At 34.6% G+C, this 68556-nt stretch overlaps 1 protein-coding gene across 1 annotated transcript; it reads left to right on the top strand.

Annotated features, from left to right (window-relative positions):
• The first annotated feature begins 10962 nt into the window (after nucleotides 1-10962).
• On the top strand, nucleotides 10963-52646 carry LOC127538740 (ankyrin repeat domain-containing protein 7-like). The gene is made up of 5 exons (XM_051962486.1): nucleotides 10963-11192; nucleotides 18111-18225; nucleotides 18953-19123; nucleotides 20668-20774; nucleotides 52505-52646. The coding sequence occupies exons 1-5, from the start codon at nucleotides 10963-10965 to the stop codon at nucleotides 52644-52646; spliced, it is 765 nt and encodes a 254-aa protein (XP_051818446.1).
• Nucleotides 52647-68556: the final 15910 nt, after the last annotated feature.

Raw genomic sequence — 68556 nt, 5'->3', positions numbered from 1 at the left:
AGGAAGCTTGGACAATTTCCCTTGCCTTAAAAGCAGATCTCAACTTTTTTATTAAAAAAAATGAGCCACATTTCCAAATTATATAGAGAATTGACTCTAATTTATAAGAAATCAAACCATTCTTCAATTGATAAATGGTCAAAGGATATGAAGAGACAATTCTCAGATAAAGAAATTGAAACTATTTATAGATATATGAAAATATGCTCCAAATCATTATTAATCAGAGAAATGCAAATTAAGACAACTCTGACTACACACCTGTCAGATTGGCTAGTGTGACAGGGAAAGATAATGCAGAATGTTGGAGGGGATGTGGGAAAACTGGGACACTGATACATTGTTGGTGGAATTGTGAACACATCCAGCCATTCTGGGGAGCAATTTTAACTATGCTCAAAAAGTTATCAAACTGTGCATACTCTTTGATCCAGAAGTGTTTCTACTGGGCTTATATCCCCAAAGAGATACTAAAGAAGGGAAAGGGACCTGTATGTGCCAAAATGTTTGTGGCAGCCCTGTTTGTAGTGGCTAGAAGCTGGAAAATGAATGGATGCCCATCAATTGGAGAATGATTGAGTAAATTGTGGTATATGAATGTTATGGAATATTATTGCTCTGTAAGGAATGACCAGCAGGATGAATACAGAGAGGACTGGCGAGACTTACATGAACTGATGCTAAGTGAAATGAGCAGAACCAGGAGATCATTATACACTTCGACAACGATATTGTATGAGGACATATTTTGATGGAAGTGGATTTCTTTGACAAAGAGACCTAACAGAGTTTCAATTGATAAATGACGGACAAAAGCAGCTACACCCAAAGAAAGAACACTGGGAAACGAATGTGAACTATCTGCATTTTTGTTTTTCTTCCCCGGTTATTCATACCTTCTGAATCCAATTCTCCCTATGCAACAAGAGAACTGTTCGGTTCTGCAAACATATATTGTATCTAGGATATACTGCAACATATCCAACATATAAAGGACTGCTTGCCATCTAGGGGAGGGGTTGGAGGGAGGGAGGGGAAAAAAAATCGGAACAGAAACGAGTGCAAGGGATAATGTTGTAAAAAAATTACCCCGGCATGGATTCTGTCAATATAAAGTAATTATTAAATAAAAATTAAAAAAAAAAAAGAAAAAGAAAACTTCTTACAAAATAGATTTAGTGAATTGGAAAAAGCATATAACACCTTACAAAATAGATTTGACTATTGGAAAATAGAAATAGAAAAAGAAAACAATTCCCTGAAAAACAGAATTTGTGAAATGGAAAAAAAAATTCACAGAACAAAACAACTCATCTAAAAATTCAATTGGCCAAATACCATAAAGGACAAAAAAGGTAAATGAAGAAAATAATTCACAAAAAATCAGAACTGAAAAAATGGAAATGAATGACTTAAAGAGACATCAGGAATCAGTCAAGAAAAACAAAACAAAACAAAAAAGAAAGAAAGAAAGAAAAAGAAAAAATAGAAGAAAATGTAAAATATCTACTTGGGAAAACAACTGACCTGAAAAAATTGATCTAGAAGAGACGATCTAAGGATTATTGGACTTCCTGAAAGCCATGATGAAAAAAAAGAACCTAGACATTATCTTACAGGAATTCTTCAAAGAGAACTGCTCAATGTTTTAGAATCAGAAGGTAAAATAGCCATTGAAAGTATTCACTAATAACCCTATGAAAAAGACCCTAAAATGAAAAGGCCAAGAAATATCATGGCTAATTTTCAGAACTATCAGACCAAGGAAAAAATATTACAAGCACCCAGAAAGAAACAATTCAAATACCAAGGAGCCACAATAAGTATTACCCGGATCTAGTAGCTTCCACCTTACAGGATTGAAGGGCTTGGAATCTGACATTCCAAAAGGGAAAGGAACTTGAACTGAAGCCAAAAATAAACTACCCTGACAAACTGAGCATTTTCTTTCAGGGAAGAATATGGACATTCAATGAGACAGGTGAATTTGATTTATTTCTGATGAAAAGTTCAGAGCTGAACAAAAAACTGTGACCTTTAAATACAGAATTCAAGAGAAGCATAAAAAGCTGAAAAGAAAAGAACTTGACAACTATATCTCTATTATGAATATACATAAGAGTGTATGTAAAAGTTTATTTTATTGTTATAATATAGAAGTGGAAAGGTTTGGACTGGAGAAAAGGGAAACGTGGAGGTAAAATGAGGAAATTACATGTCACGAAGAAGCAAAGAAAATCTATTATAATTGAGGGAAAGAAGAGAGGGGGAGAAAAATTGTGTGAATCTTACTCTCATAAGATTTGGCTCAAAGAGAAAATATTAGACATATTTGATTTCACAGAGAAACTTCTCTCACCTTATGGGGAATTTGCAGGGGAAAAGGAAACGAAAAGAGGGAAGGATAATAGAAGGGAAAAGAGAAATAGTATGGGAAAGATATAAAAAAGGGGGATGGGCTATAAAGGGGGAAACTCCTTCAGGCAAGTGGAGCTCATAAACAAAATATTGGGGAGAAGGGAAAGTGGGAAAGCAAAGAGAAAAGCATAATTTGGGGTAATAAGATGGCAGGAAATACAGAATTAGTTGTTTTAATGGTGAATATGAATGGGCGTGAACTCTCTCATTAAAAAGAAATGGATAGCAGACTACTTTAAAAATCATAACCCTATATAAAATATGTTGTTTAGAAGAAACATATTTAAAGCAGAGTGATACATACAGGGTAAAGGTAAAAAGCTGGAGCAGAATTTATTATGCTTCAGGCAAAGTAAAAAAAGCAGGGGTAGCCATCATGATCTCAGATCAAGATCTCAGACATATAATTAAAAGATGTAAAGAAGGAAACTATATCTTGCTAAAGGTTACCATAGATAATGAAAAAATATCAATACTAAACATATATGTACCAAGTCGTATAGCATCCAAATTTCTAAAGGAGAAGTTAAGAGAGTTGCAAGAGGAACTAAATGGCAAAATTACACTAGTGAGGTATCTCAATTTCACTCTATCAGAACTAGATAAATCAAACCACAAAACAAATAAGAAAGAAGGAGATAAATAGAATTAAAAAAAAAAAAAACTAAGTATGATAGCTCTTTGGAGAAAACAGAAGAGAGACAGAAAAGAGTAAACTTTTTTCTCATCAGTTCATGGAACCTATAAAAAAAATTGGAGCTTAAAGACCTCAAAATCAAATGCAGAAAGACAGACATAGTAAATGCATTTTTTTCAGATCATGAAGCAACAAAAATTACATTCAGTAAAAGGCCAGGGAAAAATAAATCAGTTGGAAACTAACTAATCTAATCTTAAAGAATGAATGGATGAAATAGCAAACCATAGACAAAATCAATAATTTCATCCAAGAAAATGACAATTATGAAGCAACATAACAGAATTTGTGGGATGCAGCCAAAGTGGTAAAAAAAGGGAAATTTTATATTTCTAAATGGTTACTTGCATTAAATAAAGAAAAGATCAATGGATTGGGCTTGCAGAAAAAAAAATAAAAACCTTCATTCAATACCAAATGAAATTCTAAGAATAAACGGGGAGATAAATAAAATTGAAAATTTAAAAAAAATGAATTAATAAATAAAACTAAGAGTTGGTTTTGTGAAAAAACCCACAAAATAGATAAACTTTCAGTTAATTTGATTAGAAAAAGAAAAGAGGAAAATCAAATTGCTAAGTCTCAAAAATGAAAAGGAAGAACTTTCCATCAATGAAGAGGAAATTAAAGAAATAATAAGGGGTTACTTTGCCCAACTTTATGCCAGTAAATTTGATAACCTAAGCAAAATGGATGACTACCTCCAAAAATATAGGCTTCCTAGATTATCAGAGGAGGAAGTAAATTGCTTAAATAGTCCCATTTCAGAAAAAGAAATAGAAGAAGCTAATAATCAACTCCATAAAAAAAAAATCCCTGGGACCAGATGGATTTACATGCGAATTCTACCAAACATTCAAAGAACAATTAGCCCCAATGCTTTTTAAACTATTTGAAAAAAATAGGGAATGAAGGAGTCCTACCAAATTCCTTTTATGACACAGACATGGTACTGATACCTAAACCAGGTAGGTTGAAAATAGAGAAAGAAAATTGATGCTAATGAATATTGATGCTAAAATCTTAAATAAGCGTCGAGAAAGAGATTAAAGGAATAAGAATAGGCAATGAGGATACCAAATTATCATTCTTTGCTGATATGATGATATACTTAGAGAACCCCAGAGATTCTACTAAAAAGTTATCAGAAACCATCCACACCTTTAGCAAAGTTGCAGGATACAAAATAAACTCACTTAAGTCATCAACATTCTTATATATTACTAACGAAACCCAACAATAAGTTACAAAGAAAAATTCCATTTAAAGTAACTACTGATTGTATAAAATATTTAGGAATCTATCTGCCAAGGGAAAATCAGAAACTTTATGAGCAAAACTACAAAACACTTTCCACACAAATTAAGTCTGATCTAACCAACTGGAAAAATATTAAATGCTCTTGGATTGGGCGAGCAAATATGATAAAGATGACAATACTACCTAAATTAATCTACTTATTTAGCGCTATACCAATCAGACTCCCAAAAAACTACTTTGATGAATTAGAAAAAATAACAACAAAGTTCATATGGAAAAACAAAAGGTCAAGAATTTCAAGGGAATTAATGACAAAATATCAAATGAAGGTGGCCTAGCTGTACCAGATCTAAAATTATATTATAAAGCAGCAGTTACTAAAACCATCTGGTATTGGCTAAGAAATAGACTAGTTGATCAATGGAATAGGTTAGGTTCAAAGGACAAAACAGCCAATAACTTTAATAATATAGTGTTTGACAAACCCAGAGACACCAGTTTCTGGGATAAGAATGCATTATTTGACAAAAATTGCTGGGAAAATTGGAAATCAGTATGGCAGAAACTAGGCATTGACCCACACTTAACACCGTACACCAAGATAAGGTCAAAATGGGTTCATGATCTAGGCATAAAGAATGAGATGATAAATAAATTGGAAGAGCATAGGATAGTTTACCTCTCAGACCTGTGGAAGAGGGCGGAATTTATGACCAAAGAAGAACTAGAGATCACTATTGACCACAACATAGAAAATTTTGATTATATCAAATTGAAAAGTTTTTGTACAAACAAAAAAATGCAAACAAGATTAGAAGGGAAACAATAAACTGGGAAAACATTTTTACAATCAAAGGTTCTGATAAAGGCCTCATTTCCAAAATATATAGAGAATTGACTCTAATCTATAAGAAATCAAACCATTCTCCAATTGATAAATGGTCAAAGGATATGAACAGACAATTCTCAGATGAAGAAATTGAAACTATTTATAGACATATGAAAATATGCTCCAAATCATTATTAATCAGAGAAATGCAAATTAAGACAACTCTGAGATACACTACACACCTGTCAGATTGGCTAGAATGACAGGGAAAGATAATGGGGAATGTTGGAGGGGATGTGGGAAAACAGGGACACTGATCCATTGTTGGTGGAATTGTGAACACATCCAGCCATTCTGGAGAGCAATTTGGAACTATGCTCTAAAAGTTATCAAACTGTGCATACCCTTTGATCCAGCAGTGTTTCTACTGGGCTTATACCCCAAAGAGATACTAAAGAAAGGAAAGGGACCTGTATGTGCCAAAATGTTTGTGGCAGCCCTGTTTGTAGTGGCTAGAAGCTGGAAAATGAAAGGATGTCCATCAATTGGAGAATGGTTGAGTAAATTGTGGTATATGAATGTTATGGAATATTATTGTTCTGTAAGGAATGACCAGCAGGATGAATACAGAGAGGACTGGCGAGACTTACATGAACTGATGCTGAGTGAAATGAGCAGAACCAGGAGATCATTATATACCTCAACAATGATACTGTTTGAGGATGTATTCTGATGGAAGTGGACCTCTTTGATAAAGAGAGCCTTAATTGATCAAAGATGGACAGAAGCAGCTACACCCAGAGAAAGAACACTGGGAAATGAATATAAACTGCTTGCATTTTTGTTTTTCTTCCCGGGTTATTTATACCTTCTGAATTCAATTCTCCCTGTGCAACAAGAAAACTGTTTGGTTCGGCACACATATATTGTATCTAGGATATACTGCAACCCATTCAACATGTAAAGGACTCTTGCCATCTGGGGGAAGGGGTGGAGGGAGGGAGGGGAAAAATCAGAACAGAAATGAATGCAAGGGATAATGCTGTAAAAAATTACCCTGGCATGCGTTCTATCAATAAAAAATTATTAAAAAAAAAAAAAAAGAAAAAAAGAAAAAAAAATACATTATTCTGGACAGGATCTCATCAGCCCAGAGTTGAATGGATCTATTATCTTCTATATACTCTCAAAAGTCTTAGGATATGTTTACATCTTTCAAGTAAAAGTGATACATCTTTTTCTATTGAATTGCTGAAATCCATCTCCTCCCTTCTGACCTCCCCCCCAATTAATTTTAGCAGCAGTAAGGCAAATTATGTACAGAATGGGCTTGAACCCAGGGCTGCCTGGTTAGACCAGCTGCCCATCCTCAGTACAAATCCTTCCCCGACACACTTGAAGGCAGTAAGAATGGGAAGGAAGGGGGAAGGGAAGTTAGAAGGGAAGGAAGAATCAGAAAAGATACCTAGATAATATTTTTACATCCGGGTCTTTAGGGTCCTTGTCAGGGTGGGCACCGCACAGAATTGTTAAAGGATTGCAAGAGACTTGGGAGATGATCCAGTAGAATCTCATTTTACAGAAGAAACCGATGCTCAGAGAGGAAATGCTTTGCCCATTACAAAAGTAAGCCACAGGAATCTACCTACCAAAGGAAAGTCAGGAATTATTTGAGCAAAATTACAAAAAGTTTTCACACAAATAAAGTTAGACTTAAATAATTGGAAAAATATTAAGTGCTCTTGGATAGGCCGAGCGAATATAATAAAGATGACAATACTCCCTAATCTATTTATTTAGTGATATATATATATTTATATACATATATAAAGATATATTTACATATTTAGTGCTATATTTAAAACTAATCTATTTATTTAGTGCTATACCAATCAGACTTCCAAGAAAATATTTTAATGATTTAGAAAAAATAACAACAAAATTCATATGGAACAATAAAAAGTCGAGAATCTCAAGGGAATTAATGAAAAAAAAATCAAATGAAGGTGGTCTAGCTGTACCTGATCTAAAATTATATTATAAAGCAGCAGTCACCAAAACCATTTGGTATTGGCTAAGAAATAGATTAGTTGATCAGTGGAAAAGGTTAGGTTCACAAGACAGAATAGTCAACTATAGCAATCTAGTGTTTGACAAACCCAAAGATTCTAAATTTTGGGATAAGATTTCATTATTTGATAAAAACTGCTGGGATAACTGGAAATTAGTATGGCAGAAATTAGGCAAGGACCCACACTTAACACCATATACCAAGATAAGATCAAAATGGGTCTATGACCCAGGCATAAAGAACGAGATTATAAATAAATTAGAGGAACATAGGATAGTTTATCTCTCAGACTTGTGGAGGAGAAAGAAATTTGTGACCAAAGATGAACTAGAGACCATTACCGATCACAAAATAGAAAGTTTTGATTATATCAAATTAAAAAGCCTTTGTACAAACAGAACGAATGCAAACAAGATTAGTAGGGAAGCAACAAACTGGGAAAACATCTTCACAGTTAAAGGTTCTGATAAAGGCCTCATTTCCAAAATATATAGAGAACTGACTCAAATTTATAAGAAATCAAGCCATTCTCCAATTGATAAATGGTCAAAGGATATGAACAGACAATTTTCAGATGAAGAAATTGAAACTATTACCACTCACATGAAAGAGTGTTCCAAATCACTATTGATCAGAGAAATGCAAATTAAGACAACTCTGAGATATCACTACACACCTGTCAGATTGGCTAAGATGACAGGAAAAAAATAATGATGAGTGTTGGAGGGGATGCGGGAAAACGGGGACACTGATGCATTGTTGGTGGAGTTGTGAACGAATCCAGCCATTCTGGAGAGCAATCTGGAATTATGCCCAAAAAGTTATCAAACTGTGCATACCCTTTGATCCAGCAGTGTTTCTATTGGGCTTATACCCCAAAGAAATACTAAAAAAGGGAAAGGGACCTGTATGTGCCAAAATGTTTGTAGCAGCCCTGTTTGTAGTGGCTAGAAACTGGAAAATGAATGGATGCCCATCAATTGGAGAATGGCTGGGTAAATTGTGGTATATGAATGTTATGGAATATTATTGCTCTGTAAGGAATGACCAGCAGGATGAATACAGAGAGGCTTGGAGAGACCTACATGGACTGATGCTAAGTGAGATGAGCAGAACCAGGAGATCATTATACACTTCGACAACGATATTGTATGAGGATGTATTCTGATGGAAGTGGATTTCTATGACAAAGAGACTTAACTGAGTTTCAATGGATTAATGATGGACAGAAACAGCTACACCCAAAGAAGGAATACTGGGAAATGAATGTGAACTATTTGCATTTTTGATTTTCTTCCCGAGTTATTTTTACCTTCTGAATTCAATTCTCCCTGTGCAGCGGGAGAACTGTTCGGTTCTGCAAATATGTATTGTATCTAGGATATACTGCAACATATTTAACATATATAGGACTGCTTGCCATCTTGGGGGGGGAGGGAGGGAGGGGAAAAAACGAAACATAAGCGAGTGCAAGGCATAATGTTGTAAAAAAATTATCCTGGCATGGATTCTGTCAATACAAAGTTATTATTAAATAAAATAAAATTTAAATTAAAAAAAAAAAAAGTAAGCCACAGAGCAGGTTCTGAGATTCTAACGCGAGACAGGAGCTCACCCACCCTTGAGCGACTTCGAGCTCTAGATTCCTCGAGCTGAGAGTTAAGGGACCCAGCACCCGAGCTCTCACCAGTGCGTGACTGGACTATTGCATTTGCGTGAGCCCGCGGTCTCACAAACACACGCGCAGTTCAGGTCCCCTCTTTTGGTTGCCAAGGTTGCAGTCCTCTCTAGGCCTAAATCGGTTATAACTGCTGCGGGCTTAGAAGTCTCTAAACTTCTGTCCTTGGATTACTCACCTTTCCCCCTCTTATTTCCCCTTTACTTTCCCCTTTAATTCCCATTTTAATCTCCCCTTCAATTTCCCCTTTAATTCCCCCTCGGAGCAGGCTGAGGAGCCGGGTGAGAACTCCCCCGTGAGTTCTCCTCTGGGCCCTGAAGCCTGCTTCCAGGATGAAGAAGATGTTTGATTTCGGCAAGAAAGAGCAGTTTCCACCTGGCCCCTCCATCAAGCTGCCGAATTTCTTTGGGATCCAAACGTCTGACTACATCCCAGGATACCTGATCCAGAGCAAGGATCTCCGGAAGATCCACAAAGCTGCCTTGTTAGGGGATGTGGCGAAAGTGCAGCATCTGCTGCTCTTCGGAAAAAACAATGTAAACGATCTGGATAGAGAGAAGCGGTAAAGAACAAAGGTTGGGGGAGGGGGAGAGAAGGAGAAGACCCCACCAGAGGAGCCTAAGACATGCCCTCCATCCCTTCACTTGAGTCGATATTTCCCACCCTCATAAACCCCCGGGAAATCAAACCCCCCTCAGCACTTTGCTTCTCTAGAGATTGGATAGCAAGTCCCAAAAGCTGGATCACCTCCTCCCTCCTGCCTGTCCATTTTTAATGAACTGGAAACTCCTTCCTTTTAGCCAGGATCCAATTGGCATATTCTTAAATCAGTAGCAACGTGAAAGCAAATACTATTCTTTTCTGCTGAAATGTTGACATGGTTTAAAACGACTATGTCAGAGTATCCATGAGGATATTTGAGGGATTTTCTTGGTAACGTTACTGGAATGGTTTACCTTTTCCTCCTTCAGCTCATTTTTGACAGATGAGGAAATTGAGGCGATCAGGGTTAAATAACCTATCCGGGATCACACAACTGTAAGTATCTGACATCAGATTTGAACTCAGGAAGATGAGTCTTCCTGATTCCAAGCCCAGAACTCATTCATTGTGCCACTTAGCTGCCCCAATTTGGACAAGATATGTGAAGAGTTTAAAATTTAAAGGCAGAAAACTGCTGCTTTTATTAAGCTCTATTCTGTATATCAGGCACAAGGCTCACAGCAGCTGATACTAAAGAATGGGGAAGCAAGAATTGCCTCTACATTCTAGGAAGTTAGTCAGGTAAGGGACTTAATCAACAAGGCAGCCTCAGAAGCAGAGGAAAGAATATTTTGGAAGAGAACCAGGGGATTGAGTAGTGTTAAAAAAAAAAACAAAAACAAACTAGAGAGGAGGGAATGTCACAAAACTTAGAAAGAAGGGAATATCAAGGAGAAAAAGGCTGCAGTTTGAAAGGCTTCAGAGAGACAAAAAGAAAGAGAATTGAGAAAACACAATTGGATTTGGCAATTAAGAGATCTATTAACATCTGTGAAGAATTTAGAAGAAAGAACATGAACGTTAAAAGAAAATGACAGGAGAGGAAATTGAGACACCTCTTGTCAAGACCCCTCTCGTAGCATTTAACTACAAAAGACAGGAGAGATGTGGAATGATAACAGGGATGGATAGATCAAAGGCAATTTTTGGGGGGATGGGGTGACAAGGCATGGGAATGTTTGTACATTACAAACACACGCGCAGTTCAGGTCCCCTCTTTTGGTTGCCAAGGTTGCAGTCCTCTCTAGGCCTAAATCGGTTATAACTGCTGCGGGCTTAGAAGTCTCTAAACTTCTGTCCTTGGATTACTCACCTTTCCCCCTCTTATTTCCCCTTTACTTTCCCCTTTAATTCCCATTTTAATCTCCCCTTCAATTTCCCCTTTAATTCCCCCTCGGAGCAGGCTGAGGAGCCGGGTGAGAACTCCCCCGTGAGTTCTCCTCTGGGCCCTGAAGCCTGCTTCCAGGATGAAGAAGATGTTTGATTTCGGCAAGAAAGAGCAGTTTCCACCTGGCCCCTCCATCAAGCTGCCGAATTTCTTTGGGATCCAAACGTCTGACTACATCCCAGGATACCTGATCCAGAGCAAGGATCTCCGGAAGATCCACAAAGCTGCCTTGTTAGGGGATGTGGCGAAAGTGCAGCATCTGCTGCTCTTCGGAAAAAACAATGTAAACGATCTGGATAGAGAGAAGCGGTAAAGAACAAAGGTTGGGGGAGGGGGAGAGAAGGAGAAGACCCCACCAGAGGAGCCTAAGACATGCCCTCCATCCCTTCACTTGAGTCGATATTTCCCACCCTCATAAACCCCCGGGAAATCAAACCCCCCTCAGCACTTTGCTTCTCTAGAGATTGGATAGCAAGTCCCAAAAGCTGGATCACCTCCTCCCTCTTGCCTGTCCATTTTTAATGAACTGGAAACTCCTTCCTTTTAGCCAGGATCTAACTGCCATATTCTTAAATCAGTAGCAACGTGGGAACAAATACTAATCTTTTCTGCTGAAATGTTGACATGTCTAAAACGACGGTGTCAGACTACCTATAAGGATATGTGAGGGATTTTCTTGGCAAAGCTACTAGAATGGTTTGCCTTTTCCTCCTTCAGCTCATTTTGACAGATGAGGAAATTGAGGCGATCAGGGTTAAATAACCTATCCGGGATCACACAACTGTTAAGTATTTGACATCATATTTGAACTCAGGGAGATGTCTTACTGACTCCAAGCCCAGAACTCATTCATTGTGCCACTTAAATGCCTCAATATGGACACAATATGTGAAGAGTAAAAATTTCAAGGCAGAAAACTGCTGCTTTTATTAAGCTCTATTCTGTATATCAGGCACAAGGCTCACAGCAGCTGATACTAAAGAATGGGGAAGCAAGAATTGCCTCTACATTCTAGGAAGTTAGTCAGGTAAGGGACTTAATCAACAAGGCAGCCTCAGAAGCAGAGGAAAGAATATTTTGGAAGAGAACCAGGGGATTGAGTAGTGTTAAAAAAAAAAAACAAAAACAAACTAGAGAGGAGGGAATGTCACAAAACTTAGAAAGAAGGGAATATCAAGGAGAAAAAGGCTGCAGTTTGAAAGGCTTCAGAGAGACAAAAAGAAAGAGAATTGAGAAAACACAATTGGATTTGGCAATTAAGAGATCTATTAACATCTGTGAAGAATTTAGAAGAAAGAACATGAACGTTAAAAGAAAATGACAGGAGAGGAAATTGAGACACCTCTTGTCAAGACCCCTCTCGTAGCATTTAACTACAAAAGACAGGAGAGATGTGGAATGATAACAGGGATGGATAGATCAAAGGCAATTTTTGGGGGGATGGGGTGACAAGGCATGGGAATGTTTGTACATTACAAGGCAGGGGAATATCCAGGATGTAGTGAAAGAGTGAGATAGTGAGAAGAGAAATGATAGGTAAGATAAAATGATATCTCTTGTATATGTAGAGACATGTGAAAGAGTGAGATAGTGAGAAGAGAAATGATAGGTAAGATAAAATGATATCTCTTGTATATGTAGAGACATTTTCATTGGCAAGGAAAGTGCTACCTCTTCAAGTGAGATAAGTTAAGGAAAAATATTCATAGAAGGCATTTACAAATGAATTAGGTGAGGAGGGCAAAGGAGGGAGATTAAAGGGAATGACCTGTTTTGTTTTGTTTTTCCCCAGTAAATATGAGCCAAGATTTTTAGCTGAAAAAGTGCACCAGAATGTATACTATGGGAGGTTTGAGAAGGGATGAAAAGGTTTGGAAGAGCTGTTGTGGTAAATGGCATAATGAATTGTTTAGGGAAGTATAGTATGAAAGAATTGTCTTGGATCAGTGAGAATCCAATTGAGATCATGTGACATAAATTTTCAGTGGCCCTACTAAGCATGATTGCATAATTTTTTCCAGCTTCATTTGACAACATGTGCATAGAAAGGTGAGGCTTAGAATGACAATGTTGGCAATATGATACATGAGCAATAGATGTAAAGGAAGGCAGTGGAGAGTTGAACAGCTATATTGAATGGTTGGACCAATTCTTCTGAATGAAGAAAAAAGAAGAGTATAGTTAATGCAAGAGTGATGGCCTTGTATTAGAAATCATGGCTGAAAAACAGAATTTAAGTTTGCAAAGAAAAGGAAGACATGGAATGACAATAGATTGTGATCAGATAAAAGAAACTGAGTATTTGAAAGGATGGCAGTGCTGCATTTGTGGGTGGTCAGATGTAAAGAGCTGAAACTTTTGAATTAATACACTGAGGTTGGACAACCAAACACTTAAAGCTAATTACTGATTGGACAATACAAGCATATGCTTGGAAAATGGCCCTTCCCACTATTCTGTGCCAGCTTGATAATTGGTATATACGGAGGACTGTAGGAGGGACGAGGGGGTGGAGTAAGACTAGCCAGAATCATTTCTGGGTGGAAGACAAAAAGGAGAGGTCGTGGAGATCCTTTGTCCATACAATTCACTTTTATCCCTAAAGACCAAGAATAAAGTCCAAGGACTTTTGCTTGTCCTGATTCCGGCTGATTCTAAGGTATCCCGGGTGCTAACTTGGTCTTCACAGTCAAAGTCTGTCTTTATCTGACTGAGATAAGATAAAGTAGATCATATGAAATGTTCAAGTTGAGCAACAATGAAGTGAGTATGTTTGAGGAAGTGATAACGTGTATGTTGAAGAAGTATAATGCTTTGGAAAGGAGAGGTTTTAAAAAGTATAATGCTTTGGAAAGGAGAGGTTTTAAAATAACACATGGGTGCAAATCACTATGTATAAACTAGATACATATAAGCTGAAGTGGGAATAGTCTCAGAGGGACAGCACTAGTTTTAAAGGAGATGACTAAAGGCTGCTTGTAGAAGGCAAGACTTTGCTGATATCAGGAGGTGGAAATGTGGAGCATCCCAGTCATGGAGACAGCAAGTAAAGTTACTTAGTGTCAGAAGGTGGAGTGCTACGTGGGAGGAAAGGTCAGTGGACAAATACTTATTAAATGTTTACTATTTAACGACACTCTGCTAAGATCTTGTAATACAAATAATGGTCAAAGACAGGCTCTGCTGTCAGAGCACTCAGAATATGTTTCAATGGAGGAGATAATATGAAAACAGGTAAGTACAAACATGATACACCATACAGGATAAACTAGGAATAATCAACAGAGGAAGATACCAGTTTTAAAGGGTGTTGGGAGAAAAACTTCTTGTAGAAGTTAGCATTTTAGCCAGGGCAGAGCAAGAGATGAAGGCAAGAGAAGAGAATCCCATGAGTGGGGATGGGGAGGGAAGGGAGAGACATCTAGTAAAATAACTGGAGTCTGAAAGTAGAAGTGTCTTCTGCTAGGATGAGCAATGTCTGCCCACTCCATGTTTACTCTCTCAACCAAACTACTGGACACAACAGGCCAATTGGTTGTACACACAGTATAGAGGGGAAGGGAGACACTAATAATCTTAGAAAATGCACCTCAACCTAAAATTTGCTCAAAGTAATTTATATCTATGACATATATCCAAAGGCTTATCATCTCTTCAAATTATTTTCTTTAAAAATTACCATAAGTATTTCTTCTACAATCCAACAATCCTAATTTCTTCGAAATAAGTTTTTTAATCAACATTTCCAAGTTAAAAGATTTTGAACATGATTTCCATATAAAGACAGGTGGGAAAAAAACAGGGATGAAGTTATGACTAATGTAAGGAGATTTTTTTCATGTGTAGTTTATAGAATCAGCTTCATTACTCTCTCAGCATATCTCATATAGCTTCCCAATGAAAAATGTATATTAAATTTTCTCATGGGATGTAGACTGTTTAAGTAGTTTTATTAATAAGAGGGAATTCCCTTGATAGTATCTTCTCTGCAACTTTGAATTTTAAAAAATTGTATTGGTCAGTGAGAGGTTAACTGATCTGCCCAGATCCTACATAGCAAGTGTATGTAAGATGTAATTCCTAGTAGGTATTGCAAACTTCCAGGATAGTTTTCTGTCCACCATATTGTGCTTCCACAAGTATGCAAGAGAATCTTTAACCATGAGTCACAAAAATTATACATAGGGAAATTAAATTTCTTATGTATTTTTCAAAGGACTTTGTTGTTTATTAAATATGAAAATCTGTGGAATCCTGTCTGGAAATTTGCTGGTTGGAAGTACATTATTCACTTGTCCAAATTGTATTTTATATTGTTTCTTAATTGGTAAAAATATGCAAGTAATTAAATGCATTCTTAGAAACAATAAAGTCTTATTCTGATTTAAACTTATTTTTTCATGTCATTTCTAATATCAGTCATTCATTAGCTTTCAAAATTAAAAATGACAGGCTACATTTTGATTTTTTTCTTAATATTTTCCCTTATCCTAAAAGCCAAGAAACAAAGGTACTGGCATGGTACTTGTGCATGTACAGCCATACATCGGTGTACCTGGCTTAACATTTACAAAGCCACAAAAGGTGTGGATAAGTGAGAACAGCCTCCTAGGTTAAAGTAACAGAGTATTGGCTCTCTGAAATGACTGATACCAAAGGTCTTCATAGTTGGCTAACTATCCTTACTGATCTTCTTCTAATGGATATACTGATTTGCAGTTGAATTGCTTTCAGAATATATTAATAGATAAAATAAAATTATGCATAGTTTTTGATATGGTTATTAAAATTTATTTAAATATAGTAATGGTCATGGAAATGATTATAAGTAACTCTTGGTTTACAATGTTTTTTTCCCTAAAACTAAAGAAAAATGAAAATCCTTTAGCCACACAGTATGACAATTCAAAGAAAATGTTAGTTGCTTTTTCAAGGTTTAAATTTGTTCAGTAGTGATCAGAGAACCCCTGCCAAGTGAGCCTAAACAGAATGTCACTATTATCTACCAGTTTGAATTTTGACTATACTTAATGTGGAGACACCCTCAAAATGAACATTGAATTTCTAACCATCAGCTGCTTGTGAATTCATTGAAAATTATCTTAGATTCTTCCCCTCTCCCCAATACTTTTATGGTTATATTCTCCCCTAAAATGCACAGCAACCAAATTGCCCTCCCATCGTGGTTTCACTCAGTTAGCATGATGGTTTACCAAGCATTTTTCTTTTTCATCCTCTTTTCCTCTATTATGAGAATTTTTTGCTACATTGCTTCCTTCCTTTCACTACTCATTACTCAGTTTCCTGCTTAAGCAATTTCAGAAATATAAATACCTTTTAAAAATTCCCCCTTCTGCCAACACCTTCTCTGGAATATCATTCCTTTATCCTGTCTTACTTTAATTTTGCTTATCCCTTTTCTGAGTAAAACAAGGAGTACATTTGGATTAAGAAAGATAAAATTTGTAGTGTAATTTGAATTAACAAATCTCAATTTTTTAAAGTTCCCTTCATTTTCTCAATCATAAAAGGCTTCATTTCATCTCCCCTTTTCTAAATAAACTTGAAAATCATTAGCAGTTAACTTTTTAAGAGATGCAAAAATCTTATGTGTTGTTTTTCTGTTTTGATTACTGATTTAAGAATTAATTTGTATTATTGTTAAATACTATTTGCTACAAAGACCTGGATTCATATAAACTTTCTAATTATGTGACCCTGAGCAAATTTGTTTCTCAGTTTTTTCAGTGTCCTCAATTATGAGGATGATAATACATACTTCACAGAGATCAAATGATACAACATTTGTAAAATGCTGAACACAGTCTCTGGGACATAGTAGACACATAATAGATGCTAGTTTGCCTTTTTATCAAGATACATCCAAATATGTCACCATTGCAGCTGGGAGGATGGGGGAGGAAGAAATCTCTTTCCTTCTGACTTCCCTGAACACTCTGGAAGAAGGCCAGAAGGAAAAGACAAAAGGGGAGTTCTGAAAAACAAGAAAAAACCAAAATATGCCCATATAGATATTTATATGAACATTCAAAACTTCAGTAATACCCGATTTTTTTTGTTATGAATATTTCTTCCACCAATACATAACACAACCTCTTTACAATTTGGTGTAGAAGGTCAGCTATCAACAGGAGGTTTTCAATGGATGGAATGCTGGGCTTGGAGTCATAAAGACTCATCTTTGTGGAGTTCAAATCTGGTGTCAGATACTAGCTGTGTGGATCTGGGCAAGACTCTTAATCTTGTTTGCCTCAGTTTCCTCATATGTAAAATGAGCTGGACAAGGAAATGGCAAACTACTCCAGTATCTTTAGTAAGAAAACTCAACATGAGGAGACAGAGTCGAACAGGACTGAGATGACTAAGCAACAAAGATGTACTTTGAAATATATCATCATTAAAAAATTCCTCCTCCTTTGACCAACCTGGTAATATCTTTACGATCTTAGTTAGGTTGGTCCATTGACAGCAGGCATACCAGGTCCTTGCTTCAAACCCTTTCCACTATGGCAGAACTGCTTGAATAGCCTATGGCAACCTAGAGCCACTTCAATTGTACAGTGCTGCATTTCAGTAAGTGTTAATAGAGTATGCACACATGTGTATATGTGCTTCTGCAAAGATACAATACACAAATGTATAAGGGTTTTTAATGAGGCAGCTGCTTTACTAAATATTTTGTAGTTGCAGATGGATATCTTAATGGAAAAAGTTATTAGACTTAATCACCAGGCAGGGTGAAGCCCACCTATACTCCCAGTTACAGGGAGACTGGCAGATCTCTTGAGCTCATGAGTTCTGGCTTGCAGTGGGCCGTGCCAGTAGGGTCTCTGCTCTATTTGGCGTTAGTATGGGTAATCCCAAAGTACAAGGAATCAGCAAGTTACCTCAGAAGAGGTGAAGCAGCCCAGGTCAGAACCTGAGCAAAATTCCCATGCTCATCTGTAGTGAAATCTACATCTATCTGCTACATATATTTCTCCTGCTCTAGTGATTTTTTGTATCATATCCAGCAATGAGAGTTAATGCATATTTTGTATTTATTTAGGTGACATTAGTGGCCATTTATTTTGGAAATGATTTACAATTTAGGCATACGAATAATGCATTATTAATTTAATTAAGTTAAAATTATCCTAACAATGGTACAATATTGATTGCTGTAGTATATTATCAAACAATCACATTGCTCTCTCATTTCTATAGAACATCTCTTCATCTGGCCTGTGCTAATGGACATTCAGATGTTGTGTCTCTCTTAGTAGAGAGAAAATGTGAACTGGATTTGTTGGACAAAGACAGTCAAACACCTTTAATGAAGGTACTCATTAGTTAACCATGCTGTTCATTGAAATGGAATTGGATTTCTGCCTTTGATTAATAAAATTAAAAGTTAATAAATAACATTTATATATCACTAATAATTTTTGAATATACTCAACTTTACATTACATTATTATTTCTTTGTATATATCATGCTGTGAGGGATATAGAAGACCCTTACCCAAAATAACTACTCAGAGAGCACTCAGTAGAAAGCAGAAAAGTTATTTATTAATAAATTCTCATAAGAATGAGCAATTCCACTGCGAGAAGGGAAAAAGAGAGAAAGCTCACAATAGAAGAGCTAAAGATTTAGGAAAGATATACAGTTTTTATAGGTTTGGTTACAGAGGATTACATCATACTTTGGGGAGCATTGAGAAATAGGTGCCCTCTCCCCTAATTGAATCTTAAACATTGGTGCCAAAGGCAGATTAGAACAGAATGCTTTGTTTTCCTGATTTCAAAAGGAATCATCAGTCAGATCTTCAAACTTCAGATTACTGAGCTGATAGCATTTAATAATCTAAATATTGAAAACATTGAACAAGGATAAATGTCATCATTTCTGGTTAAATAAATATATCTAGTTTTAAGTAAATATTGGCTTGCACACAACGTACTTATGCAGGTCACAGAGACATAGAAATAATAAAATACAGAAAAAGAATTCATTCTTGTAAGTTCTTCACCTTATCTCTCTCTATTCCTCACAATGCTGACAGGCAATACAGTGTGAGCAGGAGGAGTGTGCAACTATCTTGCTTGAACATGGTGCAGACCCTAATCTTGGGGATGGCAGTAACAATGCTCTTCACTATGTTGCCTTTTTTCGGGGCATAGACATGGCAGCAAAACTGCTTCAATATAAAGCTGATATTGAAGCAAAAAACAAGGTAGAAACTAACAATCTTGTATAATAAAGTAGTTTATCAGCTAAAAAATCATAGTGTCCAATGTACATATTTTATAAATCATTTATTTATGGAAACATTTCTTTAGTGAAAATAATTTAAAATTATCCTATAGTCAAAGTTTATTAGTCTTTGGAATTCTCTAATGTAGGATGGAGAGGTGAGCAAGGCAGAGAGTACACATGACACTGGAAGAGATTTCATTCACAGTGGAACTCCTAAGAAGGAAATTCCCTCTACTAATTTAGCTCAGGGCTTGCTCTATGTTTTGATCTTAGGTTATGGATTCAACTGGGATTCATTAACTTTAAAAAGACTACATTACATTATGCTTATTTCAATGTAATTGATTTTGTTTTCTATGTATTATAGGCATTTAAAAATATTTTTCTGAAAAGGAGTGCATGACAAACATAATATTAAGAAACCCAGTGTTAGGAAGAGTCCTGGAGTACTGCAGGGTCACCCAGTCAGCATATGTGTGTCAGCTGAAGGCCCTGACTCTAGGTCTCACTGACTTTATTACTAGTTGACTATTCTATCACATCCATCTCTCCAGGATCTTCTCTTCTCTGCATGATATATTAGGTCTACTCCCCAGAATAAACTAGTATTACCAGATATTATCTACAATGCTTTTTTGTATATTAAAACTTTGCAATGTCAATTTGTCATGAAGAAATGCCATGATTTTTTAGGAAAAATCTTTTGAAATTTGTTCATACTAACTACACAGAGACAGAATTTTCACAGGAAAAAAATTAAATACATGTTTTCTTTATCCTAATGACTAAAAATTTCTCTTTCGAGAACTGCTGAATGAGTCCTGATTTTTTTTTTTAAGTAAAGGCTTAATTCTTACTCATTGCCACTTGGGAGAGAAACAAACAAACAAACAAACAAAGAATATATTAGGGAGGTTGGTAAGAGAGGGAAAATGCTAGATAAATGGTTTTCTTCCAGGTTTAACTTGCTCAGGGCAAGATATTTTTTTAATTGTTTTATTTGCTGCTGCTACTGCTGCTGCTGTTGTTGAGTTTGTTTGTATCTGAGGAGAATGGGTAAAAATAACTAATCAACTTCAAAGCCAGCCAGGATATAGCTTTACCTTAATAGAGTTTTGAGGAAATAAGTTTGGCTGCATTTGGACAATAATATGGCAAGAAATGAAATATATTCATGAAATAAAAGCAACTGATCTCTTGTAAATTCTGAATTTCTATCTTTTGATTACATATTAATAGCTAGAAAGAATTCAAAAGATATCTAGTTTCATTCTATCATTTTATATGTAAGGAAACTTATGGTCCAGAGAGCTGAAATAATTTGCTTTGTGATCATATAGGAATTAACTAACAGAAATAAGATTTATGCTCTAGTCTTCTCACTCCAATGTTTCATTGAGCCATGCTTTCTTATCACTTCATTAGCAAATTCACAAGACGTTCATAAACTGTCTTAAGTTGAATTAAAGTAAATATGGAATGCTTACTTAATATAACAATATCTTTATTTTGATTTTGCAGGAAGGTCTTACACCACTTTTTTTTGCAATTAGAGCAAAGAACTGTGATATGGCAGAATTTCTCCTAAAGAATGGAGCAAATGTTAATGCCTTGGATGGCTATAAAAGGTACAGTAATTAAAGCTTTAAAAGACAAAAAAAAAAAAAAGGCAACATTTCTAGAGGAATAAAAACAATTTGAATCATGGAACACTTAGTGAACAATAATAATTGAAACTGAATATCATTGCAAAGGGGTGAAAAATGTCAACACACATTAGCTATGGAAAGAAAAAAAAATCCCTATTTATGACTCTGCAAGAGAAAAAAACAGTTCATGTGGGCATATTAACCATGCTTTATTGGTGATTACTATTTGCATTTTTTAATTGATTTTGAATTAGTTAAGATTATCCCATAGAAGTTTTGAACTTTCATAATTCAGTTGATTCTCTTTATGAAATAATCTTAATATCACCCATGAGGATTGTAGCATGTATTTTCTGTTTCTCATTTTCAATTTCCCTTAAAAATATGCACATTGATAAATGCAAATAAAGGAATGATATGATAAAATAGTTTGATGGACCCTTGACTCTTATCATTATGAATACTCTTGCCACTGATTCAGATATTAATATTCCTATCCAATTTTGTCCCACAGGACTTTTGTCATAAAGAATCTAGGAAAACACACTGAATCATTCCCTTGCTTCCCTTAATACTTGAGAACCAGTGCAAGCTTTCATTTGCAATACAAGATTAGCCTATCTTTTTTTCTATTCATTTTTGTCTTTGCCATCATTTACTCCATCAACGTCATCAAAATCTCCTATGTATACTCACCATATATATGTACATAGATTTTTGGGATTCTCTACAATTTTGATTCGTAAGAGATCATGTGTTTGTGTTTTGGATTTTTAAAAATCTACTGTGGCCAAATATCATTCCTGAAAAATATTGGTTTTCATAAGCTTTTGTGGCAGTGTGATTATTAGAGAAGTGCTGTGTAGTTTCTCAAAGGATCTCCTTTTCCCAATAATGCTGAGACCAGTTCATTGTTGTTGTTCAATGTCCATGCAAGCTTTGTATATGGGTATATCTATATGTATAAATACATCTACAAAGATATAAGTATACTAACTAGTTGAGGCTGTCCAGTTAACTATACAGAATCTGGAAAAATTTTTCTCATTTACTTTTTCAGTGTGGATCCTTTGATCAATCTCTTTATAATAAATATGAGCCTTTTTTATGTTCAAAGGCTTGACACAGTAAAATATCATCTCTAAATAGGAACATTTGGAAATCTTTTCCATCATATATAATCTATTCTATTTGGACTCTGTACAGAGCATCCTATATAGCACTGGCTACCTTCTTTTATATTTTCTTTTCATTAATGCACTTGATATTCTTGATGTTTTGTTCTAGCAGATGAATTTTGTTTTTGTTTTATGTTTTTCCAAGCTCTATCAAATGGTTTTTTTGATAGTTTGTTTCTATAGCACTGAATAAGTAAATTAATGTAGGTAAAATGATCATTTTAAATTATATTGGCTGGTCCTACCCATGAGCAATAATATCAATTGCTCATGGGTAAAACCTGCTAATATAATTTTTCATGTCAGAAGTGTACTGTAATTGTGTTTAGTTCCTGAATTTGTTTTGACAGGAGACTCGCCAAATTTTATATTGTTTATAGTTATTTTGAATGGAATTTTTCTTTCTTCCACTTGCTTCTGAACTTTGTTGATCACATAAAGAAATGCAAATGATTTATATGGGTTTATCTGCAATTTTACTAAAGTTGTTAATTATTTCATATAGTGTGAAGTACAGGCTAGTTCCTTGGAGGGCCTTGGGGTGAGGCAGAGTTAGGATAAATTAAAATCCTTGATCTTTAGGGGGAGAAGTGAAGGAGACAGACAAACTAGCACGAGGCTCCTGGATTCTTGAGTCTAGAGCCACCAGCCTCTCTCCTCCTTGTCCTGCTGCAAAGTGACTCTGACCTCTGTCCCTCCATCCTCCAATCCTTGCTTATGATTATCTCAACACCAAAACATTCATCAAGCACCCAACAGTGAGAAGAGCCATTTATTGAAACATATGTTAATAGAGTCATTGTCTCACATCGAATAGGTAATTAGCCTTAAGTTCTAGGTTGTCTGACTCAAGAATACTTTTTTGGAGTTTCAGCCCTCTACAATATAGTTTTTGTTGATTTAGGTTTTTCTAAGTATACAGTTATACATAATCTGCAGAGTGATCATTTTGTTTCCTTATTGCCTGTTCTAATTTCTTCTATTTTTCTTTTAATGCTATAACTAACATTTTTAGTACTGTGTCAAAAAATAGTGGTGACAATGGACATCCTGGCTTCATCCCTGATTTTACTGGGAAGTCTTTGAGATTATTTCCATTACAGATATTGTTTGTTGATGTTTTTAGATAGATACTGATTATCATTTTAAAGAATGCTGTCTTTTTTTAATCTCTCTAATGTTTTTAATAGGAATGGGTGCTATATTTTATCAAAAACTTTTTAAAGCATCTTTTGAGATAATCATATGATTTCTGTTGCTTTTGTTTTTGATATCAACAATTTTATTGATATTTTCCCTAATATTGATCTAACCTTGCATTCCTGGTATAAAGTTAGCCTGGCTATAGTGTATAATACTTGTGATACATTGCTGTGATCTCCTTGTTCTTATTTGAGTTGAAATTTTTGCATCAATATTCCTTTGGGAAAATAGTCTACAATTTTCTTTCTCTGTCTAGGTCTTCCTAGATTTAAGTATAGTACCATACTTGTTCCATAAAAGGAATAGTAGAACTCTTTCTTTGCCTATTTTCCCAAATAATTTATATAGTATTAGAATTAAGGTTTCTTTGAATGTTTATTAGAATTCCAGAGTGAACCCATCTGGCACTGTGGATTATTTTTCTTAAGGAGTTCAATAATAGCTTGTTAAATTTCTTCTTCTAACATGCAGTTATTAAATTAGGCATCTTATGTCCTGATTTATTAATATGGGTAACTTATATTTTCCTAAATATTCATTGATTTTCCTTATATGGTGAGATTTACTGGCAGAGAATTGGGCAATATATTTCCTAATGATTGTTTTAATTTCTTCATTGGTGATAATTTCACTCTTGTTTTTTGATAGTGGCCATTTAGTTTTCATCATTTTTTAAAAATCAAATTAACTATTGGCTTATCTCATTGATTTTTTATTAAAGCAGCTATTAGATTTATTTATTATTCTAATACTCCCCTTATATGTTTTTGTTTACTTTAAATATGTTGAAATTCACATTTGATTGTGAGAATTTCCAATTTGGTACTCAGTTGGGGATTTTCAAATTCATTATCTTACTAGGTATTTTTTGTTTTGCTTTGGTATATTTTGTATTTGTTTTTAGTTTCATGCCTCACTTTTTGATCTGTTCTTTTTATATTTCACTTATATAAGAATTTAGGCAAGGTAATTTTACCCTAAATATTATTTTGGCTGAATCTCATAAATTTGGGTATGTTACCTCATTGATACCATTCTCTCTTATGTGAATTTATTTTATCTCCTATAATTTTGCTAAAGTTGTTGATTCTTCCTAGCATTTTTAGCTGATTCTCTAAATATGCCATTTCATCTGCAAAAAGTGCTAGTTTTATTTTCTCATTACCTACTTTAATTCCTTCAATTTCTTTTTTTTTCTCATTACTAAAGCTAACATTTCTAGTACAATATTAAATAGTAGTAGTGAAAAGGGGCAGCTTCATTTCACATCTAATCTTACTGGGAATGCTTCTACCTTATTCCCATTGTGTATAATGCCTGACAATGGTTCTAGATAGATGATATTTATCATTTTAAGGAAAACTCTATTTCTATGCTCTCTTGCTGTTTTTGTTTTTAATAGGAATGGGTGTTGTATTTTGTCAAATGCATTTTTCTGTCTGTTGAGATAATCATATAATTTCTGGTAGTTTGGTTGTTGATATAGTCAATTATGCTGATAGTTGACTTCTGGCCAAGATGGCGGAGAGGAGGCACAAGCTGTGTAAGCTCTGCGCTTTTCTCTCAGAATCCATTCCATTACAAGCCTCTGAATTAATGCTTGACTGAAAAAAACCCCACAAATAGTTACCAAGAGAAGCCATCCTTGAGATTCACCAGGAGAGGTCTGATTTTGCTCAAGGGTGGGGATGGTTTTAGATCAGGCACAGGCTGTGGGCAGCAGCGGCAGCGAGAGCACGGGAGCAGACGGGAGAGGGGGTGGGGTGATCACAGCAGTCTCTGCGGGGAGAGCTTTGCTACAGGACTAGATACTTTGCTCCGGCAGCAAGTCAGCAGCCCAGCAGAGAAGCTAAAAACACCAGGGGTGAAGAATACAACCCCAAACAGCTGGAGTCTCTCAGGACCTGGCCACCCCTCCCCCACAGTATCTCAGCACGGTCTCGGATCTCAGAGCACAGGTGCAGCACAGTCCTGCTAGTGCCTCGCTGCTGCCCTCCCTCCCACCCCCTGCAATCTGTAGAGGAAGCTCGGTAACACCACCAAGCCTCTCCCCCCCAAAAAGCAGACAAGATTTAGGGGTTTTATCTTTTTTTTTTTCTTTGCTAGTTTGTCTTTGATTCTTTGACAAAATGAGCAAAAAACTGAAGAGGACTTTAACCCTTGACAGCTTCTATACAGATAGAGAGCAAACTCTAAATCCTGAGGAGACTAAAAACAGACAGTCTCCAGGTGAATCCCCAAAGGAGGAGATCATCTGTTCCTCAGCACAGATGAATCTCATGGAGGAAATTAAAAAGGCTCTCACAAGAGAGCTAAAAGAAAAATGGGAAAAGGAGAGGGAGGCTTGGCAACAGAGCCTGGAGAAGTCATCCCACTCATTTAAAGAGAGAATGGATAAAGAAATAAAATCCTTGAAAAATAGGGTTAGTGAACTAGAAACAGAAAATAGCTCTCTAAAAAATAAAATTGGCGAAATGGAAAAAAATTCCATAGAACAAAAGAACTCAAAGGGACAATTAGAAAAAGATTTTAAAAGAGTGAGTGAAGAAAATACTTCATTGAAAATCAGAATTGAACAATTGCAATTGAATGACTCGAGGAGACAAAAAGAATCAGTCAAGCAAATCCAAAAAAATCAGACAATGGAAAAGAATGTGAAATACCTTCTGGGGAAAACAACAGACCTGGAAAACAGATCCAGGAGAAACAATCTGAGAATCATTGGACTCCCAGAAAAGTATGATGAAAAAAAGAGCCTGGACACTATTTTCCAGGAAATTATTAAATTAAATTATCAAAGAGAACTGCCCAGAAGTGATAGAAACAGAGGGTAAAATAGACATTGAAAGAATTCATTGATCACCTACTGAAAGGGATCTTAAAATCAAAATACCAAGAAATATAGTGGCCAAATGCCAGAACCCTCAGACGAAGGAAAAAATACTGCAAGCAGCTAGAAAAACCCAATTCAAGTGTCGAGGAGCCACAATAAGGATCACCCAGGATCTAGCAGCATCCACATTAAAGGATCGAAGGGCCTGGAATATGATATTCTGAAAGGCTAAGGAACTTGGTATGCAACCAAAAATAACTTACCCAGCTAGAATGAGTATCTTTTTCCACGGAAGAAGATGGACATTCAACGAAGTAAGCGAATTTCACCTATTTTTGATGAAAAAGCCAGAACTTAACAAAAAGTTTGATCTACAAATATAGAACTCAAGAGGAATCTAAACAGGTAAAGATTAATCTTGGGAACTATAATTCGGCTATAAAGATGTATAAAGAATACATGTATACCTTGTTCTAGAAACTAGATGTGGAAAGGACATTGTACCAGAAAAAGGGTAAAGTGGGGGTACTACATTTCATGACGAGGCAAAGGAAACCTATTATATCTGAGAGAAAGAATGGAGGAGGATGAATATAGTGGGTATCTTACTGCCTTCAGAATTGGCTTTAAGAGAAAAATTTTAGACATATTCAATCTATGGTGAAACTTCTCCCACCTCATTGAAAAGTGAGAAGGGAAAAGTGAAAAGGGAAGGAAAAAGCTAAGTGGAAGGGAATACGCAAACTGGGAGGGAAAGGGATAAGCTAGGGAGAGGAACTCTAAGGTGGGGGGAGGGATGCTAAAAAAGGAGGGCTGTGAGAAGCAAGTGGTACTCACAAGCTTAATACTGGGAAGGGGGGTAAGGGGAAAAGAAGGGAGAAAAGCATAAACCGGGGTTAACAAGATGGCAAGTAATATAGAATTGGTCATTTTAACCATAAATGTGAACGGGGTAAACTCCCCCATAAAGAGGAAGCGGTTAGCAGAATGGATTAAAAGCCAGAATCCTACAATATGTTGTTTACAGGAAACACACCTGAAGCAGGGAGATACATGCAGGTTAAAGGTAAAAGGTTGGAGAAAAATCTGCTACACTTCAGGTGAAGTCAAAAAAGCAGGGGTAGCCATCCTGATCTCAGATCAAGCTAAAGCAAAAATTGATCTAATTAGAAGAGATAAGGAAGGGCACTATATCTTGCTAAAGGGTAACATGGATAATGAAGCACTATCTATATTAAACATATATGCATCAAGTGGTGTATAGCATCTAAATTCTTAAAAGAGAAATTAAGAAAGCTGCAAGAAGAAATAGACAGCAAAACTATAATAGTGGGAGATCTCAACCTTGCACTCTCAGAATTAGATAAATCAAACCACAAAATAAATAAGAAAGAAGTCAAAGAGGTAAATAGAATACTAGAAAAGTTAGATGTGATAGATCTCTGGAGAAAATGTAATGGAGACAGAAAGGAGTACACTTTCTTTTCAGCAGTTCATGGAACCTATACAAAAATTGACCATATATTAGGACATAAAAACCTCATATTCAAATGCAGTAAGGCAGAAATAGTAAATGCATCCTTTTCAGACCACGATGCAATGAAAATTACATTCAACAAAAAGCCAGGGGAAAGTAGACCAAAAAATAATTGGAAACTAAATAATCTCATATTAAAGAATGATTGGGTGAAACAGCAAATCATAGACATAATTAATAATTTCACCCAAGAAAATGATAATAATGAGACATCATACCAAAATGTATGGGATACAGCCAAAGCGGTAATAAGGGGAAATTTCATATCTCTAGAGGCCTATTTGCATAAAATAGAGAAAGAGAACATCAATGAATTGGGCTTGCAATTAAAAATGCTAGAAAAGGAACAAAACTCCGAGTCAAATACTAAACTTGAAATTCTAAAAATAAAAAGAGAGATCAATAAAATTGAAAGTAAAAAACTATTGAATTAATTAATAAGACTAAGAGTTGGTTCTATGAAAAAACCAATAAAATAGACAAAGCCTTAGTAAATCTGATTTAAAAAAGGAAAGAGGAAAATCAAATTGTTAGTCTTAAAAATGAAAAGGGAGAACTCACCACTAACGAAGAGGAAATTAGAGCAATAATTAGGAGTTACTTTGCCCAACTTTATGCCAATAAATTTGACAACTTAAATGAAATAGAAGAATACTTCCAAAAATATAGCTTGCCCAAACTAACAGAGGAAGAAGTAAATATCCTACACAGTCCCATCTCAGAAAAAGAAATAGAACAAACTATCAATCAACTCCCTAAGAAAAAATCCCCAGGACCAGATGGATTTACATCTGAATTCTATCAAACATTTAAAGAACAATTAATTCCAATGCTAAATAAACTATTTGAAAAAATAGGGATTGAAGGAGTCCTACCAAACTCCTTTTATGACACAGACATGGTTCTGATACCTAAACCAGGTAGGTTGAAAACAGAGAAAGAAAATTATAGACCAATCTCCCTAATGAATATTGATGCTAAAATCTGAAATAAAATATTAGCAAAAAGATTACAGAAAATCATCACCAGGATAATACACTATGACCAAGTAGGATTTATACCAGGAATGCAGGGCTGGTTCAATATGAGGAAAACTATTAGCATAATTAACTATATCAATAACCAAACAAACAAAAACCATATGATCATCTCAATAGATGCAGAAAAAGCATTTGATAAAATCCAACATCCATTCCTAATAAAAACACTTGAGAGCATAGGAATAAAAGGACTTTTCCTTAAAATAGTCAGGAGCATATATTTAAAACCATCAGTAAGCATCATATGCAATGAGGAAAAACTGGAACCTTTCCCAGTAAGATCTGGAGTGAAGCAAGGTTGCCCACTATCACCATTATTATTTAATATCGTATTAGAAACACTAGCCTCGGCAATAAGAGTCGAGAAAGATATTAAAGGTATTAGAGTAGGCAATGAGGAAACCAAATTATCACTCTTTGCAGATGATATGATGGTATACCTGGAGAACCCCAGAGATTCTACTAAAAAGCTATTAGAAATAATTCATAATTTTAGCAAAGTAGCTGGATACAAAATAAATCCCCATAAGTCCTCAGCATTTTTATACATCACCAACAAAACCCAACAACAAGAGATAGAGAAATTCCATTCAGAATAACTGTTGATAGCATAAAATATTTGGGAATCTATCAAAGGAAAGTCAGGAATTATATGAGCAAAATTACAAAAAAGTCTCCACACAAATAAAGTCAGACTTAAATAATTGGAAAAATATCAAGTGCTCTTGGATAGGCCGAGCAAATATAAGATGACAATACTCCCTAAACTAATCTATTTATTTAGTGCTATACCAATCAGACTTCCAAGAAAACATTTTAATGATCCAGAAAAAATAACAAAATTCATATGGAACAATAAAAAGTCGAGAATCTCAAGGGAATTAATGAAAAAAAAAAATCGAAGGTGGCCTAGCTGTACCTTATAAAGCAGCAGTCACCAAAACCATTTGATATTGGCTAAGAAATAGATTAGTGGATTAGTGGAAAAGGTTAGGTTCACAAGACAGAATAGTCAACTATAGCAATCTAGTGTTTGACAAACCCAAAGATCCTAACTTTTGGGAAAAGAATTCATTATTTGATAAAAACTGTTGGGATAACTGGAAATTAATATGGCAGAAATTAGGCATGGACCCACACTTAATACCATATACCAAGATAAGATCAAAATGGGTCCATGACCTAGGCATAAAGAACGAGATTATAAATAAATTAGAGGAACATAGGATAGTTTATCTCTCAGACTTGTGGAGGAGAAAGAAATTTATGACCAAAGATGAACTAGAGACCATTACTGATCACAAAATAGAAAATTCTGATTACATCAAATTAAAAAGCCTTTGTACAAACAAAACTAATGCAAACAAGATTAGAAGGGAAGCAACAAACTGGGAAAACATCTTCACAGTTAAAGGTTCTGATAAAGGCCTCATTTCCAAAATATATAGAGAACTGACTCAAATTTATAAGAAATCAAGCCATTATCCAATTGATAAATGGTCAAAGGATATGAACAGACGATTTTCAGATGATGAAATTGAAACTATTACCACTCATATGAGTGTTCCAAATCATTAATTGATCACAGAAATGCAAATTAAGACAACTCTGAGATACCACTACACACCTGTCAGATTGGCTAAGATGACAGGAAAAAATAATGATGAATGTTGGAGGAGATGCAGGAAAACTGGGACACTAATGCATTGTTGGTGGAGTTGTGAATGAATCCAACCATTCTGGAGAGCAATCTGGAATTATGCCCAAAAAGTTATCAAATTGTGCATACCCTTTGATCCAGCAGTGTTTCTATTGGGCTTATATCCCAAAGAAATACCAAAGAAGGGAAAGGGACCTGTATGTGCCAAAATGTTTGTGGCAGCCCTGTTTGTAGTGGCTAGAAACTGGAAAATGAATGGATGCCCATCAATTGGAGAATGGCTGGGTAAATTGTGGTATATGAATGTTATGGAATATTATTGTTCTGTAAGAAATGACCAGCAGGATGAATACAGAGAGAAGATAGGTGAGACTTACATGAACTGATGCTAAGTGAAATGAGCAGAACCAGGAGATCATTATACACTTGGACAATAGTATTGTATGAGGATATAATCTGATGGAAGTGGATTTCTTTGATAAAGAGACCTAACTGAGTTTCAGTTGATAAATGATGGACAGAAGCAGCTACACCCAAGGAAAGAACACTGGGAAACGAATGTGAACTATCTGCATTTTCATTTTTCTTCCCGGGTTATTTTTTACCTTTTGAATCCAATTCTCCCTGTGCAACAAGAGAACTGTTCAGTTCTGCAAACATATATTGTATCTAGGATATACTGCAACATATCTAACATATATAGGACTGCTTGCCATCTAGGGGAGGGGATGGAGGGAGGGAGGGGAAAAATTGGAACAGAAATGAGTGCAAGGGATAATGTTGTAAAAAAAATTATCCTGGCATGATTCTGTCAATATAAAGTTATTATAAAATAAAATATTTATTAAAAAATTGTGCTGATAGTTTTTTTTCTGATATCGAGTCAGCTTTGTAGTTTTGGTATAAATACCACTTGACCATTTTGTATTATCCTGGTGATAAGTTCCTATAATCTCTCTTTTTAAAATTTCATTTATTTATAATTATTCCCTAGTTACATTTAAAACAAATTTTTTTTACATTTGTTTTTTAAAATTTTGAGTTCCAAATTCTCTCCCTTGTGTCTATCCACAGCTCCCTGTAAGAAATCACATAAGAGGTTATGTAATATGTTTTTTTTTAATAATTATAATTTTTTATTGACAAAATCCATGCCTGGGTAATTTTTTATCTCTTGCATTCACTTCTGTTCTGACATTTCCCCTCCCTCCCTCCACCCCTTCCCCCAGATGGCAAGCAATTCTATATATGTTAAATATGTCACAGTACATCCTAGATACAATATATATGTGTAGAACTGAACAGTTCTCTTGTTATGCAATATGTTTTCATAAAAGTCATGTTGAGAGAGAAAGCATAGATCTTCCATCATAAAAAAAAAAAGCCTTCAAGAAAAATAAAGTTAAAAAGACAGAAAAACAGGGAAGGATGGAGAAAAGGTGAGAGAGAAAGACAGGGAGGGACAGAGAGAAGAAAAGTGCAGGCAGGGAGGGAGGGAGGCAGAGAGATGGAGAGGAAGAAGGAGAAAAGGAGGAAACACCGCTAAGATAGTAAAGTCATTTAAAATAGGTCATCTCAAAATATTGCTATTCATTTGTACACACTTCATGTCACTGCTTGAATTCATGGAGGGCTTTCCAGTTTTTTCTGAGTCCAACATTTTACAAAGAATAATTTTCCACGACAATCACATACCATGATTTATTCAGACCCAGTTGGTGAGTTTTCTCTGACAAGAGAGCTCCTACAAATAATTTTGTACTTATAGGTCCTTTTACTTAAAAAAAAAAATCTCTTTTGGTATTCAAAGTTAGTAGTGGTATTGTTAGGTCAAAGGATGTGCATGAATTTATAGCTCTTTGGGCATAGATCTTCTCTTTTGATCATTTATCATTTGAGGCATAACTCTTATTATTGTCTAAAAATTGACTCAGTTCCCTCTATGTTTGAGAATTGAGGCATTATCAGTGAAACTTGCTACAAAATTCTATTTACAATTACTGCACGAACAATATTCCCTCCCTTATTTTATTCTCTCTCCTTTCACCCTAACACTAACAAAAATGTTTTGCTATTGACCAGACTTCCCCCAATATGCTCCCTATCATTTATCCTTTCCTATTCCCATATCCCATTCCCCTCCTATTTTCCTGCAGAGTAATATATATTTCTACACCCTTATATAATGTGCACATTATTTCCATTTTTGAGCCAGTTCTAATGAGAGTAAGGTTCATTGACTTCTCCTTCCTCCCCTTTTCCCCTGTAGTATACAAACTTGTTTGCCTCGTTTTTATGGCAGATAATTTATACCATTCCACTTTTCCATTTCCTTTTCTTCTAGCACATTCCTCTCTTATTGCATAATTTCATCATTTTTTTCTGCTTTGTTTTGTTATTTTCCCCAGGTACATTAAAAAAAAAGTTTCTTACATTTGTTTTTTACTGTTTTTGAGTTTGAGATTCTTTCCCTTATTTCCTCCCACAATTAAGAAACCACTTGTGAAGTTAAGCAAATTATTTCCATAAAAGTCAAGTTCTGGGAAAATAAACATTGATCTCCTAACCCAATGAAAGTAAAAACCCTCAAGAAAAATTAAGTTTAAAAAAGAGAAAGAGGAATATTCCTGCAGGATGAGATATTGCTAATACTCTTATTGAGTATTACTTTTCTACATACTCTTATTGAATATGTTTTTTTTTCTTTCTTTGAGCCAATTTTGATGAGAGTTAAGGTTCATACTCTTCCCCTATCCTCTCCCTCTGCCCCTTCATTGTAAACATTTTGACCCCTTTTTGTGACATATAATTTGCACCATTCCACTTCTTTTATCTTCTCCCCCAGTACATTTCTCTCACCCCTTAATTTCATTATTTTAAAAAAAGATATTATTCCTTTGTATTCAACTCACATTTGTGTCCTTTGTTTATATATACTTTAGCTAACAGTCATAATAATGAGAAAATTCTAGGAATGCAAACAGACCTTATGATATTACTTTCTTCATTACCTCCTTATGCTTCTGCAAAGTGCCATATTTGAAAATCAGATTTTCCATTCAGCTCTGGTCTTTTTATCACAAATGTCTGAAAATTTTCTATTTCATTCTGTGAAGGATTATACTGAATTTCGCTGGGCAGGTGTACTTGGTTGCAATGCTAGGTAGCTCCATTGCTTTCAGTAATATTATGCTATGCCTTGTGGTCCTTTAATGTAGAAGCTGCTAAATCTTGGGTTATCCTGACTATAGCTACACTATAACTGAATTGTTTTTTCCTGTATGTTTGCAAGATTTTCTTCTTGACCTAGGAGTTGCAGATTTTGACTAAAATATTTCCGTGAGTTTTCATTTACCTCTTGCAAGAGGTAATTGGCTGCTAAAAATCTTGTGTTATTCTAACTGTGGCTCCATTACAACTGAATTGTTTCTATCTGCTTGCAGCATTTTTTCCTTCATTTGATAATTAACCTAATTCTGGAAATTAGCTACAATACTCCTTTCAGTTTTCATTTTGGGGGATTCTTTTCAGGAAGGGATCAATGGATTCTTTCAATGAATTATTTTACCCTATGGTTCTAGGATATAAAGGCAGTTTTCCTTGATGATTTTTTAAAAGGTGTTTTCCAGGCTGTTTTTTAAAAATCATGTCTAGTAATTTTTAGATTGACTTTCCTGTATCTTTTTTCCAATGAGGCATTTTATGTTTTCTTCTATTTTCTTTTCTTTTCTTTTCTTTTTTGTATGGTAGAACTTTTTGGTTGAATGGAGGCTTGTTTTTTTTAACTGACTATTTTTTAAAGAATCATTTTCTTTTTCCATTTTGCCAATTTTATTTTTTAGGAAATTGTTTTCTTCAATATGTTTTTTTTTTTTTCATTTCTCGAGTGTTATTTTTTAAGGAGTAGTTTTCTTTTTTTTTTAATAGCTTTTTATTTACAAAACATAAGCATGGGTAATATTTTCACCATTGACCCTTGCAAAACTTTCTGTTCCAACTTTTCCCCTCCTTCCCCCCACCTCCTCCCCTAAATGGTAGGTAGTCCAATACATGTTAAACATGTTAAAGGTATATGTTAAATCCAACATATGTATACAGTTATCTTGTTGCATAAGAAAAATCAGATCTAGAAAGAAAGAAAAAACCTGAGAAGGAAAACAATGCAAGCAAACAATAACAGAAAGAATGAATATGCTATATTGTGGGGCACACTCAATTTTTCTCTCTGGGTACTGTAGCTGATTCTCTTCATTACTGAACAATTGGAACTGGTTTGAATCATCTCATTGCTAAAGAGAACCACATCCATCAGAGTTGATCATCATATAATTTTCTTGTTGCCATATATAATGATCTCTTGGTTCGGCTTATTTCAGTTTGATAACTTTTTGAGTATAGCTTCAAACTGCTTTCCAGAATGGTTGCATTCGTTCACAATTCTACCAACAATGTATCAGCATCCCAGTTTTCCCACATCCCCTCTAACATTCATCATTATCTTTTCCTGTCATCTTAGCCAATCTGAGATGTATGTAGTGGTATCTCAGAGTTATCTTAATTTGCATTTCTCTTACCAATAATGATTTGGAGCACCTTTTCATATGACTAGAAATTGTTTCAATTTCTTCATTTGAAAATTGTCTATTCATATCATTTGACAATTTATCAGTTGAAAATGGCTTGAATTCCTGTACATTTGAGTCAGTTCTCTCTATATTTTGGAAATGAGGCCTTTATCAGAATCATTGAATGTAAAAATGTTTCCCTACTTTATCGCTTCCCTTCTAATCTTGTCTGCATTAGGTTTGTTTTTACAAAAACTTTTTAACTTAATATAATCAAAATTTTCTATTATGTGATTAATAATGGTCTCTAGTTTGTCTTTGGTCACAAATTCCTTCCTCCTTTACAGGTCTGAGAGGTAAACTATCCTATGTTCTTCTAATTTATTTATAATTTCATGTTTATGCCTAGATCGTGAACCCATTTGATCTTATCTTGCTATACAGTGTCAAGTATGGGTCAATGCCTAGTTTCTATCATACTTGTTTCCAATTTTCCAAGCAGTTTTTGTCAAATAGTGAATTCTTATCTCAAAAGCTGGGGTATTTGGGTTTGTCAAAAACTAGATTACTATGGTCATTGGCTATTTTGTCCTGTGAACCTAACCTATTTTGTTGGAATATACGGAAGCCACCTGACAGTAGCTGCTGGAGATCCAACCCAGCTTTGCAGAATGGATTTCCTCTTGTGAGAGGATGCTACAAGGAGACTGAGAGGCAGTTGCTATTCTCTGATCTCTCTAAGAGGCCATTGCATTGTATGACCTTTTTCATCGTTCCTCTGCCTCCAGTTTGTCTCATTCCCAGTCCACAACACCTGTGTCAACAAAGGCTGGCCTGCAACTCCTTCAGATGTTGAGTCACAGCTGTGGAGGCTCATGGAGAATTGACCTGTTTCTTAACACAATTCCACTGATCACCTAGTCTATTTCGTAGGCAGTACCAAATGGTTTTGATGAAGCTGCTTTATAATACAATTGAAGATCTGGTACAGTTTCATTTGTTTTTTTTTTTTTTTTCATTAGTTCCCTTGACATTCTTGACTTTTTGTTCTTCCAGATGAATTTTGTTGGTATTTTTTTTACTCAGTAAAATAGTTTTTTGGGAGTTTGATTGGTAAAGCACTAAATAAAAAGATTTGTTTAGGTATTATTGTCATATTTATTATATTCACTTGGCTCACCCAAGAGTACTTAATATATTTCCAATTGTTTAGATCTGATATTATTTGCATGGAAAATGTCTTGTAGTTTTGCTCATGTAGTTCCTGACTTTCCCTTGGCAGATAAAATCCCAGATATTTTATACTATCAACAGTTATTTTAAATGGAATTTCTCGTTATATTTCTTGCTATTGAATTTTGTTAGTAATGTAAAAAATTCTGAGATTTATGTGGATTTATTTTGTATCCTGCAACTTTGCTAAAGTTGTGGATTAGTTCTAATACCTTTTAGTAGATTGTTTGGGGTTCTCTAAGTATACCATCATATCATCTGCAAAGAGTGATAATTTGGTTTCCTCATTACCTCTAATTCCTTTCATCTCTTATTGCCAAACCTAGCATTTCTAATACAATATTGAATAGTAATGATGATAGTGGACAAACTTGTTTCACTCCTGATCTTACTGGGAATGGTTCCACTTTATCCCCATTATACATGATGCTTACTGATGTTTTTAAATAGATGCTACTGATTATTTTAAGGAAAAATCTATTTATTCCTATACTCTCTAGTGTTTTTTATAGGAATGGATGTTGGATTTTATCAAATGCTTTTTTTGCAAGCCTTGAGATGATCATATGGTTTTTGTTCACCATACGGTTATTGATATAGTCAATTATGCTAATAGTTTTCTTTTTTTATTTTTTATCTCAACTATTTCTTTTTTTTTCTTTTTTATTATAGATTTTTATTTATAAGATTTTGCATGGGTAATTTTTCAGCATTGACAGTTGAAAAACCTTTTCTTCCAATTTTTCCTCTTCTTCGCTTTACCCTTTCCCCCAGATGACAGGTAGACCAATACATGGTAAATATATTAAAGTATATGTTAAATACAATATATGTATCTATACAGTTATTTTGCTGCACAAGAAGAATCGTACTTTGAAATAATGTACAATTAATTTGTGAAAGAAATTTTAAAATGCAGGTGGACACAAATAGAAGGATTGGGAATTCTATGCAGTGATTCACTCTCATTATCCAGAATTGTTTCACTGGGTGTAGCTGGTTCTATTCATTACTGAACAATTGGAACTGATTTGGTTCATCTCATTGTTGAAGATGGCCACATCCATCAGAATTGATCATCATATAGTATTGTTGACGTATATAATGATCTCCTAGTCCTGCTCATTTCACTCAAAATCAGTTCATGTAAGTCTCTCCAGGCCTTTCTGAAATATCCTGTTGGTCATTTATAACAGAACAATAATATTCCTTAACATTCATATACCATAATTTATTCCGCCATTCTTCAATTGATGGGCATCCACGCAATTTCCAATTTCTAGACATTACAAAAAGGACTGCCACAAATATTCTTGCACATACAGGTCCCCTTCCCTTCTTTAAGATCTCTTAAGGATATAAGCCCAGTAGTAACACTGCTGGATCAAAGGGCATACCCTTTGGTATAAGGGCATAACAGTTGTTAACTTTTTGAGCATAGTTCCAAATCACTCTCCAGAATGGCTAGATGGTGGATACAATTCCACCAACAATGTATCAGTGCCCCAGTTTTTCTTCATCCCCTCCAAAATTCACCATTATCTTTCCCTGTCATCCTAGCCAATCTGACAGATAGGTAGTGGTATCCCAGAATTGTCTTAATTTGCATGTTTCTGATTAATAATAATTTGGTGAATCTTTTCATATGGCTAGACTGATTAATAATAATTTGGTGAATCTTTTCATATGGCTAGAAATAGTTTCAATTTCATGTCTGTTCATATCCTTTGACCATTTATCAATTGGAGAACGGCTTAGTTTCTTATAAATTAGATTCCATTCTCTATATATTTTGGAGATGAGGCCTTTATCAGAACCTTTGACTGTAAAAATATTTTCCCAGTTTATTGCTTCCCTTCTAATCTTGTCTGAAGTAGTTTTTTTTTTTTTTTTTTTTTTTTTTTTTTTTTTTTGTACAAAACCTTTTCATTATGATATAATGAAAAATTTCTATTTTGTGATCAATAATGATCTCTAGTTCTTCTTTGGTCACAAATTCCTTCCTCCTCCACAGGTCTGAGAAGTAAACTATCCTATGTTCTTCTAATTTATTTATGCCTAGATCCCAGAACTCACAGATTTTAACATATATTATTTGATTTGTAAATTTATATATCTTGTTATATGAATTTAGAAATAATATTCTAATAAGGGTTGCATAATCAAATTGCCAAAATATACCACAATGCAAAATAATAGTAATGATGTTAAGAATACCTGATTTACTTGGTATTTTATGTACTGGGAGATGAAACTAATTAACCACATTACACAATATATGGAGTGGTCTCAATGGAAATTACAATGAAATATTAGCACCTTTGCTACTTGGAGAGCACCCAAGCTTCATGCATATAAAAATCTCCTTTATATCACTGTCACTAGTATATTAGAAAGAAACAGTGGGTATATATTTACATCCATCCCCACATTCAGAGTCTATTGTTCTTATATAAAGTCAATAGATTTTTCAGACAATTCCTGGAAATGAATTTCAAAGAAAGTACATTATTTTCTAATGCCAATGGTTCTCAAATTTTCTTTTCTCATAACATCCTAAACATTTAAATTCACAAGGAAAGAAATTTTCCATGCAGTTTAAGAATTCAGATGAAATCCTGAGGAAAGGAAAGGAGAGGAGAGAGGAGAGGGGGGAAAGGAAGGGAAAGGGAGGGGAAGAAAGGGGAAAGGAATTTTATGCCTAGATCATGAACCCATTTTGACCTTACCTTGTTGTATGGTGTTAAGTGTGGGTCAATGCCTAGTTTCTGTCATACTAACTTCCAATTTTCCCAGCAGTTTTTGTCAAATACTGAATTCTTCTCCCAAAAGCTGGGGTCTTTGGGTTTGTCAAAACACTAAATTATTAAAGTTATGGGCTATTTTGTCCTTTGAACTTAACCTATTCCACTGATCAACTAGTCTATTTCTTAGCCAATATCAAATAGTTTTGGTAATCACTGGTTTATAATATAATTTTAAATTTGGTACAACTAGGTAACCTTCATTTGATTTTTTTTCATTAGCTCCCTTGAAATTCTTGACGTTTTGTTCTACCAGATGAATTTTGTTATTTTTTCTAGATTATTAAAATAGTTTTTGGGGGCGTCTGTTTGGTATAGCACTAAATAGATTAGTTTGTCATCTTTATTATATTTCCTCAACCTATCCAAGAGCACTTAATATTTTTCCAATTATTTAGATCTGACTTTATTTGTGTGGAAAGTGGTTAGTAGTTTTGCTCATATAGTTCCTGACTTTCCCTCAGCAGATAAATTCCCAAATATTTTATACTACCTGTACGCACTTTAAATGGAATTTCTCTTTGTAACTCTGTTAGATTTTGTTAGTGATATATAAGAATGCTGATGACTTATGTGGGTTTATTTTACATCCTGCAACTTTGCTAAAGCTGTGGATTATTTCTAATAGCTTTTTAGTAGAATTTCTTGCGTTCTCTTTTTTGTTTTTTGTTTTTTTTGGTTTTTTTTTTTTAGAGACCAATTCAATAGTTTATTAAATGGAGAGATATACTGGGACCAAATGCATCTTGGTCCCAGGGCTGGATGAGACTATCGTCTCAAAGAGTCCAGCCATTAAGAATCAGAGCACAAGCTTTTTATAGGATAACAAGAACAATGATATAATGGGGGAGGTACCTGGATGGGGATAACCTAATGGAGGGGGGAAGCCCCTAGGATGACACAATGGAGGGAGGTTACAGATATTCTAATGACATCTAATATGGATTAAAGCTTTATCCTGTCAAACACTAATAAGGAATGTCTATAACTTAAAGATATAAAACCTTTATCTCATCAACCATTTAAGAGGGAAAGATTATAGCCTGGGGTTTTGGGGCAGAGACCTTTATCTCATCAAACATTAAGACGGAAAGGTTATAACCTGAGGCAGAATAATTAAATAGGACAATTGGAAAAACTGGGTAATAACATTAAAAGGGAACTTTGGCACAACATTCCCCACTCTTTCTCTTGTAACTATTCAAATCTTTAAATTACCTTCCTCTAGAAAGTCTTAGCACCATAATTTTGAACAACTCTATGTGAAGTAAATAGACCAAATAAAAATCAAAATAAAGCTAGAACAATGCAAGGACTTATGGCAAGGTCAAGTCTCTCCCTGATAACCCCAGAGTTAATCAGCAATACACAAAGTTCCTTATTTCAATCATGTCAGATCCTCTGCAGTTAGGGAGCATATGAACAAATGTGGTCATTTGTATATGACTCGGCCTCTGCTTGCAGAGCAGCAGGGCTCAAGACAGTTGTGCTGCCCCTTCAGAGGAGCAACCTGATCCACGGGAGAAGGGTGAGGCTCGGAGTAGTTCCACCTATCTCTGCCCAGAGGAACAACAGGGCTGCAGAAAGGATCAGATTTCTGAGCAAATTATGCATAGTTAGACCAAGGCAGGCAAACCCCAAACTTTTAGAGGCCCGACAACTACAAGGTCCTTTTAAGTACACTGAAATACTAATTAAGGACCTGAGGTAACAGGAGTGGAGAAACAGATCAGAGAGACTGCCAGTTCCACGACAGGTATATAATTTCTGGTTGTTTCTAAAAAAATAATCCCCAAAACTGAGCCTGCCAGGGCAATTCCAACAGAATAAGGGATTTCAAAGTTAAAGCACAACCAGCAAATCATAGTCTAGTAAATTTAAGCAAGGAGTAAAAAATGAAAAGGACTGTTTAAAGGACTTCCAATTAAATCCGAACTAGTAAGATAGGGGGTAGGGCAGAAGTGCCTAAAAAAATATACCAGTTTCCCCAATTTCCTATTTCTTCCTCCCCCCTTTTTTTCCTTTTGAAAAGGAATTATCAAATAATCATCACACATATAAATCATATACATATGCATATACATAAGAGACTAAAAGTCTCTCAAACATAACACAATAGTTACACAAGTTTAACAATTTCCATCCCAAGTCTTAAACACACAGTAATATAGTTAAAATTCTAACAAGGCAAGCACTTTCTCACTCCCCCATATCAGTCCAAATTACATCAGGAAAAGGGGCCATGGTTCTCAAAAACTGCTTCCTGTTGAAAATGGGCGGAAGATGCTCAGTCCAGGGAGGGGGGTGGGTGCATGTAGTGTGGCATGCTGACAATCAAAGCTTGATCTAGGATCCAGAAGCAAGTCAATATATCTGTAATTTGACCAAATGTAGAAATAAAAACAAATCTAACAAAGAAAAGTTAGAACAGTCTGAGATAGGAAGACTGGTCCATAAGGACTGCTATAAGGTGTGACCTCTCATTAGTTATAAACCTTAAAAAAAAAAAAAAAAAAAAAAACTTGAATATCGGGACATAATATCTAGTGACCAATAGATGACCAGACTAAATACTTATTTGCTCAAGTATTTAGGATATAATGATTACAGATAACCAGATTGGAAACAGCAAGGTATGACATAATTGAATTAACAATTTCTTATTGACTATTGCTCTGATTATAGAAATCAGTTACAGGAGGAAAAAATGCAGTGATATATTAACTAGAAATCCAAGAAATTTTACCTCCAGTAACAAATCCTCAACAGATATTTACCATAACCTTATTAGTTTGCTGCTTTTAGCCAAGAACCAGGTAGCTACAGCTTGATTAAAAAAAAAAATCTGGAATAGTTTAGAAGGAGGGGGGAAGAGAGGATTCCATGCAACTGCCCTTCCCTGAATATAAACTTCACTCCAGGCTAACTAAATGCTCCAATAGCTGAAGAAATTCCATAAAACTCACATGTTGAGCAGAGCTGGATTTAAAGCATAATTTACAATGTTATAATATATGTAACAAACAGCTGTAAATTCCCAATAATACAAACCTGCTTTTCCTGTCTCATTTGAAATAATGAAACAGCATAGTTTCTTTCTCTCTTTCTGGCCCCATGTGGCCATTATTCCCATTGGACTCCTCCTAAGCTCCAACTTGGCCAGAGTTGAAGCTTTCAGAAAAGTCAGATTCCTTTTGTTACATACTTTACCTAATTAGAGGCACATGACTCCTTTCAGGCAAGTTAACAGAACTTCTTTAACAAGCTATTGTTCTTTTAAGATCTTATACTTAAAGATAATTCTAGCCTGCATAGGCAACAGTAAAATTTATTTCCCAAATTTAGAATCATCTTAAAATTCCTAATCAAATGTTTGTTTTCTCCAGCTGGAGTTCAATATTGAAATAACCAATTCCCAAACTTGATCATTGTTCTTAAATTTAACACACCTCTTAAGTTAACAAAACAAACAAATTGCACAGAATACAGCAGCCATTTAGCACAGATAAAAAATAACACAGAAAGACTTTCCACCAGCCATTTAACATTTAACACAGATTAGGGGCTATCTGGAAAGAATAACCCTGAGGGAAGTTGCCTGCTCCAGTCTTTCCTCCCATAATCCAAATGGAGCCTTTTTTTTAAACCTTAAGCCACAAAACAGGAAATAACATACAAGACATACAGAACATTGATCACACTTATACTACACAATTAGAACATTTAGTAGGACACTAACATTAAAACCAAGCCAAAAGGCATCTTAAAATCCCCAATCTTTCTAGACAGCTCCCTGAGCATGCAAAAGCATAATTCTGAGGCTTCTACAGTTAAAAGGCTGTGAAGGGAGGGGCATTGTTCTAACACAGGATGACCAAATCAGGGAAACCGAGTCCCGTTTTAAAAGGTATGGGATGAGCATGCTTCCTGAGGGCTGGAAGCTGTGGCTTTTAAGAGCCAGATAAAGGTCTGAAAGGGGCACGGCTCACTTGTCCAAATTGCTAGCAAAGTTCCGTTTTAAAAGTTAATGAAAACCTTTCCAGAGATTTGAGAAGATTAAGATTGAGTCCCCAATCTCCCCATTGTACAGTAATCCCAAGAAGGGGACAGGATAGGAGCATTTAAATGGCAGATTGCCAAGCCACATGAGAGAGGTCTGAAACAGGCCTCAAGTTCTACACTCCCCACTCATGGAAGAAGGGGGAGGAAAGACCAGAGCGAGGGTGGGGAAGGAAGAGATGCCATTTTACCTGGCTCAGTGCATCCCAAATGGTGAGGGCTCCTCTGGCAATTCCACCCTGGAACTTGAGGGTGGGGCAGCTCATCTAAGCCCCCAAATCTTGCTGGGAGACCAAGACCTGAAGGAGAGACCACTTACCCCTGTCCAGGGAGTAGCAACCCGTGGTCAGAGACATATCTCTAAACTCACCCCAATTCAGTGACCTTTCTCCTTGTGGCTAGAGCCTGACCATTAGAAACGCCACTGCATTTAACAGTGGAGTGGGAAAAGGGCTCAAACACAGCTCCTCTTAAGTTTCTCCGGTTATCTCCCCAGAACAGATTGAAGAGAGTGCTGGCCTGGGACCCCCAAAACGGCCATGTGTCTCCTTGCTCTGAGGGGTGGGGAGGGGGGAAGGGTGGAGGAGGGATGTTAAAGAGACACTTCCTCTCTTGTCTCAGAGTTCCTGCCTGAGAGCAGGGCTTTCTGATGATGAAATAAGATTAGAAATACATTGAGATGCAAAGGAACAGCCTTTGTCTCTGGAAAAGGATTTGGACAGAGGGAGTTCCCTCAAGCAAAGCATCTGCTCCAGGAAAGATTTTAGAGGCAGGGGAGTGTCTAGATTGTGGACATGTAAAAACTTTTAGTTTTACGAATCCTTGCAGTCTCCCTCGTGTCTCTTAGAGACAGAGGCAGGCAGAAAAAAAGCCTTTTCTCAATCTACTGCAATTCCTAAAGAATTATGCCAGAGCTTAGAGCTCCAATGACGACTGCAAGTCATCCACTTGACTGCAGTGTCCACTGAAAGATAAGGAAAGAACAAAAGTCTTTTACCTTGTCCAAAGTTCTGGATTTCCTGGTCAAGAACCAGGCCAAATGGTGTCTCAAGGACACCCCAAGAGTGACAACCGTGTCCGGTTAAACACACACAAGGTTAAGCCATGTGTTGTCTTTAAAAGACACCCAGATTTATACTCTGGAATGCCCAGAGTTGTGCCAACTGGCATACAGAACCAGATGTGTCTTAGGAGACACTCAGTGCCAATTGCATGCAGTTCCACACTACTTCTCAGAATTTATTCTGAGAACCCAGGTGTTAGCACAAGCAAGTATATTCTAATATTCTGAGAATCCAGGTGCTAACACGGACAGACAAAAAATAAATCAGATTGGACTTGCTCTCTCCTGGCCGAATCGAAAGTATCCACTGTCAGGTGTGGACCCAGATGGTGAATTGCTCTCTTCCTGGAGCCTCTGGAGGAATCCAGAGGGCGCCTTTTCCAAGAAAGAGAAAACCCAGATTCCCCAACTGTTTCCAGGCCCAAAGTGGAGATTTGAAGTGTCTCTAATCCCTAGTCCCATTCTCAGTTCCCAATATCTCGCTGGGGAAGCTCCAAAATGTAATGCCAAAGAAACTGAGCAAGACAGAGGTTAGAGACCATTTCAATAGTTTATTAAATGGAGAGATACACAGGGACTAAATGGATCTTGGTCCCAGGGTTGGACGAGACTATAGTCTCAAAGAGTCCACCCTGGGGTTCTCCTAAATATACCATCATATCAGCAAAGAGTGATAATTTGGTTTCATTATGTATGCTAATTTCTTTAATCTCCTGCTCAGCTCTTATTGCCGAGGCTAGCATTTCTAATACAATATTGAATAGTAACAGTGATAGTGGGCAACTTTGTTTCACTCCTGATCTTATTGGGAATGGTTCAACATTCCATATGATGTTTATTGATGGTTTTAAATAGATTCTACTGATTATTTTAAGGAAAAGTCCATTTATTCCTATACTCTCAAGTGTTTCTAATAGGAATGGATGTTGTATTTTATCAAATGCTTTTTCTGCATGTATTGAGATGATCATATGGTTTTTATTAAGTTGGTTATTGATACAGTCAATTATGCTAATAGTTTTCTTAATATTGAACCAGCCCTGCATTCCTAGTATATATCCTACTTGGTCATGGTGTATTATCCAAGGGATGATTTTCTGTATTCCTTTTGCTATTATTTTATTTAAAATTTTAGCATCAATATTCATTAGTGAGATTGGTCTATTATTTTCTTTCTCTGTTTTCAACCTGCCTGGTTTAGGTATCAGTACCATGCCTGTGTCATAGAAGGAATTTGGTAGGAGTCCTTTGTTCCCTATTTTTTCAAATAGTTTATATAGCATTGGAGTTAATTGTTCTTTAAATGTTTGGTAGAATTCACATGTAAATCCATCTGGTTTGGGCAATTTTTTCTTAGGGAGCTGATTAATAACTTGTTCCATTTTTTTTCTAAAATGGGATTATTTAGGCAGTCTATTTCCTCCTCTGTTAATCTGGGCAACCTATATTTTTGAAGATATTCATCCATTTCATTTAAGTTATCAAATTTATTGGCATAAAGTTGGGCAAAGTAACTCCTAATTATTGCTCTAATTTTCTCTTCATTAGTGAAAAGTTCTCCCTTTTCATTTTTAAGACTAACAATTTGATTTTCCTCTTAACTGTTTCAAATCAAATTTACCAAAGATTTATCTATTTGTTATTTTTTTCATAAAACCAACTCTTAGCTTTATTTATCATTTCAATAGGTTTTTTTTTTTTTTTACTTTCAATTTTATTCTTTTTTGTTTTTAGAATGTCAAGTTAATATTCAATTGTGGGGGGGGGGTTAATTTGCTCTTTTTCTAGCTTTTTTAGTTCCAAGCCCAATTCAGTGATCTTTTCTTTCTCTATTTTATACAAGTAAGCCTCTAGAGATATAAAATTTCCCTTGTTACTGCTTCAGCTGCATCTCACAAATTTCGGTAAGTTGTCTCATTGATATTCTCTTGGAGAAGTTAGTGATTATGTATATGATTTGTTGTTTCACCCATTCATTCTTTAGGATTAGGTGATTTAGTTTCCAATTACTTTTTGGTCTATTTTCCCCTGGCTTTTTATTGAATGTAGTTTTTATTGCATCATGATCTGAAAAGAATGCATTCACTATTTCTGTGTTGGAGTACATGGGAGCTATTGGAATACCCAGGAGCCACCTGACAGTGGCTGCTGGAGATCCAACTCAGACCTTCAGGATAGATATCCTTTTATGAGAGGATGACACAAGGAGACTAAAAGGCAGTTGCTGTTCTCTGACCACTCTGAGAGTCGTTGCATTGTCTGATCTCTCTTCTCTTCCCTCTGCCTCCAATTTATCTCATTCCCAGTTCGCAACACCTGTGTCAACAAAGCTGCCTTGCATCTTCTTCAGATTATGATCTACAGCTGTGGAGGCTCTCCGATAATTGACCTGTCCTTTAACATTTCTGCCTTTCTGAATTTTATTTTGAGGTCTTTATGTCCTAATATATGGTCATTTTTTAAAAATAGGTTCCATGAACTGCTGGGAAGAAAGTGTACTCCTTTTTGTCTCTATTCAGTTTTCTCCAAAGATCTATCATACCTAACATTTTTAGTTTTGTATTTACCTCTTTAACTTTTTTCTTATTTATTTTGTGGTTTGATTTATCTATTTCCCACTGTTATAGTTTTGCTGTTTATTTCTTTTTGCAACTCTCTTAACTTCTCCTTTAGGAATTTAGATGCTATGCCACTTGGTGCATATGTGTTTAGTATCAATATTGCTTCATTATCTATGCTACCCTTAAGCAAGATATAGTGCCCTTCCTTATCTCTTTTAATTAGATCAATTATTGTTTTTGCTTGATCTGAGACCAGTATGGCTATCCATGCTTTTTGAATTCACCTGAAGCATAATAGATTCTGCTCCAACCTTCTACCTTTATTCTATATGTATGATCCTGCTTTAAATGTGTTTCCTGTCAACAACAACATTGTAGGATTCAGACTTTTAATCCAATCTACTATCTGCTTCCACTTTATGGGAGAGTTCACCCCATTCACATTCATGGTTAAAGCTACTAATTCTGTATTTTCTACTATGTTATTATTCCCAGACTATACTTTTCTCTTTCCTTCCTCCTTACCCCCTTCCCAGTATTTAACTTATGTGCACCACTTGCCTCAGGTAGCTTTCCCTCCCTCCCTCCTACTATTTCTATATTCCCTTTTATTTAACCTACCCTCTTTCCTTTTCACTTTTCCCTTCCCACTTTTCCATGAGATGAGAGAAGTTTCTCTGCATAACCAATATGTCTAATATTTTCTTTTTGAGCCAAATCTGATGAGCGTAAGATTCACACAATGTATGAATCCCCCTCCCTTTTTTCCCCTTAAATACAATAGGTTTCCTTTGCTCCTTTGTGAAATTTAATTTCCCTATTTTTACCTCTATTTTTCCCTTTTTCTGGTACAATCCCCTTTCCCCTCTGTTTCCTTTTTTATATTATAACAGTAAACTCAAATTATACATGCACTCTCTGTGTATACCCATAACAGAAATAATATTTTCAAGAGTTCTTTTTACCTTTTTACATTTCTCTTGAGTCTTATATTTGGAGGTCATTTTTTTTGTTTACCTCTGTTTTTTTCATTAAGAATAAATGGAATTCACCTGTTTCATTGAATACCCATCTTCTTCCCTGGAAGAAAATGCTAGTTTAGCTGGGTAATTTATTCTTGGCTGCATTCCAAGTTCCTTTGCCTTTTTGATTATCTCTAGGTCCTTTGATCCTTTAATGTGGATGCTATTAGATCCTGAGTTAATCTTTATTGTGGTTCCTCTGTATTTGAATTGTTTTTTTTTTCTGGCTGCTTGTAAAATTTTTTCCTTGGTCTCATAATTCTGAAATTTAGCCACAATATTCCTTGGAGTTTTAATTTTGGAGTCTTTTTCAGGAGGTGTTGGATATATTATTTCAATGGTTATTTTACTTTCTGATACTATGACATCCAGGAAGTTCTCTTTGATGATTTCCTGAAAAATAATATCTAGATTCTTTTTTTTAATCATGATTTTCAGGGAGTCCAATAATCCTTAGATTATCCCTCCTAAATCTATTTCCCAGGTCTGTTGTTTCCTCAATTAGGCATTTTGCATTTTTTTCTATTTTTCATTTTTTTGATTTTGCTTCACTGATTCTTGATGTCTCATGAAGTCATTCACTTCCATTTGTTCAGATCTGATTTTTAATGAATTATTTTCTTCATTTATTTTTTTTTTAATTTCTTTTTTGTATTTGTTCACTTGAGTTTCTAAATGAATTGTTTTCTTGCATGGAAATTTTTTTCCAGTTCACAATTTTTAAGAAGTTAATTTTATTTTTCCAAATCACAAATTCTGTTTTTTGGGAGTTGTTTACCTTTTTCATTTCACATTTCAGAGTGTTGATTTTTTCCCCTTTTTCCACTTTATCAATTCTATCTTTTAACGAGTTATATGCCTTTTCTAATCTCTCTTGCAGAGTTTTCCTTTCCATTCCTCCTTCTTCTTCTAGCTCTTTTAAGAGCCTTCTTAATTTCTTCTAGGCGAGCCTTGTGTGGTAGGGATCAGGTTATATCTCCCTTTGCAACTTCATCTGGAGACAATCTGCTTTTGGTATCCTTGGGGTATGAAATCTGTTCTCTTTCACTATAGAAGCTATCTATAGTTGCCTTTTTGCTCATTTTTTAAAGTGGTATCTGCTTTTAGAATAAGGAGGTACTAAGCTTCCTCTACAGCCACCTGGAAATTGAAACTACTGCTCTGGGAACATGCTAAGTCACTCCTGGTACGTCATGAGTGTGGTCAGGTTCTGTGAGAATCTGGCCCTTTGTGGTTTACTCTTTACCTTCTGCATTTGTGTTGGATGTTTTAAAACTTCTTTGCTGATCTACTGGTTTGTAACCAGGGCAAAGTAGCAAATAGGGTGGTAGAGTTGTCCCGGTAGATTGTTTACCCAGCAGAGTCCGCACCCTCCCCCTGGTCTGCTCAGTGTGAGTTGGCTTCCATACTCTGGCTTCCTGACTGTGCCTGGCCACCTCCTCCCATGACCACACACATTGTAAAAACAGACCTTTTCAGGTGATCTTCCGAATTCTGCTCAGGAAATTTGTTGCACTCTCAATATTTGTGCATTCTGACAGTCTAGCACTATTTCAGAGGCTGAATTTCATAGTTGGAGGGTAGCAGGAGAGCTCAGAAAGAAGTGTGTATCCTCTCTGCCATCTTGGCTCTGCCTCTGAGTTGTTTTTTCAGTCAGTTTCTGTACTTTCTTTTCCAACATGTTAGCTTTTGCCCCCCAAATTTTCATTATTCTGCTGCATAGCCCTTATTCCCCCCCCCCATTTTTCTGTTATCTTTCTTTCAAGATTTTTTTTTCAGTTTCTTCCTAGAGAATCTTTTGATGTTGAGATCATGAGATCAGTTCATCGCCCTCTCTGAGATGTCATCTGCAGGCATGTTGCCTCTTCTGGTACTCTATTCTGATATTCTCTATCTTTCTAATAGTTTTCTATGGTCAGAGATTTTTTTTGCTTTTTACTTCTTTTAAAAAGTCAATCTCTGCTTCCAGGGAACAGGAGAGATTGTCCCAATCTTCTTTTTTCAGGGAGAAAGGGGTTTCTCATTGATTCTGCTGGGACCAGTGATACTGCAGGTTTTCACATTGCACTAAATGAGCCTGTTCAAGTCCTACTTGTTACACTGAGGTTCAGGGACTTTCAATTTTTTTTTTGAGTTGTGCTGAAGGTCTCATATATGGTCTGCTGACCCATTGGCCTTCTGAACCAGAAGAGAGTAGCCAACACTGAGCCATTTTTACCCCTTCCCAGTTAAGCCAGATCTTGGCTGAAGACCTTCCAGGACATCTTAAGTTGGAAAATTATTACATTCTGAATGTTTGTGGGTTAGATTATTTAGTTTTCAATGAATTTTCCTTCTCTTTTTTTCCACTGTTCTTTGTTGAATTTAGTCTTATTTCCATCAAGATCTGAAAAGAATACGCTTAATATTTTTGAGTGACTTCTGGGAGTCAAACTAAAGGAATAAGCAGGAAATCACTGTAACTCTACTGTATTCACTTTCCCAAAAATATAAAATAGCTTCCAATACAAGTCTAGGTACAGTAGAATCATCAAAAAATTGGGGAAAAACAATTTCTGAACCCAAGAAACTTGGAAAATCAGCAGGAAATATGTAAAATAAAAGGGAGGACAGTCCAAGTCAGCAAGCAAGGCAGCAGCAAGCCCCAGCTCAGTATCCATAGGTCAGGCTTGAGCACCAGTATGGTCAAAAATGAACACTAGGATCCCCCAAATACCTCAGTATGGTCAGGGGAACAGAGAGACTCTAGCTTTGAGAAGTGTCACATTCTTCAGTGTAGCCCCAGACAAACAGGCAGCCTCCAGAGGCCATGCCTCCTTTCAGTGCAGCCCCCAGGTAAAATAGACACCAGACCATCCTTCAGTGTATGGGGCTGGGGATACAGAAGCCCCTCAGGGACCTGAGTACACACCAGACACCACCACTAACAGCCTCAGTCAGTACCAAGCAAGCTGCCAGAACTCTATTTCCTGCAGCAGTGCCAAAAGATGAGCAAAAAAGAACCACAAAAAGAATAGGACCATAGAAAGTTATTGTGGGGAGAAGGCCAAGAAAAAAACTCAGAAAAGGATAACAAAGTCCAAACATCCATAGGCAAAACCCCAAAGAAAAGTTAATTTCTTTTCCTGATTTTTTTTCTTCTACTTTTCCTATATGATTTTTAAATTCCTTTCTGAGCTTGCCTAGGAGTTCTTTCTGAGCTTGAAACCACGTCCTCTTTTTCTGTAGGGATGGGGTAGGATGGCTGGATACTGCTGGAGGCTTTAGGGATCTGGGTACTGAGCCAGTGTCCTAGTGTTTGTGTCTGCCCTATGCTGAGGCTGTTGGAGGGTTTCTGCATTTTCCCAGAGACCACTGGCCTGTTTGCTTAGGTACCTATAGGTTTGGGGTCTACCTGCTTGGCCAAGGGTACGCTGAAGCACATGGAGGAGTGGTCTCTGGAGGTTGTCAATTTGCCTGGGGCTATGCTGAAGCATGTGGCAGTTCTCAGAGCTGGAGTGTGCCTGTTCCCCTGATTATGCCAAAGTATATGGGGAATCCAGGTGTTGGATCTCTGAGCTGATACTCAAGATCTACTGCTGTTTTGCTGAGGTGAGGCTGGCTGCTGGTTTGCTGGGATGCTTCTTGTTCTACACTGCACTTCCCTTTTATTCAAGTGAGACCTTTACTGCCAATCTTCCAAGATTCTTCATCTCACACATTGATGCTTCTACTGTTATAGGATTTGTATTGTATTATGTTGTGTGGAGGTGAATGTGGGAGAGTTAAAGTGATTTACTGTTTACTCCAATATCTTCATTGCCTGGACTGAATGTTAACTTACAAAAAAAAAAAAAAAAAAAAGCTTAACCTTTTAAAATATATGATAACATTAACTACTGATACCAGAATTTATGATTCCATCACTTTCAATATCTCTCCTAATTCTCTAATTCCCACAAAAATATACTTCATGGTTCCTTTTGATTGTCTCTTAAATCTGATATTGGAGAATTAGGATCAGAGAAAAAAGGTTTAAAGAGAATAAACTTCCTGCTAGAAAGAGCCTGTTAATACTTCAAAATAAATATCTTAAAAACAATCTATAATTTCACCAGTGAGGATTCTTCTTACACCAAATGAACCTTCAACATAATTAAGCTCTTGTTTATCACTAAGTAGTCAAAGGATAGCAAACAGACCTTCCCATGATATTACTGATATTGCTTCAATTCCACCTGAGACAAAAAGCTCATGCATCATCCAGCTCAGTACTTCAGATGATTTGTGTTTTTATCAATATGGATATTCCTTCTACTTGTGCAGCTCCTAACCAATCTGAATCTTAAACTGCCTTTGTGAGTTAATAGTGCTTCTTCATATCAACTGGTGTTAGCTTTTTGATGATTAATTCTTCTTAACTCACAGTATTTTGTATTTAAACAAGAAAGTTTTTAAGTATTTAAACAAGAAACTTCATGTTTGGAGACTTTCAAAAATTTGTCAAGACATAAAATAGCTTGTTCTGATTTTGCATTAGGCAACCAAGAGGCAATCACATCTACAGTGTGATGGGGAATTGGAGTAGAAATTTAATGGGATTGATAAGATTATTTCTAATCATTTTCAAAGGACCTTTACTTTATTTTTAAGGCCAGTAAACCAGCTGAAAATCGTTAACTGTTTCACATAAGAAACATTGACATACTCTCTTTTTTCTCTTATATACCCTTCAATTTTACAGACTTTACTAATATAGAAAGGGGAAAGAAAATCTCTTATTTTCTATCTTTATTGTTTTCAGTGCTTCTTGAACAATCAAAGTACTCTTCTCCATTACTGTGTGTTCATCTTCCACATATGTTGTAACACTAAAGAACATGAGATGTCCTGTGTTGAAGCATATCCAGAAAAATATAATTAAAAGTTACTATTAAATTTTTAAATACAAATTGTTTCTTTGCTATTCTAGAACAACCCTTATGATTGCTGTCAGTATGCAATTCACAGAAATGGTCAGTCTTCTTCTTCAATATAATGTTGATCATACTATCAAAGATCAAATTGGATGGACAGCTGAGAAGTATGCTAGGATCTATAATTATCCTCTGTAAGTGCTAACATAATTCTAATTATCTTTATATGACTTCATTTAAAACTTTTTCCTCCATAAAATTGAAAGTGAATCTGGCTTTCTTAGTTGCATATTATAATACTTGTCTGGAAAACACCCTGGTGAACCCCAGCTCTTGAGAACTGCCACGTGCTTCAGCATAACCTCAGGAAAATTGGCAACCTCTAGCAGACAGATTTCTACTTGTTTCATACTTAAGGGTACTAAGAAGAAATTAATGGCAATGGCAAATCTAGGTTATTGAACTTCGGTAGGAAATAAGCAAGAAAAAGGATAAAAGGTAGAGTCACATAACCTGACATTAGAATTTTCAGAAGTAATAATGAAAATAGCTGCCGTTTTTGTGGTTTTCTTAAGATTGTCCAATGTTTTATATCTAATTTAATATTTCATCTTCCCAAGAATTATATAATTTTAATAATAATAATAATAATGTACATTAATAGAGACAGTGGGTTTTTTTATTTGTTTGTTTTTTGTTGCTATTTTAATGTCTTGCTGACCCTTCTCAATTGTAAGAGACCTAAAGTAAGTTTTAGGTAAAATCACATTATGTCTTGGATGCCTTCACATGAGCGCTAACTAAAAAGAATCATAAATGTTAAAAATCAATATTAGAATTCACAGGGAGACAGTTTGCATGGGGAAGGATGCTCAATTTGGAGTCAGGAGATCTGGGGAGAGATCATGCCTCTCACCCTCTGTGTGACCTTAGACAAGAGTAATCTTTATGGAATGAAGTTATTTAATTGATAAAATAGAGAAATTGGAATTAATGACGTAGTACTACAATTCTATAATACTGATTCTGAAGATAAGTGTATTACATCTAGATTGAATAATTAGTTTTTTTACAGACTATCAAAACAATAAAATATTGGTGATAATTTGATTAACATTTGAGATACACACAGACTTGTTGCATATAATTTTAATCTTTATTGATGTAGGCCTATTGTTTCATTTTTTATTTTAGACATGTTTATTGCAAACAAATTGAAAAACATATGGAACGTAATAAACCCTGTATACCCCAAATCTTCTGTTCAAAGAAGGCTCCTGTTGTTACTGGATTTGTTTTGAAAGCATTTTCTCTGAACAAAAAAGGTAGAACTGACCAATCCAAATAAATAATTAAAAAATTTACGAGGAACAATCTTAAAATTCATATTTTCTGTATTTTTTCTTATTTCCATTTTATATTTTAAAGGGATAGGAACTGGTTTATTTTTGGTAAATTATTTATTACCCTTGCAAGTCTACTACCATGAAACTGGAAAAACAGTATTTGTGTTATTATTATTATCTGTTTTATTTTTTAAAAATTAGATAGGCTACATTCTCAATTTTCTGATTTCTATATTTTTCTAAATATGTTTAACCCAATCATATGAAAATTTTAACACTTTAAAAATATTATATTTAGCCATATTTTTGTCTCTTATTCTTAAATGTGGGGAAAATAAATAAGGTATATTATTTATGATGGAATATAAAAAGAAAGAAAGAAAGGTCAAACAGCAGAACAACATTTTTTTTTGGGAACTCTGTAAATCACTTATCCAAGTTTTGGAAATGCATTTTAAATGTTTTCAAATTTTTACAATGGTCACACAGCTTTTCCTTAATACAAACTAATGAAAAAGTCACAAGAATTAAGGGGACCAAGGAACAGAGGAGCAGGTTTGAAAAGTAATGCATATGATCCTACATTTTCTACAGATATTTTCATACCTGCCCACCTGCTTCCAAATTGACCCTTGGAAAACATTACAACTTCTTGATTCAGGCAGTTAAACTCTAGGAGAGAGAGCATTTTCTGGTTAAACTTTATCCTGCTAGCTGAGCCATTTGAAAAATTACTGACATAGGCTTGCAATAGTAAATTCCATCTCACAAGATTTTTTTTTTTTTTTTTTTTTTTTTTGCCAACTCAATTTATCCATTATCATGTGAGAAAGATAGTATGGATATTCTGGTGATCCCTACTTGGTGATGAAAACACAAATCTCAGATGACTTTCTTATATAGGAAAGAGTAATCAAATATTGTTAACTATGCAACCCTTTCCATAGAGAAGAAATAAGAACTCACAATAGCAGAAAAAAAGTGTTTAATTTTAAGTACATCTTACTATCGCCTAAAAATGTTCTTTTCCAGTAAAATATTTTAAATTCCCATTAGCAGTCAAGTATAATTTGATACTTTCCCTTGTTTTTTTACTTTGTAAAATAGTAGATCTTTAGCTACATGTATGAAATTGTTATGACAAACTTTTAAGGGAAAAAAGTGAAGTTCTATTCACCAAAAATCTAGAATCGTATTTTATCATGTTAACTACACATACAAATTTTTTAAAGTTTTTAATGGGGTATCTGTGAAGAAATCAATGAAGAAAAAGATAAAATCTATAACAGAATTAAATATAAGTACAATTGAAGAATATATAGAACTGTCAATAAATATGTTTTAAAAAGATAGCAAAATAAAGATATTATGTGATTATACAGTAACTAGTAAAAACAAAGCAAAATCTTAGTTTATGCATGTGTATTAATGTTAGACTACTAAAAGGTTAAAAGAACTAAGAGAATAAATAAGAAGCTAATTATACTGATTTGCTATTATAAAATATACTTGCTTTCCCTCAAATGTTCCTCTTTCACCTCATTTTCTGTTCATCAAAAAATTAGTAAAATTCATGATTTGTTAGGCAAGTGTAGTAGTAATACCAAAACTGGTGACCTCTCAGTTCTTTTGAACTTGATCTGAGAGATCAGTTCTTTTGAACTTGAAGTGATTGATCTGTCACCATAAATCTCAAATCTTTATTGTTTTGGGGCAAAGCTTAGAGCAATAATAAGGTAAGGAACTTTTTTCCCCCTTAAATTTTACTATATAAGTTTTGCAATAAATTATATTTTTGAAGTAAACCATACTCTTTTCATGAAGAATGAATGTGCTAGAAACCTGGTCGTAGAGTCTGGAAGTTCTCTTTAACATACTTGGAACCAACATCTTGCTTTCTTGCCATTAATTTTTGCAATCTTTGTAGATCTTAATTGTGAACAACCCCAGTTTTATCCAAAACCCTAAATTTATGAGTTTTCTGGTACTTTGACAATTATATTCTGGGATTGAGCACTCCCTAGTTATTTCTGCTGGTGACTTTGATATTTTAATTCAGGGTTATACTGAATAAAAAAAAAAAAACACATTTTGTCCATAACATTTAATTCCAAAGGATCTTTTTCTTTCTCTGCTCTCTGATAACAGATACTCAGTTTTCTTTTGTGCACAACCATAATTTTAATTGTGTAATTTCATCTTCCTCTATAAGTCACCATGGTTAATACTATGAGCCACTGAATAACAAATGCCAACAAATAAAAAATATTTTTCTCAACTGAGATAGTGCTGTAATGTAGATAAGAAAAGGCAAGTAGGACCCTGTGCTCTAGTCCTGGCTCTACCACAAAGTAGCTTTTTCACTTTTTAAAATCTGTTTTCTTTTGTTTTTATTTGGAATTCTGAATCATTGTGTTTCTGTGTTAATTCAATTTTCAATATCTTTGATTTGAATTATTTTTATTCATATCATTATTCATATCATGAATATTATGGGTAGGCAAGTATGGTTCATTGTTGTCTGCCTCTCCAGGAAATAATTTATACTACATAAATACTAGATTATATTATAGCATTACAAAAAAGCCCCCTTTAATTGTGCATTTTATCATTTCAAGCACTTCTTAATTTGTCTCCATAACTGCCTGAAAATCTTTAATGAGATTCATAATTTGTAAAACCCTTTGGTCATAAATACCACTGCTATACTGGTACTCAGATTTACACGACCAGTGCTTTCTTTCACTAGTCTGTTTTGGGTAAGACTGAAGGTAGAGTGCTATGTGCCTACCATTTGGGAAATATTCTATTAAACTTAGCATTTTTAATTAAAAGAACTTGAAAAAATATAGTAATAAGAACACAGATTCAAACAGAGTCAAGTCAGATCTCTTGGGTTCAAATCACACCCCCTCATTCCCTTTATGAATGTGGACAAATGATTTGGCATTTCTCACCTACAGTTTTCTTTTTTGTAAAATAATAAGGTTGGAGTAGGTGGCCTCTGAGATCCTTTCTAACTTACGCTTTGCTACTCTAGTATTTTATTGCTAAAAAAAAAAAAGAAAGAGAAAGAAAAAAAGAAGGAAGGAAAAAAGATAAAGAACCTCAGCCATAAAATGAAAGTTCAAGTAGTTTGAAATTTTTGGAAATGAACAAAATATAGCCATTTATAGTTATTTAATTCTGAATTCTTCTGTATTTTATTCTCTCTGATGTGTAACAGGAATAACTCACATTAAAATAGTGTTTTAATGTTTTCAAATTGTTTTTTTCACATTACTTTTATCTTTATAAGCTTTGAAATTTATCCGTTAGGTGGAATTTCTAGAATTTTTAAAGTAACATTTTACCTTTAATGAAAAATGATTAGAATACAGAATCAAAAACTTGGAATGGAAATTACTTTATAGGCAATCCTATCCAATTCCATCATTTGTGGAAATTTACTATTAACAGTAGTTTTCCTTCAGTCTTGAGAAAAGATATGTACTTTTCAAACTTCTGGGGTTTGTTTTTGTTTGATTTGGTTTGATTTAAGGGACATCATTTTGCAGTGGTAAAAAATTAGCTTTGGAGTCAGGACATCTTGGAGTTCCTTAAGAATATCATTTAGTTTTTAACCTTTTGTTATCTCTAAAGCAAAGAATTCTCTTAGACAATTTCTAAGTCTTCTAGTTCTAAATTGTATGATTCTGTGAAATTATTTTTAATTTGATAGGCAGTGATTGCTCATTATATGATAGTTTTAAAGTGATTATGTGATGTTTTAAACTTTAATATTTATGTATATTTAAAACAACATCATTTAAAAAGAGATTAATGGGAATAAAACCTATGTCTTTTCTGCCCAAGTAATGAAATGTGCAATTCTTCAATGAATATGAAATGCTTGCAAAACTAATTCTGGATGTTCAAGTCATTTTAAAAGAATGTCATTTTGGGGGTGGAGAAGACAATAAAATAAAATGTTCTCCAATTATCATCAAAGTTCATAGCCAAAGTGAACAATATTTAATTGTATTGGTTAAACAGACTTTATTTATTCTAAATAATATCAAAAAGTTGCTTTGTATCAATTTTACTTTCATATATATGAGTGCATGTATTTATCTCAATATGACAATGATAATTTATATCCCTGATAACTTATACAAATGATGATAGGTGTTATAAATCCTCTAGAAATTAAATTAAATTTTATTAAACGTAGAGTGATCTACTGTTTATTTTATTTAATTTTTTGATAATAGGTAACATATGTATATATATTTATAGCAACTCATTATTTACATGTATTTCATGTAAAAGAATAATTTATTCCTTATGGAATGAGAAAACATGCCAGTGGGGAAAAACGTATATATTTTTTCCTAGCAAAGATAAATTCTCTTAAATTTATCAATATTTCATATCCCCATGGTCATGGGAGAAAAAAGAGGTCATTTTACTTGTATTGGATGGGTAAATTACTTTTCATTTTTCACCTGCTCTTTCTATAATCAGACATAATGACTTTATACAACAGCATTTATTGACTTTGCTGTGTTTTTAGTATTGTGTTATTAGGTAAGGAACAAGACTGGAAGTAAATAAAAAAAACCATATCATAAGTATGGATGATGGTTATGTGTTTTTGAAGAGAAATCCTAATTGGCAAAATGACATATAAACTTTGGAAATGAGGAAGGTAACGCACAGTTAGTGAGAGAAAATCAGTTGATTCTGTCTCATTAAGGTTTCAATAATGTTTTTAGTAAATATACTTTAATAATTAGTATTTTAATAATTAGCTCCTTAAATGTACTTTAGTAAATGAAATAGACTTTATAAGCAATTCCTGTATTCCTTTTAGAATAGATTGCTTGTCTTCACTTTTTTTTTCTTATTTCATCATTTCATATTATATCTCATTTCTGTCTATTTCTAGAGGGATATAAAAATGCAGGAAACTCCAGTGCAGACCTTAGGAACAAGAATTCAGGGAAATAAAATATATGAAATAACCAAATTAACATGTTTGCTCAAATAATAATTAAACTACTAAAGGTTTTGCTCTAGTTTAAATTTTATTTTGGGTGTTGTCTGACTATTTTTGTTTAGCATAAATATTACATAGAACAAACTAGGACAGGATCCATTATATTGATATTTTCTCTCTGGCATGCCAGTAGAAAATTGTGTATAGTTTTTGAAGTTGAGAAGCTTTTAACATTTTAACATTTAACATTTAAATGAGAATTATTTAACAATGATTAAAAAATAATTTCCGGGAAAAGGTAATAAATGAATCTGTTTACCATTTTTAGAATTTTTTGAAAAAAAATCTTGAGTTTTAACTTTTTACCTGAAATATAAAGATTTTTATTTGAAATTCCTATTGTTAAAACTATTTTGTAGTGGTAGTTTTTTTGTATTATTCATTATTGGCTTGAGTTAATTCTATTCATGTTTATATTGATATTGTATTAATTAATTATCACATTCCTGTTATAAGTACACTCTGTTATACATAAAAAGATAAAATCTATAACAGAATTAAATATAAGTACAATTGAAGAATATATAGAACTGTCAATAAATATGTTTTAAAAAGATAGCAAAATAAAGATATTATGTGATTATACAGTAACTAGTAAAAACAAAGCAAAATCTTAGTTTATGCATGTGTATTAATGTTAGACTACTAAAAGGTTAAAAGAACTAAGAGAATAAATAAGAAGCTAATTATACTGATTTGCTATTATAAAATATACTTGCTTTCCCTCAAATGTTCCTCTTTCACCTCATTTTCTGTTCATCAAAAAATTAGTAAAATTCATGATTTGTTAGGCAAGTGTAGTAGTAATACCAAAACTGGTGACCTCTCAGTTCTTTTGAACTTGATCTGAGAGATCAGTTCTTTTGAACTTGAAGTGATTGATCTGTCACCATAAATCTCAAATCTTTATTGTTTTGGGGCAAAGCTTAGAGCAATAATAAGGTAAGGAACTTTTTTCCCCCTTAAATTTTACTATATAAGTTTTGCAATAAATTATATTTTTGAAGTAAACCATACTCTTTTCATGAAGAATGAATGTGCTAGAAACCTGGTCGTAGAGTCTGGAAGTTCTCTTTAACATACTTGGAACCAACATCTTGCTTTCTTGCCATTAATTTTTGCAATCTTTGTAGATCTTAATTGTGAACAACCCCAGTTTTATCCAAAACCCTAAATTTATGAGTTTTCTGGTACTTTGACAAATTATATTCTGGGATTGAGCACTCCCTAGTTATTTCTGCTGGTGACTTTGATATTTTAATTCAGGGTTATACTGAATAAAAAAAAAAAAAACACATTTTGTCCATAACATTTAATTCCAAAGGATCTTTTTCTTTCTCTGCTCTCTGATAACAGATACTCAGTTTTCTTTTGTGCACAACCATAATTTTAATTGTGTAATTTCATCTTCCTCTATAAGTCACCATGGTTAATACTATGAGCCACTGAATAACAAATGCCAACAAATAAAAAATATTTTTCTCAACTGAGATAGTGCTGTAATGTAGATAAGAAAAGGCAAGTAGGACCCTGTGCTCTAGTCCTGGCTCTACCACAAAGTAGCTTTTTCACTTTTTAAAATCTGTTTTCTTTTGTTTTTATTTGGAATTCTGAATCATTGTGTTTCTGTGTTAATTCAATTTTCAATATCTTTGATTTGAATTATTTTTATTCATATCATTATTCATATCATGAATATTATGGGTAGGCAAGTATGGTTCATTGTTGTCTGCCTCTCCAGGAAATAATTTATACTACATAAATACTAGATTATATTATAGCATTACAAAAAAGCCCCCTTTAATTGTGCATTTTATCATTTCAAGCACTTCTTAATTTGTCTCCATAACTGCCTGAAAATCTTTAATGAGATTCATAATTTGTAAAACCCTTTGGTCATAAATACCACTGCTATACTGGTACTCAGATTTACACGACCAGTGCTTTCTTTCACTAGTCTGTTTTGGGTAAGACTGAAGGTAGAGTGCTATGTGCCTACCATTTGGGAAATATATTCTATTAAACTTAGCATTTTTAATTAAAAGAACTTGAAAAAATATAGTAATAAGAACACAGATTCAAACAGAGTCAAGTCAGATCTCTTGGGTTCAAATCACACCCCCTCATTCCCTTTATGAATGTGGACAAATGATTTGGCATTTCTCACCTACAGTTTTCTTTTTTGTAAAATAATAAGGTTGGAGTAGGTGGCCTCTGAGATCCTTTCTAACTTACGCTTTGCTACTCTAGTATTTTATTGCTAAAAAAAAAAAAGAAAGAGAAAGAAAAAAAGAAGGAAGGAAAAAAGATAAAGAACCTCAGCCATAAAATGAAAGTTCAAGTAGTTTGAAATTTTTGGAAATGAACAAAATATAGCCATTTATAGTTATTTAATTCTGAATTCTTCTGTATTTTATTCTCTCTGATGTGTAACAGGAATAACTCACATTAAAATAGTGTTTTAATGTTTTCAAATTGTTTTTTTCACATTACTTTTATCTTTATAAGCTTTGAAATTTATCCGTTAGGTGGAATTTCTAGAATTTTTAAAGTAACATTTTACCTTTAATGAAAAATGATTAGAATACAGAATCAAAAACTTGGAATGGAAATTACTTTATAGGCAATCCTATCCAATTCCATCATTTGTGGAAATTTACTATTAACAGTAGTTTTCCTTCAGTCTTGAGAAAAGATATGTACTTTTCAAACTTCTGGGGTTTGTTTTTGTTTGATTTGGTTTGATTTAAGGGACATCATTTTGCAGTGGTAAAAAATTAGCTTTGGAGTCAGGACATCTTGGAGTTCCTTAAGAATATCATTTAGTTTTTAACCTTTTGTTATCTCTAAAGCAAAGAATTCTCTTAGACAATTTCTAAGTCTTCTAGTTCTAAATTGTATGATTCTGTGAAATTATTTTTAATTTGATAGGCAGTGATTGCTCATTATATGATAGTTTTAAAGTGATTATGTGATGTTTTAAACTTTAATATTTATGTATATTTAAAACAACATCATTTAAAAAGAGATTAATGGGAATAAAACCTATGTCTTTTCTGCCCAAGTAATGAAATGTGCAATTCTTCAATGAATATGAAATGCTTGCAAAACTAATTCTGGATGTTCAAGTCATTTTAAAAGAATGTCATTTTGGGGGTGGAGAAGACAATAAAATAAAATGTTCTCCAATTATCATCAAAGTTCATAGCCAAAGTGAACAATATTTAATTGTATTGGTTAAACAGACTTTATTTATTCTAAATAATATCAAAAAGTTGCTTTGTATCAATTTTACTTTCATATATATGAGTGCATGTATTTATCTCAATATGACAATGATAATTTATATCCCTGATAACTTATACAAATGATGATAGGTGTTATAAATCCTCTAGAAATTAAATTAAATTTTATTAAACGTAGAGTGATCTACTGTTTATTTTATTTAATTTTTTGATAATAGGTAACATATGTATATATATTTATAGCAACTCATTATTTACATGTATTTCATGTAAAAGAATAATTTATTCCTTATGGAATGAGAAAACATGCCAGTGGGGAAAAACGTATATATTTTTTCCTAGCAAAGATAAATTCTCTTAAATTTATCAATATTTCATATCCCCATGGTCATGGGAGAAAAAAGAGGTCATTTTACTTGTATTGGATGGGTAAATTACTTTTCATTTTTCACCTGCTCTTTCTATAATCAGACATAATGACTTTATACAACAGCATTTATTGACTTTGCTGTGTTTTTAGTATTGTGTTATTAGGTAAGGAACAAGACTGGAAGTAAATAAAAAAAACCATATCATAAGTATGGATGATGGTTATGTGTTTTTGAAGAGAAATCCTAATTGGCAAAATGACATATAAACTTTGGAAATGAGGAAGGTAACGCACAGTTAGTGAGAGAAAATCAGTTGATTCTGTCTCATTAAGGTTTCAATAATGTTTTTAGTAAATATACTTTAATAATTAGTATTTTAATAATTAGCTCCTTAAATGTACTTTAGTAAATGAAATAGACTTTATAAGCAATTCCTGTATTCCTTTTAGAATAGATTGCTTGTCTTCACTTTTTTTTTTCTTATTTCATCATTTCATATTATATCTCATTTCTGTCTATTTCTAGAGGGATATAAAAATGCAGGAAACTCCAGTGCAGACCTTAGGAACAAGAATTCAGGGAAATAAAATATATGAAATAACCAAATTAACATGTTTGCTCAAATAATAATTAAACTACTAAAGGTTTTGCTCTAGTTTAAATTTTATTTTGGGTGTTGTCTGACTATTTTTGTTTAGCATAAATATTACATAGAACAAACTAGGACAGGATCCATTATATTGATATTTTCTCTCTGGCATGCCAGTAGAAAATTGTGTATAGTTTTTGAAGTTGAGAAGCTTTTAACATTTTAACATTTAACATTTAAATGAGAATTATTTAACAATGATTAAAAAATAATTTCCGGGAAAAGGTAATAAATGAATCTGTTTACCATTTTTAGAATTTTTTGAAAAAAAATCTTGAGTTTTAACTTTTTACCTGAAATATAAAGATTTTTATTTGAAATTCCTATTGTTAAAACTATTTTGTAGTGGTAGTTTTTTTGTATTATTCATTATTGGCTTGAGTTAATTCTATTCATGTTTATATTGATATTGTATTAATTAATTATCACATTCCTGTTATAAGTACACTCTGTTATACATAAAAAGATAAAATAAGATACTTTTGCAGACTGTCTAATTTTGTTTGCCTATATATCCAGGTGAGCTTAATCGCTTATGTGCTACGAATATCAACCTGCCACTACTCTGATATTTATTTAATTTTCAATATGTCCTTGTAATTGCCAACTATACAGAAATTTTGCTTCAATCATTCTGTAGTGCCAATTGAATACATTCCAATTTACAAAAAAAATGTGATTCTAACCCATGGGACTTAAGCTTCTTGAGATCCTGTCTCACAAGAAACTCTGTTACAAGCCCACAGAGAATGATTTTTCTACTTTGCTTTATTGTGTAAATTTTACTTTGCCACATAACTTAAGACTGCCTCTTAAAATAATGTTTATGGTATGAAATAAGATTAGACACAATGCGCCACCAGCTTTGAAGGGTTTAGAACTTGTATCCTTTTAAAAAATATTTCCTGAACAAAACTAAGAAAAAGCACTAGATACGTTGTTCTATATCGGGGTCCTCAAACTATGGCCAGCGGGCCACATACAGCCGGCTGAGGATGTTTATGCGGCCCTGGGTTATGGCAGAATCAGACTGGAAGTGACCTTCGGCCTAAAGTCATGTTAGCAATGCACACTTCCAGCACTGGGCTGGGGCAGCAGAGACATACTGTGAGGTGATACCGAGGTGAGGTGAGTTCCCAGGTCGGGGTGTGTGGTGTGGGGAAGGGAGAGAGATGCAGAAGATGGAGAACTGACAGCCTTGTACAGTAACAGAGCCACCACAACAGACAGGCACGGGGGACATGTATAGTGCATGCTACTCATCTCGTGGCCGCTGCAGGGGGAATTCATGGCAGCAGTGAAAGTCAGAAGTGGGAGCACGAAGAGTGGGAGAGAGAGTGCGGGAAATGGAGGCATCACAGCACAGAGGCAGCTGGGAGGAAGTTGGGCATTATGATCTGTATGTCTCTGTGTGAGCAAAGTTATTGCTGGTATACTGTTTTTGTAGCACTGTATATATATAGGTATTTTACTAATAGCAATTTGGAATCCCTAGGAAATAATGATGTCAAGAAAAAGAAAAATTGACTCGGATATTCAATCCGATATTCAAAGATATTGTATCTTTGGATATTCAAAGAACAGTGGACTTAGGATTACTTTTTCATGCAGTACAAGGAAAGAGCTGTATGTGTGAGATACCAGACACTATATTCTGTGTTCAATGAATATAATTTGTGTCAGTCAACACTATGAAACTCAACACAAAGATAAATATGATTGTTTAGTTGGAGAAGTGAGAAAAGATAAAATATTAAAACTGAAAAATAAATGGACAACTTAGCAAAATACTTTTGTGAAGCAGAAGCAGCTAAATATTTCATCACTGCGAGCAAATTTTCAAGTTGGCAAGCTAATCGCACCACTGGCAGATCATTCATGGAAGAATTTGTTAAAGAATGCCTTCTTTCTGTTGCCAAAGAGATGTGTCCAGAGAAGGCCGATTAATTTAGAACAGTGAGTCTTTCAGGACCTACAATTACACAGAGGATTGAAGAAATGGGAGACAATCTGCATCAGCATTTACAAAACTCCATAAAAATTTTTCATATTTTTCCTTGGCACTCGATGAAAGCAATGATGTTCATGATTCTGCACAACTTCTAATTTTTATTCGTGGGACGAATGATTATTTTGAAGTCATAGAAGAGCTTGCTGCATTGTAAAGCATCAAAGGAGCAACTACAGGAGAGGATATCTATGAAAAGATTTGCCAAACTGTGAATGGTTTGGAGCTCGACTGGGCTAAACTGGCCAGTGTGACAACTGATGGTGCTCCTAGCATGGTGGTGTCTAAGAAAGGAGTAATTGCTCGCATTAACCAAGAGATGGACAAACATAACCATTCTCATCCAATAGCCATACACTGCCTCATCCACCAACAAGCGCTGTGTAGTAAATCACTGAAGTGGGACTCTGTTATGAAAATTGTGGTATCTTGTGATAACAGGACATACAGCTTTTCCGTAACCCATTTTCTATTGACATTGAAAATGTGGATACAATTTACCGAATGGAACTGGCTGAATTGCAGAATTGTGACTCTCTGAAAGACACATTCAAGTCAAGCAGCCTTCATAATTTCTATGCATCTCTCTCCTCTGAGACATATCCTTATATCAGGAACCATGCACTCAAAAGTTTTTGGCAACCATCTTTGGCAGCACTTATGTCTGTGAACAGACTTTTTCTAGAATGAAACATTTGAAATCTCCACCAGATCAAGACTAATGGATGCACACTTGTATCACTTGTTATGACTAGCAGTGACAAATATGGAACCAGACAATGACCATCTCATTAGCCAAAAGCAGGCCCATAGTTCCAATTGAAATACTGGTAAGTTTGTTGATTTAATTTTACTTCATTTTAATTATTGTATTTGTTCCTGTTTTTTTTTTCTTCACTTCAAAATAAGAAAGATGCAGAGTGCATAGGAATTTGTTCATAGTTTTTTTTTTTACTATAGTCCGGCCCTCCAACAGTCTGAGGGACAGTGAACTGGCCCCCTATTTAAAAAGTTTGAGGACCTCTGATCTATATGAATTGAGCTGACTTTTTCTGACTCCACCCTTTGGGAAAGTATCTAGGTATACCATTTTATCCTGCAAAATATGGCATAACAGTTTTAGCTTAATTATGTTTAAAAGGGGAGGAAGAATGTAAGAGTCAATTTTGTTACTTACAAAATCATTACTAGGTACTCAATATGTATTATGCTCTATGCTGAAGCCTAATTTCAAAATAAATCATGGGATATAGGGAACTCTAATTTTAGCTTGAATAGACACAGTGAATACTCTTATAGGTCCTAACCAGTTGGAAAAAACTGAATAAAGAGCTGGCCCTTACAGTAAGAAATCATGGGTTTAAAACCCACTTCTAATACATACTAGCTGATTGATTCTACCACAGCCTGCTTAACCTCTCAGTGCCTCAAGTTACTAATTCATTTAGAATATAATTTGCAGAGAAATTGCCTGCCTTTCAGTGGAGATAATTTTTACCTCTATGATTTCCATACAAATGAAATCTAGTTAAATATAAGTAGTTCAAAAGAAATCTGGCAGCATCTTGTCCAATAGATTGGAGAAAATAAATTTTGGAGAATGCTTATGAATCAAATAATAAAATAATATATCCAGTGAAATCAGCAAATCGTTACCATTTATTTCCTTCCTTGTACTAATGTGATGGTTGATAGAAAAAAAAGAAGTGCTTATTTTACTAACCATCTGAATATGTTTTGGTGGAGAAGGTCAGAAGAAATAATAGATGTGTATCATACATCATAAGTTTTATTTTTGTTTTTAGCTTCTCTCCACAAGAAAGCTTGAAAAGAGAAACTATATTGGTTTGCAACTCATCAGCCCCTTCTAGGGATTATAGAGGTCTAGACAAGGTATATTGTTTTGGACCTCTTGCCCATGGAGAAGAGCTAAAAATGTAAGGTCATACTAAATAGAACATTCTCTGGATTTGCCCTGATATACAGAATACACCAAACAAGACATGCCATGTCATGCTGAATGTGGCAATACTCACAAATTCCATTTGTGAGGCCTGTAGTGCAAACAATGAACAAATGTGGTCTTTCTCAATCTACTTGCATAAAAAAAATCCAGATCAATCATGCTATGGCAGCTTGTTTCTTCTTGTTCCTTCCACAATATCTGCTAGAGATATGCTGTCAGTGTGAAGCAGCCTGCTCATGCAAAGTTAATGTAACCAAATCAGTAATAGATATTTAATACTTTAAGACCATCTCTTTCTACCCCCCTCTTTCTACATTTATCTACCACATAATTCTGTTTCAATCACATTGTCATTGCTCAAAAAAAAGCATTGTATCAATGCTTGAAAAATATGCTTTTCATAGTAATGCAGTATATTAATATTTTAGTTTTGATTATGTTAATTTTTTTACAGTAGCTGAAAAAAGTTCTACAGAGAAGTCTATAAGCAGGTAGGCAGGCTTCATAGCAAATTAACATTTCTTTTCATTAATGCTCATGGTCTAGTCTTCAAGAGGTTTTTTTCACTCCAAGGCAAAGCAGACACTCATGCCCCCAAAAGACATATCTTCAATTTAACCAATTCCCACTATCACATTAATTCTTTTTTTTTTTTTTGCTCCATTATCTTTCAAAAAATTTGGTTTACTAAACACTAAATATGCATGTGTGTATGCATGTATGTTTACACACACATATGTACATATATGTATAAACACATATTGGTACATATATACAATATAAAAAACAATATGCAAATAACACACCAATATATAAACCTCACACATATGTATATACGTGCATGTCTGTGTATTTATCATTTTTCTTTTTTTAATTTCAAAACTTTATATTTGTTTTGAAGATTTTTAACTTCTAGTTCTCTCCCTTATCCTCATTGTTTTGTATAATTTCACATGTGAATTGAATTAAGAAAAACATTTCCCTAAAAATCAAGTTTTGAAAGAAAACATAGTCCCCCACCCTAATGAAAATAAAAACCTGTAACGGGCTAGAACTCTGAAAAGGTATACTTGAATCATAGCATGGCGCTTATAGCTGTGCATGCTCAATGTGGTGTATTAAGGAATCATACTGAAGAATTTAAGGGCTGAGGGAGGATCATGGAGCTCTCTTGGCTCGCAGCTTTCAGCCAGGGAAGACTTCAGACTCCAGAGTCTAGAGTCCAGACTAGAATTCCAGACAAGTGGTGGCTGGCTCTGCTGCCTCCTTCACTTCTCCACCTACAGACAAAGGACTCTGGCTGATCCCAAAGTCCTCCAGAGAGTTAGCCTGGACATTACACTTAGTCCAACATGGACTAAGAACCTACACTCAGCAGCTCAACTGATGAAATCATAAGGTCGGTAGAGAAATCCCTGTGACCAGGAAATGGGGTGAGTATAAAAATAGACAAGCAGGAAACTTTGGTAAGGGCTAAACTAG

This window comes from Antechinus flavipes, chromosome 5 (genome assembly GCF_016432865.1).
Source record: "Antechinus flavipes isolate AdamAnt ecotype Samford, QLD, Australia chromosome 5, AdamAnt_v2, whole genome shotgun sequence".
Taxonomy (NCBI): domain Eukaryota; kingdom Metazoa; phylum Chordata; class Mammalia; order Dasyuromorphia; family Dasyuridae; genus Antechinus; species Antechinus flavipes.
This window is presented reverse-complemented; position numbering and strand designations above follow the sequence as displayed.

Coding starts and splice junctions, on each gene's coding strand:
- LOC127538740 (XM_051962486.1), top strand. CDS start 10,963: ATGAAGAAGATGTTTGATTTCGGCAAGAAAGAGCAGTTTCCACCTGGC. Junction 19,124..20,667: donor ATATTGAAGCAAAAAACAAG/GTAGAAACTAAC, acceptor TTGATTTTGCAG/GAAGGTCTTACACCACTTTT. Junction 20,775..52,504: donor GCCTTGGATGGCTATAAAAG/GTACAGTAATTA, acceptor TTGCTATTCTAG/AACAACCCTTATGATTGCTG.